This window comes from Eretmochelys imbricata, chromosome 8 (assembly GCF_965152235.1).
Source record: "Eretmochelys imbricata isolate rEreImb1 chromosome 8, rEreImb1.hap1, whole genome shotgun sequence".
Lineage (NCBI taxonomy): Eukaryota > Metazoa > Chordata > Testudines > Cheloniidae > Eretmochelys > Eretmochelys imbricata.
The window spans coordinates 20,499,246-20,560,193 of NC_135579.1; the positions used below are offsets into that span (position 1 = coordinate 20,499,246).

General features: G+C 42.3%; 2 protein-coding genes across 6 annotated transcripts; both read right to left on the minus strand.

Annotated features, from left to right (window-relative positions):
- Positions 1 to 1,799: 1,799 nt before the first annotated feature.
- On the minus strand, positions 1,800 to 37,847 carry CREBRF (CREB3 regulatory factor). Of its 5 annotated transcripts, none has more exons than XM_077823671.1 (9): positions 37,717 to 37,847; positions 26,534 to 26,723; positions 24,016 to 24,141; positions 21,969 to 23,034; positions 12,371 to 12,565; positions 9,094 to 9,283; positions 8,521 to 8,594; positions 8,104 to 8,226; positions 1,800 to 7,872 (listed from the first exon to the last, which is right to left on the minus strand). In XM_077823671.1, exons 2-9 carry the CDS (start codon positions 26,645 to 26,647, stop codon positions 7,757 to 7,759), a joined length of 2,004 nt encoding a protein of 667 aa, XP_077679797.1. In that variant the 5' UTR covers positions 26,648 to 26,723; positions 37,717 to 37,847; the 3' UTR covers positions 1,800 to 7,756. The 5 variants fall into 5 exon arrangements, 3 of the variants coding, with proteins under 3 accessions (XP_077679797.1, XP_077679798.1, XP_077679799.1); XM_077823672.1 differs by lacking the exon at positions 37,717 to 37,847 and adding an exon at positions 27,030 to 27,206; XR_013346812.1 differs by lacking the exon at positions 1,800 to 7,872 and adding an exon at positions 8,960 to 8,994 and having other exon boundaries at positions 8,196 to 8,226.
- A 4,556-nt stretch (positions 37,848 to 42,403) lies between these two features.
- On the minus strand, positions 42,404 to 59,383 carry ATP6V0E1 (ATPase H+ transporting V0 subunit e1). Its single transcript, XM_077824221.1, has 4 exons — positions 59,180 to 59,383; positions 56,425 to 56,472; positions 49,402 to 49,533; positions 42,404 to 45,115 (listed from the first exon to the last, which is right to left on the minus strand). The coding sequence occupies exons 1-3, from the start codon at positions 59,281 to 59,283 to the stop codon at positions 49,440 to 49,442; spliced, it is 246 nt and encodes an 81-aa protein (XP_077680347.1). The 5' UTR covers positions 59,284 to 59,383; the 3' UTR covers positions 42,404 to 45,115; positions 49,402 to 49,439.
- Between the last annotated feature and the right edge of the window lie 1,565 nt (positions 59,384 to 60,948).

Here is a 60,948-nt window from a genome sequence, read left to right on the forward strand (position 1 = left end):
ACCTGCTAGGGAGTCCCAGCGGTGCTTACCTGGGGCAGCTCCCAGGAAGCATCCGGCAGGTCCCTCTGGCACCTTGGGGCAGAGGAGCGTAGCTAGGGGGAGAGCAGGGGGAGCAGCCACTCCCCCCACTGATCACATCAAAAGTGGCGCCTTAGGCACCGACTCTGAGGATGCTCTGGGGCTAGAGCACTCATGGGGAAAATTTGGCGGGTGCAGAGCACCCACCAGCAGCTTTCCGCCCAGCCCCAGCTCACCTCCGCTCCGCCACTTCCCCTGAAAGCGCTGCCCCACTCTGCTTCTCTGCCCCCTCCCCCGGCTTCCTGTGAATCAGCTGTTCGCACGGGAAGCCTAGGAGGGCTGAGAAGCAGGTGGCGGCTTGCCCTCAGGCCCAGGGAGGCAGAGGTGAGCTGGGGCGGGGAGCGGTTCCCCTGTGCCTCCCTCCCCAGGTTACCTGCTGAAGCATGGGCGGCCCTCCTCACGCCCCCCTGCCCCTGCTTGCCTCCACCTCCCTGGGCCTGAGCACGAAGCCGCCGCCTGCTTCTCAGCCTGCCCCAGCTTCCCGCGCGAACAGCTGATTTGTGGGAAGGCGGGGGGACACAGAGAAGTAGAGCGGGGCGGTGCGTTCAGGGGAGGAGGCGGAGCGGAGGTGAGGGGAGCTGGGGCCGGGCACAGGGCAGGGCGGGGTGCTCTGCACCCATCAAATTTTCCCCATGCATGCTCCGCCCGGAGCACCCACAGACAACACCTAAGGTGCCACTTTTGGCTGGTTGTTAAATTTTAGAAGCCCTTTTAGAGGGGCTTCTAAATTTAACGACCAGTTTGTGCGAACCAGTGCGAACCGGCTCTAGCTCACCACTGGATAGACAATAAGACAGAAAATATCATCTTGCCTCTATGTAAATCCATGGTAAGCCCACATCTTGAATACTATGCGCAGATGTGGTCGTCTCATCTCAAAAAAGATATATTGGAATTGGAAAAGGTTCAGACGAGCAACGAAAATGATTAGGGGTATGGAATGGCTGTTACACACTCTCCACCTGAGAATACAAAAAGAGAAGAGTGTGTTGATGCAGGATCCTGCTTTTTCACCACCTCATCCTAGCATGCACAAAGGGGTTCCTCCCAGCCTCAAGCGTGCAGTTTGCTAAACATACCTTGAAAGGGCAGCAGAGACCAAAGTCCACAGAGACCATATCATAGTTGTTTTGTGGCTTTTGTAAAATAACCTGGTGGTCTCAGTCTAGGTTTTACTGGAGAACTGTCCACATCACTCAAGCACCTTTTCAGCAAGTTGCTGTTACTATGCCGAGGACTGAATGGGGATAGAGATTAAATTATCCTCATATCTAGTAATCATCTCTCTAAAAGGAATATTGAAGCATGATACTGGGGCAATGGGAGAAGCTTACCCTGTTGATGATTGTGCTGTCCCTATTCTATGGGGGGCGAGGGGGGGCGCAAAAGGGAGAAAGAGGAGAAAAGCAGATAGCTCAGTGGGTTGAACATTGGCCTGTTAAACCCAGGGTTTTGAGTTCAATCCTTGAGGGGGCCATTTATGGATCGGGGCAAAAATTGGGGATTGGTCCTGCTTTGAGCAGGGGGTTGGACTAGATGACCTCCTGAGGTCCCTTCCAACTCTGATATTTTAAGAGGGCTTCAAGTTTCCTGTAATGTCAGTACAACATTCTACAGGGGAAACCCCAGTAATTTTACCTGAGAACTATAGAAGCAACACCTCCGCTGATGCACTGCAGGAGGGAGAACACACCAAATGGGAAGCACAAAAATTTGAGAACTGTTTTTTCTCCACAATTTTTTATTTTAAATTACAAAGGATGTTGCATACATTGATGAGTTTGTATCTGAATAGAAGTGCTAGGGCTCCAGGGTGACAGAGTAAACAAAATCAATATTTTAATTGTGCCTCTTTAAAAAGAAAACTGCACAACTATTAACCAACATTAAACATTGCAACTCTTAACAGATCATGCTTTTAACAAGGTAAAATTATTTTCTGACAGAGACACAAGACTTTTAGTAAGTTTTTCTGAGCTCCAGTTGGAAATTGACTACAGAATATTGAGGACAGCATTACAAACATGACCCCAAGCATAAGCAGAGCAGGTTGCCACGTTTTGTTAAAAATTATTTTAATTTTTGCCATTCAGTCAGTTCACTATATCCACCATGTGCCATCAGCCTTAGAGTTCATTTTTAGCCACAATTACTGAGCTACAAGACATCTTTTAGACAGATGAAGTATTCTAAAAAGGGTAGGGGAAAAGGGTGGTTCAAATCGACAGAAATGCAGTTAGTAGAATATAGTGTTCTAAGAAAGGTTCAAAAAGCAGCTACATTTATACCACTACATTTTTTTGGTTTTTAACGTCATGAAGAGAAAGGAAAAAAGAGGAAGTATTGGGATAGAAGATGCATTTGTAATCACAAAGTCCAAGTCAAGAGAATCCTACTCTAACCATTCTACACACCCAAGTTTGGCTTATGCAAATATCTAACTCTCCAGTATTCCTAACCCATTTAATCTTTAAATGCTGATACAGTACTACAATATACAGTATATTGCTTGCTTAAAATAAAGAGTTTTGGATTTTTGTCCAGATTAAAAAATAAAATTGAGATTTGTCTTAAATGGATCTGGCTTTATTTTTGCCTCCATTGCTCAATAGAAAGAAAGACAGTTAATAAATGCATAATCAGCATTTGCCTTTGTGGAAGTTAATGAATGTCTAAGAGGCTGAGGGGTATAAATTCAGCACACGCACCTGGTCATGCTATATCCATTAAAAATCATGGCCTATTGTAAAATGTAAATCAAACATCATTAGCAAGGTACCTTTCAGTTTTTGGATGCGGTGAAAAAAATATACTCTAGAGTGCCACTTCTGCAATGCGGACATTGACATATCTCCAATGTAAACTGGGATATTAAAAAAAGTGGTGTTTTCTCAACATGGTAATGCCCTTTATATGGTTACAACAAGAATCAGCCGCTTCAGCAGTAACTATTTGAAATGTATTTTGCATGATCCCTAGGGTAAACAAAATGAACTGCAGCTCTGTGAATAAGCCAAGGTTTCATCTGGTAGCATACTGAACTAGTGGTACCCAACTGAAACCTTTAACTTTAAAATAAAAAAATCATGATTAGACACATTCTTGAAATTCAGGTCCCAAGGCCAAATAAAGATACTAACATTCATATTACATAATAGGCTATGCCTCAACACCATTTCAGGAAGACTGCTATGCAAGTTTGAGGAACAAAATTATATTTTCTATTTCTGCTGAAGGCAACTGTATACAACCCTTTCAAAGTAGATATTTTTAAAAAACTAAGATTTTTCACCTACCTATATGTTTTAAAAATATTTATGGAAGATAAAAGCACATCCATTCTTGACATTTGTGAATAAATTAACAGTTTTATTAAATGAAGGCAAACATCAGATAATGGTATAGATTTTAAAAATGAAATCCAAACTGGCAGAATTGTATTTCAGAAATATGTCTGGTCCTTTTTAGATTACTTAAAAGGCCCACCATGCGTTTTATAAAGGAAGAATTTTGCTTTTTACTGCTATTTTTTTAATCTGGAAAAAAGAGCTTACTAAACTTCAAGCTGATGAACTGAGCACACCTGGACCCGATTCTCACATCAATGTATATCACAGATGTCAGTGTTGTTATTTTTGATTTATACTGCTATGAGAGGAGAATCAAGCACATCCACATCTAACTGGAGACTTAAGAGAGAGACCCCCAAAAAATAAGTCAGAAAACTTTTTTGATAAACTCATGAAAGTCAGAGAAAGCATTAGCTGAAGGGATGTAGTGGAAAATATTTTTTATTTTATTTGTTTAGCCCTAGCACCCCCATCTCCCAAGGCCATTCAAAATTGGTCTTCCATACAAACACAAAGTGACTATTAAGAGAATTTGAAATCAGGTTCATTTGAAGTTCCTTCATGATGCTTTTATCATAGTTCTGATTTTGCTTTCAGAAGGGTCAAAGGATTTAACAGGTTCAGGGGAATGAAAAATAAAAACGTTTAGTTCTAAATGTACAAGTAAGGCACAATATAAAGCCACATCATAATCTGGCATGAAGGAAATAGGAACGGACAAGAATCATACATGGTACAGTAGAACACGCAGTCCATCATACTGATTCAAAAAGTGTGGCACCCAAATTCAGGCTGACAAGATCTTAACAAGAGCAGTTTGACAGCATGCTTTAATATGGAAACAAATTCTAGAGAATCCAGTGTATCAGAAAAAAGGATGAGCTTTTAGTTTTTATTAAATAAAAATGTGTAATTGGTTTTGGATGACAGAATTAAAGTGAATATTCACAATGCCTACACTCAAAAATATTCAAGGACTTCATTAAGCTCCACATACCATGTATGAATGCTGAAAGCCTTTAGAGAACTATTCTCTAAAGATCATCCAAAAATGCATGCCACAATTTCCAAAAAACAGAACATGTACATTTGTATTTTTACCCTTATAAGATTTGTTTGTGATAAGAATACACTAAACATATATATTTTAATGACACTAGAGGAAGCAGATTGTTACTGGCATTAAAGTACAACCATTTCTAGACGGTTTAAATGCCACAGAGTCCCCTGGTTAAAATGTAAAGCTGCACAGCTTGCCTATGTCATCTTTATGATAAAGTTAAACCAGCAAAGGTCTTAACTTTACTCTACATTTTACTGCCAGGTTTTATTTAGATCAAGTATCGCTGCAGCATTCTGACCAGCCCAGAGTTAGCAGCAAATGGCAGGAATCATATAAAAACGCAATTTTTTTCTTCTTCTTTTTAAACAAAGTGCTTTTCTAAGATATACATACTTATATAAATAGGTACAAAATAAAGTGTCAACATTAAAAAGCTCAACTATTTAAAAGCTTTTAACTATTTAACTTAAAATAATACATAGAAAACACTGAAATGCAAGGGTACAGAATCCACTAAAGAGATTCAAAGTCTTTTTTGAAATGCTAGACCAAAATCATATTCTGGTTTTCAGACAAAATAAAAAGCTATAAAGCGATGTTAGCTCAGTATTCCTGAGCAGCTAGAAAAGGGCATTTTTCTACCTTATCGTCAGTTTAATTTGTCATGTAAATCCTACCTGATCGCAAAACTACTGTCATCGTATTTTGAAATACTGCCTTGCCTATACAGTTCTGATATAGGGTTTGCACCTTTTTAGCATTGTGAATGTTTAAACACCAGAAAGGACTAACATTATTTCAAATCTCAGTATAGCCATGACTTTAAATTTACATGACATAGACATTCTTTGTCAAGATTTCAATGGCCAAATGCATCTCTGGTGTAACTCTTGGCATTGGTAGAATTACAACAGGGATGCATCTGACCCATTATGTTCTGTTCTGAAGCTACAAACCTGTGCTGCTTCTCCTCCCGCCACATGAAAAAAAGCAAACAAAACAACCTACCCCACACACACAAAAACCCACCCCCAAAAAACCCCAAACCAACAAGACAGTCCCCTGCTCAGGTTTTGCAAATCCTTTAAGCGAATTGTCTACATTTTGACTAGATAGTCCTGGGTACTTTTTCACAAGTCTTGAAGGAAAAAAACTCTGTGATACAGTCCAGTAGTGGTATTTTGGCTTCCCTCCACCCTTTTAAGTTTTTCAAAATATCAAGGTGTAGAATAAGTTGTGGACACACTACAAGCATGTAGCAGGATTGCCATTTTCATCTTCCACTCTTTAGTTTACTACTTTTGATTCAGACCATCTTACACTAAAAGTTTAGGTATAAAAATAATCCCCTACCTATACATAAAAGGAGTCACAGTTAGCCAAACTACATAAAAGGAGAGAGATTTCCCCAAAGGGAGTGGAAAGAAAACCTTCATGGACTTTTTTTTTTTGCATTTTTCCAGCAGCTACATTTTAAAGTATTTGGTATTTCTATTCTCAGTAGACAGTGTTTTGTCATTATCTTTAAATAAAAAGGAAAGGGAAGAAAAAGGGGTCCATGAAACCAGAGAATGATCTTGCCTTGACATAAAGGACTTTCTCGTCAAGAGATAAAGCTTTTCATTTGTACTCTAAACACTAACAAAGCAAACTCTTATGAGCAGAGGAGCAAATAAGAACTAATGTGTGTTAGTATTTCCCAATCACAGAAACTACTGAATTAAGAATAAGTCACATATAAGTTTGAAGAAGCTAGTTTTGAAATTTCTGTACAAAAATATAAAAGAAAACTATAAATTTTGTTTTTGTTTTAAGCCTGTGCTGATCCTTTGAAACATCACATGCATAATAATACATCAACTGGAAAAGTGGCAACTAAGGAATTAGATTTGTAGCTCTTTTTCCTCTTTACATATATACATATTACAATAAAAATAATTTTATTTTGGTTGTTTGGTGGAAGTATCCTACAACAAGCTAAATAATTTTTTTAAATTCTCAAAGTTGAAAACTATTTTTCCAATAGCTTACTAAAATCCACATATATTAAACATTTCCTACAGCAAATGCAGAGAAAAAAAAAGATTGAGACTTTGAGATGGTCATCAACTTATCTACTATGGAAGCGAACTAGAAGAACAGCAAAATAATATTATGTATGAATGCTCCTTCTGTAGATAATTGGACCCAAACAAAAAAAAAAAAAAATTCACAGTTCAGTAAGATCCCTAACCCTGACCTTTAATTTTTTTTTTCTTTTTTGTTTTTTTGTTTTTTTACATTCAGTACAGTATCATGTAAGCTGTGCAAAACTTTACTTAGACTGGCAGTTTGCCATATCAGTTGCATTTGTCTTTGGTACAAAAATAAACAATCGCATTAATGTGCAAGTATTTGTTTTCTTCCGGCCAAGTACCGAAATTGAATTTTCTAGAGCCATCTTTTATACAATACATAGACTCTGTGGCATATATCTACATTTTCAACATATTCTTATATACATTCAAAAATTTGTAAGAGCTGGAACAAATACATGAAACCCCATAATCTTACCATCTATACATCTTGTGTTTTCCTCAGGGTTTTCATCGTACAAAAACTTTACTATCTTATATTTATAGCTCTCCCCCAAAATACAAGGCACAAAGAATATACTTTTTTTTCCTCCTCTTACTTTCACAGACATTTAAATACAATATTAAGCTCAGAAAATTAAAGTCTTATATGGCACACTAGCTCTAATGCCGTGTGCACTATGTACAAGTTAATGGGTGCAAAGAAAGCTTACTGGTTTTATTTTTTAGAAGAAAAAAAGCAGTAATTCTAAAAAAACCCACTAAACTTTGACAGTTTACAAAAGAATGCTTCCTCTTAAATTTTTATTTTACTCAGAGCATAAACCTGCCACAATGTTCGGCATTTTGCTAAAATTTTCACAAGCACAAAACGTGTTTTTGCTTCTAAAGCAAATTATATGATCTGGTCCTAGGTTTAAAAACACCTAATCTCTGTATTTGTGCCTGAAGCAGCTTTAATACTATGTAATACTGGTTTATGCTCCAAAAATGCTAATTAAGCATTTTATATCGTGCGCTTACTTATCCTATTACATTGTTGTTAAAAAAAAAAAAAAAAAACAGCTATGGAACCTAATTTTAAATGTTTACATAATGCTAAACTGACATGCAGACCAGAATGAAATTTACAGTGGAGTACTTAACACAGGTAGAGCTCTGACCAATGAAATTAGGTGAAATGATGTCTGTTAAACTTTTGATGTTGGTATTCGCAGCCCTACAAGGCCACCAGTGGGGTCTCCTTCTGCAGTTTTCTCTAAAACTTGGTTCACAAATTCTGATGTTTGACCAGCTACAGGTAGTCCTGGAAAGGAAAGTTAGGGATGTACTTTAAGATCTCTTTTATTCCCACATATGTGCATATTTGAATGAATACAAACACTCAGAAGTCCTGCTGTTGGTCAGTAACCAAGCAGAACGGCTAAAGCTCGGTGATAATTGGGCAGCTGCTCCTATAGAAATATTAGGCTGAAGGGACTCAACACTTGTTACATATCAGTTTTGGAGTATGTGGTTGATTAAGTTGATTCCTTACCAAGAGTATCTTTAATAAGTACATCAAGCTTCTGTTCCATGTTGGGTCCTCTGTCATCTTTAGGACTCTGCACTCGATTGACAATTTCTTGTTTGATAGAGTTGATCACAAACAACAAATTATCTACAGAAAAAGACAACACTGGATCACACAGTAATCTCTCTTGGGCAGGAACTGTGTTTCCCTATGTTTATGTACTGCACTTTATGGCAATGGGTCCTAAAATAGCACAACACCAATAACTAATCAAAAGCAAATTGAGTTATCTTTACGCACTACTTACAAGTTAAATACCAACACCCTTTTCTGCATAAAAAATTGTCCAAAGTAGGACTCTGGTGACGTGAAAATACAAAACATACAACTGTTTGTAGTAAGACAAAGGAAAAACTGTGTAAGTGAAAAAAAGTTAATTACCATATTCTGTGTTGAGACCCCATAGCTTCACTTTATTGGCTTCATACTGGGCTTTCTTCTTTAGTCTGCAAGCCCTGTAAAGGAGAGAGAGTCAATATACCTCTAATCACTATAGAACATTCATTATCATTAACTTCCATCCGTGCTGCTAGAGATTGTGGCTTATTATCTGCTCCCACATCGTCTTTACAACCACTGCTTGTATTTGGTATCACTCATACACACAAAGAAATGCAATATGGCAGCAGTGCCTGTAGAATCTCAGATTCCTGTTTGTTAACTTAACAGGGTGGCTTTCAGGGTCTGTGCCAAAATCTATCAGCGAGGCCTGCTTCCAATGGGAAGAAAGTACAATCTAGTTTGCATTTTTCAATGTGAATCAGATGCCCTGGTTGTTTGGGGGATTTTTTTTTTTTTTTTTGATTAAAGCAATACTAACCTTACAATGCTTGTCAAGGATGATGCAGCCTCTCTCTAAGTAAGAAATTCAAAGAGGTCTCATTTGTAAAGCACATGTCTAGAATAATCCCAAATAGGATTAATTCACACAGGTAAAAGCCATTTAAAGTTTACCTGGAAGCTAGTTTGTTCTTTTCTTTTCTTGACCTCGGTCTGGCAGTTAAGGGAAGTTCACTGACTGGTGTCAGGTCACTAATCACCTTATTCAGTTTCCTTAGTTCATTGCCAATCTGGAGAAGTTTTTTGGGGTTAGGAGTCAGGTCTTCCACATCAGTCCTCCGTGACTTCTTTACTGCATATTTTCCTATTTGAATACACAGACAACAGGGTTGAGGGGTGTTAGAATACAGAGATATACATCTGAAAAACATTCTTAAACTGCATCTGGGGAGTAGGTTGGGCTTATTTTTTCAACACTGGAGACCTGGGTGCAACCTGTCAGTTTCTGTGACCTTTTGCAATGTAAAACAGGACCACCACACAGTTTGGCACTATTGACGATCCATCCAGAACCAGAAAAGCATGACTGATTGGTTAGGACTGAGATGCATGAGCAGCGATGGGTGGGATCCAGGATGCTCCCTGAACTGTGGATGCTACAAGTCAGGGATGAGGCAAAACAGCAAGATTTCATAATATCATAACCTTCCCACTGTAGCTCATTCCATTAATCTCACTTGCATTATCATCAAATTCACACCAAGAAATAAAACAATCCGTTACTCTGTTATCTTCTTTTCTTCATGAAGTGAGAGTAAAGGGTTGGTATCACAATAAAAGACCAGTGGTTGATCTAAGCCAGTGGTTCTCAAACTTTTTTACTGGTGACCCCTTTCACATAGCAAGCCTCTGAGTGCGACCCCCCACCATAAATTAAAAACAAGTTTTAATATATTTAACACCATTATAAATGCTGGAGGCAAAACAGGGTTTGAGGTGGAGGCTGACAGCTCACGACCCCCCATGTAATAGCCTTGTGACCCCCTGAGGGATCCCGACCCTCTGTTTGAGAGCCCCTGATCTAAGCATAACCAATGTACAGACTAGCCAAATCCTTGTGGATATCTTTGAGGAAGATCTCTTTATAGATACTAATGAGTATTAAAAACTTATGCAATTCACATATCTCCTGTGTTTCTCTTAGTCAGTTTGGTTTTACTAAGGATAAGTGCATGAAAAATCAGGATCTTTATTCCTTAGGAGTATCTGTTTCTGCTGCACATTTCCCTTCCGAAGATTATTTAAAACAGGAAAGATACTATTTTACTTAAAACAACAAAGATACTGGCAAACACTTTCCCCATAGACATTTCCCAGCTGAACTGATAACTAAAATGGCTTGCCATGAGGCATCAGCTGGCCTTTCACATACATTACCATCCAAAAGTTGCAGAATTTAACAAAGTGCTCAATTCTACAAGCCTTCTGCATACAGAACTGATTGAGTTAAAGGGCAGTTCTATGTACAAAGGTCTTGCAAAACAACCCTCCAAATCATGCCTCTGAAGAAAGTATTGAGGACTTTCTGATAAAAGTGAACAGAAGTGCAAATCCCAATCTGGAATATACCGTATATACTCAATCTTAAAACGGTTCATTTATAAACTGACCCCTCCCCCACAAGATGGATAAGTAAAAATGGAAAAAATTTTTAAGACCCATTCATAAGCCGACCCTATAATTCTGGGGTCGGCAAACTTTGGCTCCCGGGCCATCAGGATAAGCCGTTGGCGGGCTGAGATGGTTTCTTTACCTCAAGCGTCCTCACGCACGGAGGTAAACCGAAGTAAACAAAGTGTCCCGGCACATTAGCTGCTTACCCTGACAGGCCGGGACAGCAACTGGTGGGGAAAATTTTGGGGGGGGAAGAAGCTCGGGGTCAGGGGAGTAATCCCTATGATCACCCCTCACATGACCCAACCCCTAGCCCGGGACCCCCACACTCTCCCCATTCCATCCCTTCCCACCTTATCTGGCAAGGGCTGAGGAGGAGGTCTCTGGCCTGGCCAGAGCTGCTCCGGCAGGCTAGGCAGCGTGGCCGCAGCCTACTCCAGCGGGCCAGACCGGGCAGCATGGCCACAGCCTGCTCTGGTGGGTGGGGCCGAGCGGTGTGGCTGAAGCCTGCCAGCCCCAGAGCTGTAGCTGCTTTGGAAGCTGGAGGGAGAGCAGCGTGGCGAGAAGTGGAGAGGTTCTGGCCCTGCTGCATCCCTTCTGACTCTGCTGCCTCTCCTTGCTCCCTCTGTTGCAGGGAGGGGCTGTGTCCCACCTCTCCTTCTCTATACCCGTTCATAAGCCGACCCCCTTCTCTGATACTTCCCTTTTTTACGAAAAAAATTGGCTTATGAACAAGTATATACACGGTATATATAATTATATTTGTTAGTGATAAAGATATCACATATTGCACATTTAAATAAACAGAAATGCATTAACTGAATTCAAAAAATTTCCATCCCGAACAGAATAGCAAGTAACATTATTTTTTATAAACAAAGGCTTTGAAAACTATCAGTATTAAAAATGACAGAGGAAGTTTTCAATTTGAGTAGTGCAAGAGGATGTTAACAATACAATTAAGGAAGTTTGTTTATTTCATTAATGTACAAGTCCCTTCAGAATTATGACCAGGTGGGGAACTGCCTACCAGCAGAGGGCACAAGACAGAAGAACAAACTCTATTCTCAAAACTGTTTGTCCTTGACAGCATCAATAATGTCCAAAATACAGGAAAGTTGGCTTGTAAAAAAAAAAAAAGTCACAGGATGGAAATATGATATATGTTCACCAAACGGAAAGAGACAGAATATTACTTTAAGGTTCTAAGGGGGTGTAATAAAGAAATTCAAAAAGATACTTAAGTATTCATAGATATTATTCCAAAACCCTGCCAAGTACACAAGGGTGGAAAGAGTGTGTGAAGAGGAGCCAGGCAAGACAGACCTCTACCTTGTTGACTATTCTTTAGTTGACACTTGAATGAAAGTGCATCCGAGTACCATATATTGGTCAACTCTACTGCAAGCAACACTAGATCTGCCTCCCAGTATTGAGGGGCAAAGATCAGGTTTGTTACTAATTTGTGACATCAGCAGTATTGCACAGAGATTTTAGAACATTCAGTATTTTCACTGAGAGACTTCAGAAGTTACAATTCTCAATTCATCCATTTTCCTCTGGAGGGAAAGTATATTGAAGGTTACTAATGTATATGCACTGCCTCTTGCCTGGATGCACTACAGATTCCAAACAGTTAAATAAAAATTACACTGTTTCAGTGATTCCTCCTCATGTAGCAAAACAAGAGCTCCCTTACATGAAGTCAGAGACAGCAGCGTTATGTGAAGATGACAGCATCAAAGACACTAACTGGTTACTGGAGAACAACTCTTACCATGATGGAGCCCATTCTTCTGATACATGTTACTTGGTAACGTATCTCGACTCCACTCTGATGGCCTTAGCATTCTTTCTTGTTGTGATGGTGTCAGTTGCTCACTATACTCCCAAAAGTATCTTCGTTTGCCTCTTTTTCGGCAAGATACTGCAGTACTTTCTTTTAAGTCTTCCACTGAATCATTTTCATATCCTAGAGGAATAAATTGCATTAGTCAGCTTATAAACTCAAGGTTGGAAATATTCTAATGTGTCTACAGGTACCAAACCAAGCATTCAAGAAAATACAAGTGAGAAGACTTAGTTAAAGGCCTCAATGGACTTGCTCCACACTATCTAATGAACCATGTTTTTCACCTTGTATACAACTTGGGCATTTGCCATAAATCCAGCAATAGATATATAGCCATTGATGCAGCTGCAACTGTGATAGGACAATGACTTCTGAATTGGGGAAAGTCCCCACTGCATCCAAAACCTCTCTATGCTCCGATACCACGGACGATCCAGCTCTCCTCTTCCCCCACAATCTCACCACCACACAATGTGAGAGCTGCCATCTCTGCAATTCTTGTAGTGTTGGATAGCCTTCTTGCACCTCCTTCATTACTTTCTCCTTCAATTCTCAGCAAAAACATTCTAGTTCTCCCTCATTTCTTAAATGAGTCTACCCAGCAATGTAGAATTTTAAACAAAACAAAAAAGCATCCTAAAGGGCAAGTTGGACAAAGAGCAAGATCCTAATCCATCAAATCAGTCCAGAACAAAACTTTGACACCATCAAAAGCTTGGGGAAAAAAGATCACCCTTGTAGCATGCCCCGAAAGTCATGATAGCCAGCTTTGTCAGACCAATGGAAGAGAAAGAGTTCCAGTATAGGAGGCCGTCTGTTCAGCACTACCTGCCCCCAGCCCCACCTCTCATCTAAACAACTTGAGCCAAGATCCATTCACTTTGATCCCTTGTCTGCACCTCTTTAATAACAAAAGAGAAGAGATAAATAATCAAATTACAAAGATAAGACACTTTAGAGTTAAATTAGGATGCAGTTTGTATGAAATATTTAAAAATACGTTTGTATACCTCAGTTTTTAATATCTATACCAACAGGTTACAGAATAGACAGTTTTCATTTTGCAACTTTATAGCACTGGTATAGGATTATTTTAGAGCTCTCTTTTATTCTCTATCCACTTAGTTCTTCACAGCAGTTTTATGTAGGACAATTTTTTAAAAGTAAAATATTGAACGTTATTTAAAAACAAATTGCAGAGACAAAAATGGATAATTGGGAACAGGACATGGAATGATGTGAAGTAATAAGTAAACATGTTAGTGGTTTTATTGCACAGATAGAGAATCTCACTTCAATTTTCTCATGCACCAAGAGAGTAGGTAAGCGTTGGGATTCTATTTGTTAGTTAATGCTTATTTTCAGTTTTGGAAGACAGGATGATGTGAATTAAATATCAGGGTTTTTTCCACCATGGTTGCCATAATAAATGTAAGAATATATTTTTTATGCCTGGGTTGGTAAACTCCCATGATGATTTGGTAAGTTTGTTCCCTTCTAAAGCCAACTATAATGGCATTCAGTGTATTATAACACCGTGAAAGCATTGCTGTCAAAACCCTATTGCCTCAAAAGGAGAGGTTACTCACCTTGTGCAGGAACTGGAGTTCAAGTGCTCCACTTCAAGAGCACATGCATCCCATGTAACTCTGGTTGGAGACTTTTGGAAGCAATGTCTGTTTGATCCACACATGCACCCTACACATCTTTCTGCCCCACACTGAAGATATTTAGGACTGCACAGGCAAACCACTCCCAGTTCTTTCTTCACCACAAAGTCCCATATAGGAAACTCTCAAGCTGAGGAAGAGGAGAGTGGATAGTGGAGCACCCATAGGGGGGACACATCTCAAAGAACTCCAATTCCTGCACAAGCTGAGTGACCTCACCTTCTTCAAATAGTATCCCTATGCATATTCTATTTCAGGTGACTTCTGAGCAGTATCCTCATTAGAGGAGGGAGCTTTGGAGCGGAGTCCAACACTGAAGAAAAGATTGCAATCCCAAGGGCAGCATCTGATCTAGAAGAATGAAGCATTGCATAATGCTTGGAAAAAGTATGTATCAAGGTCCAAGCCTTGGGAATGTGTCTAAGGCCACTTGCCCTAAATCCAGCAATGTGAAAAAGTTGTGAAAAAGGCTAATATCATTATGGAGTATACTAACAGGAGCGTTGTATGTAAGACACTGGAGATAACTGTCCCACTTTACTCAGCACCGGTGAGGCCTCAGCTGGAGGACTATGTCCAATTCTGGGCATCACACTTTAGGAAATATGTGGACAACTGGAGAGAGTCCAGAGGAGAGCAACAAAAAAAAGATAAAAGGTTGAGAAAACCTGACTGTGAGAAAAGGTTGAAAAAACTGGGCATGTTTAGTCCTGAGAAAAGAAAGGGGGGGGGGGGGAAGAAGAGAATCTGTTAACAGTCTTCAAATATGTTAAGGGCTGTTATAAAGAGGATTGTGATCCACTGAAGATAGGACAAGTAGTAATGGGCTTAATCTGCAGCAAGGGAGATTTAGGTTAGATATTTGGAAATACGTTCTAACCATAAGGGCATTTAAGCTCTGGAATAGGCTTCCAAGGGAGGCTGTGGAATCCCCATCTCTGGAAGTTTTTAAAAACAGACTGGATAAATACCGGTCAAGGATGGTCCAGGTTTACTTGGTCCTGCCTCAGCACAGGTGGCTGGTCTTGATGACTTCTCAAAGTCCCTTCCAGCACTACCGTTCTAGGAGTCTAAGTAACGCCACCAAGGTACATAGAGATCTTTCAGAATGGGCTCACACTTTAGGAGAAGGGTGTATATGGGCAAATTCATAACAAGAAGTAACATTACTCAGAAATCCTCCTTGAGAGTCTCTGGGAGGAGACTGTGGACCCTTTGGGCCTGTCAGCAAATGAGACAAACAGCCTGGGAGACGCTTTAAATGATCTGGTTCTGCCCAAACAGAAGGTTAATGCCCTCCTCACATCCAGGTACAGAAGGAAGCATCCTTCCTGGTCTGATGTAGCTTTGGAGGGGGGTGGGGGGTGCGGAAACTTGGGAGACGGAGGACTTGGTTGATGTGAAACTCAGCCAACACCTTAGAAAGAAACTTAAGATGCGAATGTAATGAAATTTTGTCCCTGAAAAACACTATAAAGGGAGTGTCTGCAATTAAAGTCTGCATTTCTCCAACTCTTCAGGCAGAAGTGATAGCCACCAAGAAAGCAGCCTTCATAGACAGGTAAAGAAGGGAACAACAATTGGCGAGCGATTCGAAGGGGTGTTTCATAAGACATTTAAGTACTAAATTTAAATCCCATATAGGAATGGGTTCTCTAAAGAAAAAGTCTTCTCAATCCCTTCATGAATCCCACTGTTGTGGGATCAGCCAACACTGATAATCCCCTATCTGAGGAATGAAAGCCTGTCATAGTCACCAAATTAACCCTAACAGAATTTAAAGATAATCCTGACTTTAATTCTAACAGATAGTCAAGGACAGGAGGGAGGGAAAAATGAACAGGTGAAAGATGTTACTTGACAGACCAGTGATGGAATCTCTTCCATTTCTGAAGGTATTTCATGTACACCTTTTCCTACTGTTTAATAACATTTGTTTTAAAATGTAAAGTATTAAATAAGGCTTTCGTTTGAAATGCTTTAACTGTTTTTCCTTCTTTTCTATATCTTTAACAAAAAAGTTAAAAGGATTTTTAATGATGTGTTTTTCAGGGTACTAAACAGGCTGACACTGCTATAAACCAAACCCTACCTTGCTTAATACTATAATTTTACACAAGTGACTGGGTCATGTCTACATCTCTGACTCTTTGGGCACCTTTGGACATTCTAAATTAATAGAACTTTATACTGTACAAAACAAAACTGAAAAGACTTACAGGACCATCAAAATACATAACAAAATTCACACTGTAATTCCAAGGATATTTCAAATCTTAAGTTTAGATTAATGAGCTGTTCCTCTTTAGAGCAGTGTCCCAAGACACAAGGAAAACAGAAAAGTTACCAAACATAGATTCTTCAGATAATGAAATGGCTGAGTAGATATTAGACATTCAGGGCATTCTGTAAACAGATGGGTTATTAATTTTTAGTTAGTTGGACCCATTCTTTTCAAAAGTTGCTTTACAAAACGATGTATTGGGGCCATTGGGAAGGGAAGAGAAGAGAGAAAATTATCTAGTTTGATTTTGACCCTGCCTAGATCAAGTCATTCCAGGGGGGCAGCTATCAACGCAAGTGCCCTCAGTTTAAAGCAGACGTGGGCAAAGTACGGCCTGCAGACTGCATCCCTCCTGCCTGGCCCCTGAGCTCTTAGCCCGGTAGGCTAGATCCCGGCCCCTTCCCTGCTGTTCCCTCTCCCCTGCAGCCTCAGCTCACTGTGCTGTTGTCGCAATGTTCTGGGCAGCGAGCTCTTGCCAGGCAGCGCAGCTGCCGAGCCATGGCCTGACCCGGTGCTGTGTGCTGCGCGGTGGCGTGGCTGCCTGTCTCGGTGCTCTGGGCGGCACAGCTGTAGCGCCTTCAGCCAGCGGTGCTCCAGGCAGCGCGGGAAGGGGGCAGGGAGTAGGGGGGGGGGTTGGATAGAGGGCATGGGAGTTTGGGGTGGTGGTCAGGGGCGGGGGTGTGGATAGGGGGCAGGGAAGTCACAGGGTGAGGAACAGAGGGGTTGAATGGGGGCAGGGGTCCTGGGGGGCCAGTCAGGAAGGAGAGGGGGGTTGGATGGGGCAGGGGTTTCAGGGGTGGTCAGGGGACAGGGAGAAGGGGGGGTTGGGCAGACAGGAATGAGAGGAGGGGTTGGATGGGGCGGCCGGGGGGGGGTGGGAGTGGGAGTCAAGGGTGGCGGGTCTAGGGGCAGTCAGGGGACAGGGGGTGGTGGATGGGGAGGCACAGCCTCCCCTAACTAGCTCTCCATACAATTTTGGAAACTCGATGTGGCCCTCAGGCCAAAAAGTTTGCCCACCCCAGTTTACAGACTAGTACAGGGTTTCTCAAACTAGGGTCTCTGAGGGTACTCCAGGGGGTCTGTGAGTCATGTCCGGGGTTGCCAGCCCCGCTAATCAACTCCTCCCCCCTCCCCCCCAGTGCCTCCTGCATGCCATGGAACAGCTGTTCAGCAGTGTACAGGAAGCACTGGGAGGGAGGGGAAAGAGGCAGAAAGACAGGGAAGAGCAGGGGCAGAGGTTGGGCCTTGGGGGAAGGGGTGGAGTAGAGGTGGGGCCTGGGGCTGAGTGGAGGGCTTGGGGATCCATGACAAATTTTAAATCAAAATGGTGGTCCTCAGGTTGCTGAAGTTTGAGAACTGCTGGTCTAGAAAAATAAATGGGTACTGAAAGTTAAGAATATGATCAATCCTACCAAATGCATTCTTTGCTACATTCAGGGAGTCCACATCCAATCAGCTACCTGCGATAATCAAGAGAAGCATCTTTCCTCAAATCAGCAGTTTTCAACCTTTTTGAGCTGAGCCCCCTTTTGAGTTACAATTTTTGGTTGTCCCCCTACCCAGACAGAAATAGACACAATACCTGCCCCTCCCATCCCAGGTTTTCAGGGTAGGGGAAAAGCACGTGAGATGGTCTGTGGGGGTGGAGCCAGTGCCGGGTAAGGAGGCTGCCATGAGCAGAATTTGACTCAGCTGCAGCAGATGTTGACACTGACCCACAGGGTGGCCTGCTGAGGTGAGTCACGGGGTGGAGGTGGAGCTCCTTCCCCAAGCCCTGACACACGGGGCTGGTGTCATCACTTACCCCCCAAACGTTTCTCCATTTCCCCCTAGGAGGGTACATCCCACCATTTGAAAACCTCTGCCTCAGAGGGTCTCAAAGAGCTTTGCAAATATTAAGTGATTTAGCCTTACATATTGAGGTAGAAGAATATTTTACAAAGACAGAAACTGAAGTACGGATAAGTTAAGTGACTTACCCAATGTCACACAAAGTCAGTGTCTAAGTCAGAGAACATGATCTCTTAACCATCAATTCTGCATTGTAAAAACCAACTAAAACAAAGAGTCCACAAACAAAAAAACCCAGATATGCACCTGGTAAATTTTTCCTGAACAGTGGATGAGCTGTCACCCTAATCCCAAAAAGCACACACTATTCATGCTAAGGATAAGGAAAGACTCTCGCACTCTTGTTTAGGATTTAAAATGCACTCTGTGACCTACCCCATTTTGTTTCCCTGTAACTATCCAGTATTATTAGGGTTCAGAGATTTGAAAAAGGAGTATAAAAGTCTGTAAAAATCCTTCTAGACCTGGTTTTCTGGCAAGAACATTTTGGAGCTTGAGAAACTTTGCAGGGTGAATAAAAAAGGGTGATTTCAAAAAAAGTATTTTAACCATACTTTAAAAATAAACTTACTTCAAATTTAATTTGAAGTGCTAACCCAGAATTTGATACCAGTAGTAGCTTCTGCAGGTTCAGAGAGAATATTTTTTTAATTTCAGTTTGTTCAACTATGTCAGTTCAATGACTAATTCATTAAAAGTCAAGAAACGGAGTTGGAGTTGAATGAGATCTACTAGTTCTAAAACTTGAAGAACACAGTGATAAGAAAATCAGTTCAATTCACTAACTACAGATAATACTTCCTTTATTTACTAAATCAGTTTGAAATATCAAAACATGTTTTGATAAATCTTTCTTATGCACCCAGCACATTTTAGGCAGTTTTTTATTTAACTAATAAAAATATTGTGCAGTTTTGGGGCATTTTAGTTGAATTCCTATTTCGATCCAAATGCAGCTGGACACAAATCATGAATAAAATATTAATCTAGTAAATAATAAATGTGTCATTCACTGTTTTCTAACATAACAAAATGTAATAATTAAGACATTGAATAAAAAAAAAATTTATTTATTTAAGCAATTGTATAACTTAACATACGTATAGTTATGCTCCTGGTTATCCAAAGGATTTATTAAATTTAGTGTAATGGCTATATTTAACTGGTAAGTAACCATTAAAAATGCTGATCTGCAACTAATAAGTATCAACCTTTCTTTAGAAAAATAACTGAGTAAAATACAAATCAAGATTAAATGTTTTCTGCTTGCTGATTTATATCACGATTGAAAGTTAAATCAATCCACCCTGACATCTTACTAAATCAGCAGTTCCCAGTCTAAGCAATTTATCAGCTAGACCTCAGATGAACCAGCTAGTGCCTCCTCTTATTCTACTGAATATTCTAATCCAGCATGGAGCTTTGGCTACACCAAAGTGTATCCCAGCCTAAACACTCCTAGATGGGAAGGAGGGAACGGTGCTGCATCAATTCTCAGTATCATAGGAAAGAAGAGCCTAGAATGCCCAGAAATGGTACATATATCAATTTAGAAACTAGTGCCCCCTCGTTCTATTACCTGTATAATGGAAAAGACAGAGGAATTCTGTTTTTATAACAGCTGGTCCTCTATTAGCTAGTGTGCGAGAGAACCTAGACAACCCACCTGGAATCCCATGCAAAGTTGACCTTTGCTGAAGTTTGGGCTCCTAATGCTCTTACCATATATTAGCTACACTCCTGCCTCCATGGCAGTAAGGCAACTCAGTGCTGGCCTGAGAAAGGGAGAATGTAGTTAAATAGACAGTCCCCAACCCCTGTCCAAACTGTAATTTCATTTATTTACTAGATTATTCCTCTTTTCGGTTGCAGATGCATTTGCACATGTGTCTCCACAAAGACTAGGTAAGGAGGATAAGACCTCAAAACAACATTGCTCAATAGAGATTGGCTATCCACTTTTAGGATGTCCATTAAACTATGGATAATGAAGGAGCACGCAGATTATTAGTTTCTCATAGGTTCAGATGAGTCAGTGTTTCATAAACCCACAGAAATGGGGGAGGGGGAAAGGAGGAAAGAAAGGAGAATCAAAAGTAGAAAATATACATGATAGGGGTCAATAAAAACAGTATGTTCTTTGTCCTTTCAGTGAAATGCACCTCTGTGTCAAATTTAACTCTCTACCTTTAGTTTCAGTATAACAGAATGAAAAGTCTTCCTGCTCTATGCTTGTTTCACCACTCCCTCCATCCCATCTAGGTGTATTTAGGCAGGGATACACTTTGGCATAGCCAAAGCTCCATTCTCGATTAGAAAAAAAAAAAGCAACACAAAACCCTGGTATGGTGTAATTAGACAAAATGGTGATTTAATCTTTTAGTTCCACACTTGGAGTAAATGACCTTCATTATTTACTTGAAGCTCCAGTGAGCTTTTATAGGCCAAGTGGCTTTTTTATTTCTTAGTTACGCTATTGCTACATGTAGGAGTAGTAGTATTTAATAGAAGGTGGAAGCGATTGCTGGTCAGAAAAAACTTTCAAAAGAGCAATTAATGCAATGCAACTAACTGAAATGCCAGCAATTTAAAAAAAAAAATCCTTTTCAAGATTACATATTATTAAACATGGGAATCTGGTAATGTGGCATAATGGGTCAGGAGTTATACCATATGGCAATCAAGTCATACCACACAAAAACATAACAGAAGCCACTCAAACCTTCAGAAGAATAAGTTGAGAGGATTCCCTACAGAAGCAATGAGGGAAAGCTTAGAGGATGTTAATAAAGACTTGTAATGTACACACAGAAGTAATACAGAGCATATTGAATACCCAATATATTGTTTTATACAAGGTCTACTCATGACCTCCTTACAAACATGCTTGACTGAGACTGCCGATTTAAAGTGGAATTTTTTAACTGCCTTTTGAGTTTCTTCCCCAAAGTTACATATTGTCAAGAGTTTGTACAAGCTATTAATCACTATTCTATGCTAGAAAGCTGTGTAAAACGTGTATACCCACTAATAAAACTAAGCCCCTTAAGTATAGACCTCTTTGCTTATATTTAATCATTACAGTAATAGTTACTGCCTTGTCACCTTCCAGATGAGGGTTAGTTCTCTGTTTTCTACTTGCAGATGAGAGAAGAGTTCTGTCTCCACAGTCCCATTGAATGCTTGGTCTTTGAGACTGCTAACAGGGGGCCAATTAGGGACAATTATAGGATTGATCTGTGAATTATGGACAATTGTCCAGTAGAATCTAGACAGACTATCAACTGATTTCACATGGGCTACTCAGGCAACTGTCAGGGGATAAAAATTCTCTGGATATACTAAAAGAACAACCTATTGCAGAGGCGTAAGGCTCTGTGTATCCCACTATCAATTGATTGACTCAATACATCCCAGCCCAGGAAAGGGATGCAGTTGTGTCCAGTAAGCTGGGAGTCAAGAATTCTACATTCTCTTCCTGGTTTTATTACTGACTCTGTGGGACCCTGACCTTCTCTGTGAAATGGGAAGAATACCTATCTAATGGGTGCTGTGAGGTTTCATGTTTGCATTTGAAATCCTTGGATGGAAGGTCCTATGTAAGGGTAAAGTGTTACCATTTATATCTATAAATCATTCCAAAGCATATTTCCCCCCAATACTTGCTTGGCAGAAAGAGAGTTGCCCACCTCCTAATACATCACAAAATTTAACAAACCTGGTTCAGAGAAAGTATCACTGATGTCATCATCTTTGTCTTCCTCATAATCTTCTTCCTCATCATCATTTTCAGACAGTTCGTGCTCACTGCCAAACCCCTCATCATGGTCCTCATCTTCAATATCTTCCTCATCCTCCTCATCCTCTTCAGGGTCTCCTTTGGTTGGCTGCTCACACAAGCTGTCTGTGACAAAGAGAGAATAATTGTGCTCTTCTTTCTTCTGTGAAGGATCTGAGACAGATGTGCTGGCAGAAAGGCTGCTCTCCCCCACAACTAGCCCTGGAGATTCCTGGGGTGGGCTGAGGAGCAGCTCCTGAGTCTCTTTGAAAGGCAAAATAGGAGTATTATGATTCTGAAGGGAATCTATCCCTTTCCTCTCTTGTCTCTTTGCTACAGCTCCACAATAGCATGTGTTCTCCTTTGCCGCATCTGCATGTGCCTGGCTCAACACTGGTTTGCTCTGTGGTAACGGACTGATCTTTACTTTTGCCTTTTTAACATAGTCTTTACATTCAACGTGACTGTTCACCTTCTCATTATTGTACACATTGGTCTTCATGATTTGTGTGCTTGAAGTGGGCTTGCTTGCCTTTTGAACATAGTCTGACAAAGGTGCCTCAGCCTGAATGTTCTTTGAGGAACATACAGGGGCTGCTGCTCTACTTGTGATTTTCTTCCCAGGTAACAGAGAAGTTAAAGGGTTTTGTTTTACACTGAAGAGTGAATCCGAGTAATAAAGTGAATCTGACACAGGTTGAGAGTCCTCACTGTTAAGCTGGGCTAGAGTTGGAGTTTTACTTATCACCTCTTCATCTTGGTATGGGCTTGAGAAATCATCAAGGCCCAGGTAATCCACTTCTTTTGTTCCCCAGATGTCACAGCTGGTTAGTTTGGTGTACTTAGTTAAGTCTTCACAGTATGTGTCCCACTGCTCCCAGTTTGAGGTGAAAGCAGCTTCATTATCCAGGACATCTGCAAAAGACTCTAGATTTTCAATATCTTTGCAGTCCTCCATAGAAAGGAGGTTGTCTCTGGAGCTCTGCTGATAGTCCATTTCTCTGTCCTGTGCACAATAAGACAAGTTAACAAGGCACATTTTAGAAAAATACTCCCATCCAGCTCCCTGGTCTATAACAAACAAAGCCCCAAAACAAACAAACAAAACCCCAAAACACTGAGTGCTGGTGAAGTGTACCAGCCTGATGGCACATGAGGCGTTTGTATCCCAAAACCAGACACAGCACAAGTGGCTCAGCATTGCGTTGAAGAATCTTTTTAGGGGAAAGGTCAGAGCATAGTTTCCATGCTCCATCAATCCTGGGCTTCTGTGCGGAGACTGCCAGCAAGGGTACCGGACAATTGTGTTATGGTTTTTTGTATTGTGTGCACTCCTGGTCACTGGGAACTGGACTAAGACCAGCAATTCATTTCACATATAAAAGAGCCATCAGATAGAAACTACTTGAGTTCCCTGCTCACCTGGGTCAGATTTATACAAGTGACCAAGAAAAGAAGGGCTCCACGTACCAGCCACCATCAATGCCAGATATCCCAACCCTGAAGAACCTTGTTCTAGCTAGATCAATCAAATAATAAATATGAGCAATCTTTTTTCCTAGTCCATGCATGTCTGGTATAAGAAAAATTGGTTATTTCCAACATAAGCTTAGTTTACATTTTGTTCTGTTCATGTGTCTCTTCTTCAACTTGGGGGAATGTAATGTCTTTCCTAGACAAGACTATACTGCTTGGACTTATGTCGGCAAACAACATCCCAGCAGTGGCAGCGATACATCTATCTGCTCAATCTGAGGCTCCTGAACATAAGACATACCAAAGCCTCTGCTGATAGTTTTAACAGCTTCCTGTACGTGAAACATCCCAGTTGGTGGCCTGATGGTTGGGGACTAAGTCAGTAATAAGTAGTAGTGAATAATCAGACAGCAGACCTTCACTGAACAGCTCCCTACAGACCATCCCCTCATTTACATGGGAAAGGAAGATGCTATCCAAAAGGAAAAACAAAGGGAAAAAACAAACTTACTAGTTCATACATGAAGTCTGGATCTGAACTATTTGCCAACAGATCTGTGCTCGTCAGCGTCTGTTCTGAAAATGTGTGGCACCGAAAGGCATCTCCAAAAGGAGGGTCCATTCCGCTCACGCTGGGCTACAACAAAATTGTTTGATTTTGTTAAATATATATGTATTACATTACATGCGCACTCCTACACCCCATATACCTCAACTTTGAACTTGTTCTATACTTGCATTCGGAAAACTTTAGATAAACATGTAAGCAAACAGCCAGTTAACAATACCCAGTGCTTTTACCCATGACACTCTAAAATTTGTATCCACCATGTAGCTGCTAGATCGGGGTCAGCAACCTTTCAGAAGTGGTGTGCCAAGTCCTCATTTATTCACTGTAGTTTAAGGTTTCGTGTGCCAGAAATACATTTTAAAGTTTTTAGAAGGTCTCTCTCAGTGTATATTACATACCTGAACTATTGTTGTATGTAAAGTAAACAAGGTTTTTAAAATGTTTAAGAAGCTTCATTTAAAATTAAATTAAAATGCAGATCTTATCAGTTTAATGCAGTGGTTCTTAACCTGGGGTGTGAGATGCCCTTTCTGGGGGTGAGAGACATGTGAGATTTTTTTAGCAGGTAAATCATCGAAAACACAAAATAAGCACAGGCACATAAGTACAACTACTTTGTTTAATCAAACCTAGGTATTTATTAACATCATACATTTTTTAACGACTACTGTAATATACAAAGTTTAAGTTTTTAAGCTAATTGTAGTGTAATTTTTTATAAGGGGTGCGAGAACATGTTTTGAGAACTCCAGACCATCAGCAGGCTGGGTATAGTGTATTAAATGGGGCTGGGTATAGTGTATTAAATTGCTCCCCATAGGAACATACTACTTACTGCTGTCACAGCTGGGGCTCTGAATGGCATGGTAACAGGACAGGGAACGGGGTGTGAGGGGGGGGGGGGGGGGAGAGAGGGAGTTGGATAGGCGTGGGAGTCCTGGGGGACCTGTCAGGGGTGTGGATAGGGATCGGGGCAGTCAGGGGGCGGGAAGTGGGAGGGGCGGATAGGGGGCAGGCTGTTTGGGGAGGCACAGCCTTCCCTACACAGGTGTAGTGTATTAAAATTTCTCCCTGTAGGAATGTGCTACTTACAGTGTACTACTTACCGCTGCCAGTCCTGGCGCTCCGCAAGTAGCACATTCCTACAGGGAGAAAATTTAATACACTACGCCGGTGGACAGAAGCCCAGACCGGCAGCAGGCTGAATGGCTCAGCCTGCCACCAGCCAGGGTCCCGGCCGCCGGCCCCGCTCAGCCTGCTGTTGGCCCAGGATTCCATTCACCCAGGCCGGCAGCGGACTGAGCGGGGACAGCAGCCAGGACCCCGGCTGGCAGCAGCGTGCCCAGTAAAAATCGGCTCACATGCAGTCTTTGGCACGCGTGCTGCAGGTTGCCAACCCCTGTGCTAGATAGTTGCTCATTTATTCCTTTTTGTTGTTGACTTGAAATTCTCAGTTGTTTGGTGAGCTTAGTGATATTTTAATGCTTGTAGAAGTGACAGATTAATACTCTAGTTAATACTCTTGTGAATGGGTACTATCAAAGTTTTTCATCCACTGCTTCATCAGTGGGCCTTAATCTTCCCTTGCAGCACCCTTACTATTCTAGTCCTGGAAGCTTTAAGTACATCTCAATTATTTCAATCCTGGGTAGAGACTGATGATTTTACCATTTGTGCAACTGGTTTGTAATGGAAGATCTACTGGGTGAATAGGTGGAACTTTGTGTAGAAACATTCTGCAGTTAGGTTAAGATTACTGGCCACAGAAATAATACTATGAAGCAATGGCAGTTGAGGCTGAAAATGAGTTACTGCTATAAGCCTGATTTTTGCTCTCCCCCTAAAATTCACAAAAGAAGTCACACTCGACTCAGACTGGTAGAAGTCAAAATTTCTTCTATAAAATTTGAAATTAACTGGACAAGAGGTTCCTGAATTAGGACACTAGCAGGTCATAATTTGTGGTGTTTGCCTGAAAACCCACCTTGCTAGTAGGTGGTGATCTTGCTGGAAGATGGTAAGTGTGTTCCATTGGCTCACTCTGCAGGTGGCTCATACGCTCACAGACAGAGGGGCAAGTGTGGCTCTCTAGAAAGAGTACCTAGGGTATGGGTTAAGCAGCCGTGAGTTAACAAATCTAAGAGTAGTCAAACCGGAGGAGAAGACTTGACCTTTTAGTTTTGTTTATCCACTGATGATTACTTTATTATTAAATAAAGCCAAACCCTACAAGGGGGACAGCTCTGACTCTACTCAGCATCTTAGCTTTAACTTAAAGCAGATTGGGAAAGGCAACTCACTTGTTATAATTTATACACTTCTTCTGAAGGTTCCTTGTTAGCTCAAAAGAATCTTGTAATTTAACTATAAATTTTAAAAATGCAGCAGTGTATGTGCGTGTAGGGAATACTTTACATAAGTAAATCAACTATCACACACACACACACACCAGGCTTACCTGAGGCATTTCCAAGCCCAGATCCCCCAAATCCAATTCCAAACTTCTTGTTTTCTTCACTTTTGGATTCCTTTCCAGCTTTACTTCAGTGTCAGTGGGTAGCATATAACTCATGCAATGAAAGGGATAGAGGTTTTCCCTGAAATAACTTCAGTTCACGCACATGGAGCTCTTCTCTCTTTGTAGACTTCTGTGTAAAATGAACAGACCAAACACCAAAAGTTAACATTTATTACACTACAAGTTACGTGCCACAAAAAGGAGACAAACACAGGGGTTTTTTTCCTTCAGGAAAAAAAAAAAAGTTAGTATCCCAACATGATCATTTCTGAGGGAGCAAAAACAAAAATCCCCCGCAAAACTGAACAGACCTCATGCTGGAGCATGCCACAAGAATTAGTTCTTCTCTCCTCCCACACCCTAGTTTAAATGAAAAAGCATGGAACAAACAAGACTTGTGCAAACCTTGCTGCTAGTTTAGACTATTTTCCGTTACCTTTTGCTCACTGTGTTTGTATGTCCTCTATTTAGATGCGAGCTCTTCAGGGTAGAGACTGTCTTTTCACATGTCTGGAAAGCGCCCAGCACACTTTTAGGTCAATACAAACAACACTCTTCATACATTTAATATCACAAAGTCAATAAATTCTAGAATGAGACTCATGTAATCATCATATTTTCCAAAGTGGATATTGAGGGCATACCTGTTTTAGTGTTTTCCCCATCCTTTTCTAACAAGGTCAGCCCAGCCACCTCCAGCTACAATTTAATCAGTTTCTCATGCAGTAACATCTAGTGGCAGACGGAAAGTGCAGCAGGCACACTCACTATTAAAAAGGGGAACTTTCCTATTGGAACTTAAAGTTTGAGCCAATTCCAATGTCTTCCACTGACTTCTGCCTGGGCCTGGGTTGATTTGATCCAATTTATTCAATAGTAATTTCATTGACTCAGTATCTTCTGTAGTCCCTTGGATAGTTCAAATGCATGTCCTAAATAAGGGCTCCTTTCCAACCAATCCTGCATTTGTAACAGCATGAGGAAGCAAGGCTATGAAAAAGCGAAGTATTTGGTGCAAACATGACAAAAAACTCAAAAGATAAATGATCGTGAGCACAGGAGAAACCAATTTATACATCAGAACTAACTAGCCATATTCATTCCTGGTGTAATTCCACTGACAACTGTTACACCAGGGATGAATTTGGCCAAATATTTATTGGCCTTCCTTCCCACACCCCCAAATACATGAAAGTCTCTTTAAGGAATGATGCGCACTGCCTAGATAAATCAGACAGCAGCAGTGTTGTATGAGCATTAAACTGAAATCCCAACCATCAACCCTGAAACAACAGTGCAGAAATATCAGTAGAAACATATTTCCATTTCTTTGAATGTAATTGTTTTATTTTGCACACAATTCCCTTCTAAAAGTGAAGCCACTTGCTCAGATTATTTAAGTTTATTCTCATTTTTAAATGCAGAAATAGCACCAGAAATGTTCTCCTACCACAGAGTAAACATGCCAGGAAAAAAAAGAATCCCTTTATAGATGAACTAACACAGGAAGGTAAATTATTCCTTCCCACTGAGTTAGTCTAAATTTTGTATCCTGAGTTTAGTATTTTTAAAAAGTCATTTGCATCTTAAGGTAACTGAAAGAGAATGCAAACAAAGCCCCTGCCACAGCAAAATAAAGTGGTTTTTAAATCGCAGAGTCACAAACAAACAAAAACAAATATAAAAAACCACAAAGTTTCAATAGGCCAAATTTTAACTAGGCAAGACAGGTTCTCATTAAGATAATGCAAATGCTTCCAATGAAGCCACCCCTTTTAGGGCCTACATGTCAAATAAAAACTGGCCAGTCCTTTCTGAAGTAAGATTTTCTTTCTAACCTCATATTTCCAACAATCCCTTTTTAACTTGTGTCAACTGATGTTTAAACTTTCTGTCAGACTGCCTCAGGGCACCAAGTGTGCAGCCCTTGTCTGTCTCAGTGCACTGAAAACTACATACAGAAGAGACATCTACAGAGCAGGCTTGCTCAATGCTGTGAAATTTCACATTAGGTCGCAAAATAGATTTGCTCATTAGTCTAATGCAGTACCAAAACTTTGCACTTTAACTTAAATTTTAAAAAAGTATGGAAACTCATTTTGGAGCCTGGCTCTTCATATTTGTAGCTGGGGACATGGGGGAGGGGAGACAGGGTTGAGGAAATGGATCTCATCTTTCAATACCAATCCGCATGTCACAGTCTCTCTGCAATTCTGTATGTTCAAAGGGATCAATTTTATCTTCTATAAACTTAATATGCCAGCATCTTAATGATTTTGGGCAACCAGAATATCTGAAACTGCAAGTCTATGGAGTGTCAAGACCAAATTCTGCCTTTTTACAATCCACACAACCCCACTGCCTTTGATACACAAGGTATAAAGTCAGGGCAGAATTTTTCCCAACCCCTATGGCAATGCGTTCAGTAATGATTTGACATGACACTTCCCAAAAGCTTCTCTGCTCCTGAATCTCCAGAGTCTGCAAGTGTTATAAAGGTTATTAAGGTGCATAACAAACTTTCATAAATTTAAGTATGGTAGTTGCTGGTCTCCAACATAAACTCATAGTGTCATATTCTCAAATGTCTTGTGCCCTTACTTGACTAGGCAGAATGTATTCAAATAATCATTCTTTTTCATAGTTCTTTTTACGTTTTTTTCTTAGTCCAAAATCTCATCAGAACACTTCAATGACGGTACTTCAATCATACTTAGATAAATGCTAATGTTCATACTCTATGGGTAACCTTTGGTATTTACTGGTAGTTTTGATGACAAGACAATTAAATGGAAAGAGACAGTGAGGGGCACAAGCTAATGACCCAGTTAGAGATTCTTAGTCTACAGTGTTCTCCACATTTACTATAGAGCAGGACTGCCTTCTATTCTTTTCCATTCCTAAATTCCCTGGAATCATCAAAATCTTTATGATAAAAAAATATTCACACTTACTTTTTTCTGGGGTTGGTAGATCATAATTTAATACACCAATCAACAATGTCTATGGAAACATGGGTTTAAAATCTGAATTGGTTGGAAAGTAAAATGAGTTTGTGGATCTCAAAGAACTCATTTATCCACACAGAATTACTATACAGTTCATCCATTATAAACAGTCTGTGCTTAAGACCACACTAGAACAACCTAGCAGGGATGCTGCAGATCAGGATTCAGCCTACTGAATACAGATTTGAATGAATGGAAAGAACTGTATTGGGGCTTACAACAGGAGTATAAATAATACTGAAGATCAGCACACTTGCAGAGTTGTATGGGAGCACTTGCCCTTTAAGCAAGTTCCATTAATTTCTTAATTAAATATTAAAGGATACTGGGCATTGGTAATGTAATACACCCTTTCACTTCTAAATCACTGGTGCCCCAGGTGGGTTGTGATCATAAAGTTATAACCAACCACTGCTCAGTGGAGTTTGTAAAATGAAATATCTAAAATCAGTTCCTAGAAGATAAACACACTTTTCTAACTGATTATCTTGCTGGTGATCTTATAGAAATGCTAAATGAACCAAAGAGACAACTTTCAAGCTGGACCCTCCAATGTCAGGGTTGTTATATTGATGTGGTAGTGCAAGGGAGCTCGCATTGCCACTTCCTGTGTTTTATTCTCCCAGGTTGTAAATCCATCACCTTTCACCAACATTAAATTCACTCAAAAGAAACCCCAAAGAGATGTTTCCAAACAACTGCATGAGAATGTAGCTGAATGGCTTTACAATATACACAAAAAGAAAAAGGAGTACTTGTGGCACCTTAGAGACTAACACATTTATTTGAGCATAAGCTTTCATGAGCTACAGCTCCGCTCCGCTGTAGCTCACGAAAGCTTATGCTCAAATAAATGTGTTAGTCTCTAAGGTGCCAGAAGTACTCCTTTTCTTTTTGCGGATACAGACTAACACGGCTGCTACTCTGAAACTTTACAAGATACACCTCAAACTGCACCTCAAACTGCAATATGAATTTTGTACTTTAGTTATGAGCAACATTGCTATTTAATGTTTGTAATGTTAGATGCACATTTTGTACTGTTTAGAAGTAGTAAGTATAGCTATATCTTTTGTTAAGGATTTGCACAGTGCCTATTATCACAGCAGCTAAGCACTTAGTTACAGCGTTAAAGTGCATTATATAAACAATTACATTTTCACCATCATGAAAAGTGTTTCAGCTGCTATTAATATGTCAAAGTTCCATTTTTAATACCAGAAGAAAGGGAGGAGAAAACATGTTTGCATGACTTTCCATGTGTACTAATCAATATTTTATTGATATTAATATTTGTACATGATTTGGAAGATGAAGAAATATAGCTTGAAAGTTTCCCCAAACACCTGTTAGGCCTGAGGATGAAGTCTACTAGCAGAGGTGACTAGCAGCAGCAGTACTAGCATTGGGGATCGGTCCTGCTTTGAGCAGGGGGTTGGACTAGATGACCTCCTGAGGTCCCTTCCAACCCTGATATTCTATGATAGGTGAAAAAAGCAGATTGGTTTTCAAGACCTGTACGTGGTACTATTAAAACCAGTGGTGGGCAACTTGCAGCCCATCATGGTAATCTGCTGCTGGGCTGCCAGTTTGTTTACATTTGCGTGGCTGCGGTTCGCCGTTCCCAGCCAATGGGAGCTGTGGGAAGCGGCAGCCAGCACGTCCCTGTGGCCTGCGCCACTTCCCACAGCTCCCATTGGACAGGAACGGCAAACCGCGGCCACTGGGAGCTGCAGACAGCTGTGCAAACGTAAGCAAAGTATCCAGCAGCCTGCCAGTGGATTACCCTGATGGGCTGCGTGCGGCCCGCGGGCTGCCCACCACTGTATTAAACAGAACGCTTTGTCTGCAAGCAGGCATCCACTGGGCTTTAATAGCACAAAACAGTGATCCATACTATTAATAACTTTAAGAAACTACTACAGCAAACAAGAAGAGCATGGTACTAGATTATAAAGACTAAATTCGTAGTTTATTTGAACACATATCCTTATGCAAGAATTTCAGCCAAATAGGTCAAAGGTTACTTGGTCATTCTTCATTTCTGCATATAACATAAGCAGACTAACAGACGCCAGCAACTGATCACTGCTTTTTCACTGCATGTCATATTTCAAAGAGACTTTAAAACAATACTGTTGCACTTAAGAGTCAAAAAAAAAAAAAAACCCTCCAACCACCTATCCCTTTTGTAATAAAATGTTAACTTTTCTGAGCATTTTGGGGTGGGCAAAGGGGCTGGTGTTTGAACGGACATATCGGACTAATTAATATTTTTAAATCATTGAGCCCCACCTGCCTCACTGTTTTGCCGCTGTAGGTGCTAATAGCAACATATTTCAAACAATCGCACCTTAAGCCTAAGGATCTCAAAAGGTAAGCATCATTATTCCTCTTCTAGAAGGACAGGGGATTTGAAGTACAGGGAAGTTAAGTGACTTGCTCCAGGTCATGGCAAGTCAGTGGAAGAACTGGGGATAGGACCCAGATATCTTGATTCATATTCTTGCTCTAACCACTACAGTACATTCATCTTTAAAACTCTAATACTACCAGCACCACTTTCCTCTGAACACCTACTGCATGGACATCTTATTCAAGAAAAACCTCACCAGACCAAGCGGAAAATTGCAGCAGGTTAAGTAGAATTACCGCATCTAGTGAAACAGTGAAGGGCTGTTTTGAATACAGATGAAAATACAAGTGCTAGAGCAGGGATCGGCAACCTTTGCCACTCGGCCCACCAGGGAAAGCCGCTGGTAGACTGGGACAGTTTGTTTACCTGTAGTGTCCGCAGGTTCGGCCGATCGCAGCTCCCACTGGCCATGGTTCGCTGTGCCAGGCCAATGGGGGCTGCGGGAAGCGGTGTGGGCTTAGGGATATGATGGCCGCCACTTCCCACAGCCCCCATTGGCAGCTGTGATCGGCCGAACCTGCAGATGCTGCAGGTAAACCAACTGTCCCCGCCCGCCAGCAGCTTTCCCTGACAGGCCATGTGCCAAAGGTTGCTGATCCTTGTGCTAGAGGTTACACTATTTTCAGGCAAGTTATTAGCAGCTTTCAATTAATTCTTAACATCTTTTAACACTTTTTAGGAATCAATTTTAAATGTGAAAGGGATTAATTAGTATATGGATTTTATTCAAGTACTGTAAAACTAGAAAAGAGTTACTTTCACAAGAGATAATAATGAAACTGGTTTCTTCTGCTTATGTTGCATGGGAATTCACTGTTAGAAACAGAACAAAGAAGAGAGAAAACGAACACAAAACTAGGCAATTATATAACTGATCTTTTGGAAAGAGTGTCCTAGCATAAGCAATGCTACAGAGATGTAGAATATGAAGTCATCATCTCCACTCTTCTGCCAGTGCAGGGTGTAGAGCAGAGTCTTTGAGGAGAATGTGAGGGGCGCAAAGAAGGAAGAAATCCTTAATGCTCAGAAAACCCCCGGGTGAAGGGAAATGTAAACTTATTCTAAGCCCTTGTAATGTGGAATTATATTTATAGAAAACAAAAAAAGTTTTGATATTAACTGCCGTCTCAACACAAAATGCTTCAAACTCACATATTTTATAGCCAAAAAGTGTGCAAGTGTAGTCAATTTATCCATTATCAAACAACTAATAAAAATATAATCCAATTGCCCATGCCATCCAAAAACCTGCAGGAAATGTAAATAAGCAAAAACAGAAGTGTTTATTTTTTCTTAAAATGAGTTATGGCACAGGCTACACTTTAAAGCCTAAGGCAATATATTCAAGTAATCATCCCCTAGCACCAATCTGTTTTTCCTATATATTGGTTATTCTCTGTTACAGTAGAACCTCAGAGTTATGAACAGCTTGGGAATGGCGGTTGTTCCTAACTCTGAAAAGCTTGGAATTCTGAACAAAGAGTTATGGTTGTTCTTTCAAAAGTTTACACCTGAAAAACAACAATACAGCTTTGAAACTTTACCATGCAGAAGAAAAATGCTGTTTTTAACCATCTTAATTTAAATTAAACAAGCACAGAAACAGCTTCCTTACCATGTCAAATCTTTTTAAACTTTCACTTTATTTTTAGTAGTTTGTGTTTAACACAGTACTGTACAGTATTTGCTTTTTTGGTTTTGTCTCTGCGGCTTGATTGCATATTTCCGGTTCCAAATGAGGTATCTGATTGACCGGTCAGTTCCTAACTCTGAGGTTCTACTGTACCTCAAATAAATAGCTGTCATAGGGTTTTACATGCTTGATCTTCAAGGAATCTCTCTGATGTGGATAAATAATTTTTTCATTGGTTTCAGAGTAACAGCCGTGTTAGTCTGTATTCGCAAAAAGAAAAGGAGTCCTTGTGGCACCTTAGAGACTAACCAATTTATTTGAGCATGAAATAAATAAATAATTCACGAAAGCTCATGCTCAAATAAATTGGTTAGTCTCTAAGGTGCCACAAGGACTCCTTTTCTTTTTGCGAATTTTTTCATTGTACAGTTGGGAAAACTGGGGTACAGGGTTAAGTGGTATGGTATATCAGAGATGGTCTCCTCTGACCACTAAATAATGCCTCTATCAAACACAGACAATCCTTTTTAAGTTAGCTAGTGTTTCTACAGCACTCGAAAAGTGCTGAGAATTATAATTCATTTCTCACTCCAGGAGCTATACCATCCAGCAATGAGTTTTACAGGCCATGTGATCATTATCCACTTTCCTTCAACATCAACCATATCAGGTTAGTTGGCAATCCGAAGTATACCAATCACCTAAAATATCTCAGACCTAGCAATTTCCACTCCTTATCTAGGATGCCCACAATGAACATGCACCAGATCCCCCAAAAAACTTCTGTATCTACATCTATTATTCTTACTCCAAAAAAAATGTTCAAATGTTATAATTCAAAAAACCCACAAGAGTACTTCAGGTGTGCTCAGAAGCAAGCTGTCTGACATAAACAACCTGGATGTCAGCCCACCTTTTTATTACTGTATTTTGAATTCAAGTCTCTTACAGCTTGAAAGACCATGAGTCAAGTCTCATCATATTTACACTGGTTTTACACCAGGGTGACTTCAAGGAGTTACCCCTGATTTACACTGTGAACAAAACAGGCCTACTGTGCTTTCAATCCAGAAATTAATATTTCAGTGTGTACAGTTACAAACTTAAAGTATCTAGTCTATACTGGAGTTTGAAAAAACTGGAACATTTGTTTTAATTGGTTAGTTCAGCATGAAAGGTAGAAGAATTCTGGTCCTGAAATTAAAACACTAATTATTGGATCAGTTACTGAAAATAATCCTTAAAAAAAAAAAAAAAAAAAAACCACCCAGTGTGCTTCACCTATGCACATGCCACAGCTGTATTAACAAACTGTCAAATCACAAGTATCAGGGGGTAGCCAGGTTAGTCTGTATCCACAAAAACAACAAGGAGTCCGGTGGCACCTTCTCTTCATGTGTCAGTATATAATGCCTGCATCTGAAAAAGTGGTTTTTTTACCCACAAAAGTTTATGCCCAAATAAATCTGTTAGTCTTTAAGGTGTCACTGGACTCCTTGTTGTTTTTGTCAAATCACAGGGATGAGATTAGGGCATGCCTCATAACTCAAAGGGATGGAGAAGTTCAGTAGTTCACAAAAAAAAGTCCCTAATACAAAAGGCTCGCTGGCAAGCAGAAGCCAGCTGAAAACCCCACTGAAGTAGAGGAGGGTCCTTGTAGGGGCAGAAATCTACCTATTTGATGACCTGTTGATTTGAAAGAGGCTCTGTGCCAGTTTCCAGCAACACAAAGCTCCTTATGGGAATGATCTCATGGAATGTTAATATTTCCTTATTTATAAGAAAAGAATGGAAGGAAGGATGATCAGAAATCTCATGCTTGGATAAACACCTTAATTTGCTTTAAAAGGGAAGTAATTCAGATTAATATTGGATTAAACTCCACATTTCTAGAATAGTTAGTAAACAGTTTATGACATTTTCTGAATTTTAGATCAAACGTTCTTTGTAGAGCATCAATAATGTGTATGATTATGCCTCATTTACAAAAGCCAGAAGTGAAAAGACTCATGGGGAAAGTGGGAGGGTTTAAGCATGAAAAGAGAGAGAACATAACTTTAAAGAACCAAGTTACAGAGAATCTGTCTCCTTAACAATAAATGAAGATGTTTTACCCTCAGTTTCCTGATACAAACAAACAATATTAGTGATGAGAAGTCCTGCGAGTGACAGCAAGGAATTAGGTCCGCCCTGAGTCAGAGGGTAACTAGGGGGGTTGGTCTGGGTATATGTGGGTATGTATAGTCACAGCAGCAGAGAGGATGGTCCACTAGTTTTGTAAGCTACTTCCTATCCAGCATGTGCCTCCTGACACCCTCTTGGCTTCAGAGAGCAGGAGCTCAATCTTCCAGCCCAATCGCCTAGGTCAGGCATCTCCCCTTTCTGCATCGTCCGGAGCCCTACCTGTGCCTCTCCCCGCCACCTCAAAGGGGAAGGGAGCTGCCCTTCCTAGCACACCCCTGGCTGAGCCCGCCTGCCTCCCGCACGTCTGACCCAGCCCCCACAGGCATGGTCTCCCCGCGACAAGCCCTTGTGCCTGGGCCTCGCCCCCTCCTCCTGACCCACTAACACACCTCCCAGCCAACATGGCCGCCCCACCAACCAGCACCGAACGCAGCCTAACCCATGACACAGCCCGCCCCACCCCCTTCCCAACCTGATTGGCCATCCGACCTCCCAAGCTCGTACCCATTGGCCCGAACCGCCGCCACTCATCCGCCCAGCGGCTCTTTCAAGCTAGTGTGAGGCAACATGTAAACAAATCACTTTCAGAGGCTCCTCAGCTAGGCAGTGCCGCCCCCCCACTCCCAAAGGAAAGGAAGTGGGGGGAGCTACTGCTCTTCAGAGGGAAGGGATAAGGGAACCTACTCTCACAAACTCCACCGTCCAGGCATGGGGGGAGCGGGCTTCCCTCACCCCCCTATCGCCCCCCGCTGGGGTGCCCATAGGCAGCTACTCTTCTCTCCTGGACTAGGAAGATGGGGCAGGAGGCTCGCAGGCAGCTAGGTTCGCCCCACAAATCCCCCTCCAGGAGAGGGGATAAGGACGGATCTCCATGGTAACTAGTTTCCAGGCCTGTCACAAGCCTAAGACTCCTCCGGGAGCCCACACATTCCCCGCCCCACAACCCCACAAGTACTCCTTTTCTTTTTGCGAACCCCAAACTAGTTACACAGAGTCACAGGGCTGAGCTAGGAGACTCCCTCATCCATTTCCCACCCAGCTGTCGCCTGTCTCCCCTATTTGCACTGATCCCTTATATACTGAGGGCTAAGCAAACCTTTCATCCATAGTACCAGAACCCACAGAACCCCTGGAGAGAAGGTGCTTTAATCCCCAGGATCGTTCAGTGCAGGCTCTGCTCCCCTTGCCACGGCACAGACGCCTGATAGATGTAGGTTGCAATGGAATCCGACAGACCACTGCTAACTCAGTGCACGCCCCTGCACATGCTGCTGCTTTCCTTTGCAGTCTCTTTCAACTCCTTCTGCTACTAACTTGCAGCCATTCATTTCAAAACATACCAAAGGCCCAAGAAGCGACAGCAGTACAATCACTGTGCCAACGGGTCGGAAACCTCAGAAGCAGAGAAACTCAGGCATCTGCCTAGCACGGGGCTGTTCCCATCATACTACCAACAACCGCCCCCTTGAAGGAGCACGGGAAAGTGTCTGCTGCCCTCCACATCTCTATCCGCGTGGTACCTCCCCCATCCCATACGCCTCTCCAAAACTAGGAGAGGGAATCAGAGGCAGACACACCCCTTTTTCACCCTGGGATTGTCCTGGCCTCAGTACCCCGGTCCTTCCTTGTGTGTATCAGCGACTCTCCTGATCTACTCTGGATGGAGTTCCTGTACCTCTCTACTGGGTTAAAGGAGCAATAAATGCAGCCCCCCGCCCCGCCAAGGACTGCACCAGCCTCCACACCGCTGCCCCCAGCCCTTATCCTGCCAGGGGCTAGTAGTGCAACAGTCTCCACAGCCTCCGCCCTGTCAGAGGCTGCTGCTACCGCCACCCCCACGACCCCTCCCTGCCCGAGGCTGCTGCAGCAGCCGCTCCCTCACCTGGCGTCCCCCCGACCCAGCGGGGCAAAGGTATGGCTCAGTAGGGGGCGCCGCCCATCCCGCTCCGGCCCGGACCCTCCATGCTGCTTTGGGGTTTGTTTTGTTTATGTCTCTTCCTGACGGGTTCCCGGAAATCGCGTGACTCGCCCCCCTCACGTGAGAAGGGGGGGGGGTCTGAGAGCAGGCCAATCACAGAGAACAATGCACAGGGCCTATCAGCAGCTACAGCGCAGGCAGTCCTCTGTCATGTGACAGGGGCGGGCCGCGGAGGGGCCCACTGGGTGTCGGGGGTATTGGCTCCCAGGCGTTTCCAACGAGCTCTGCAGTTCGTGTCAGGAGTGGCCGAACTCACTGACCTTCGGACTCCGAGCTGCACATAACCATCTTCAGCGCTTCAAGAGCTGGAGCGTGCCTTCTAGGCCGGGGGGTTTCAGCCTTGCAGGGAGGCGGGTCTCGGGGCTCCAGCCCCATCGGAGGCATCTGCTGGGGCTCAGGACTCCAGTCCTGTGGGGTGCGCCTGCCAGGGCTGGGGGCTTCAGCCTTGCTCCTGCTGAAGCCCCCAGCCCTGGCAGGCGCACCCCACTGCGCTGAATCCCTCAGACCCCCATCCATGCAGGGTGGGAGCCCCTACCTCCACCACCCCACCACAGGGCAGAAGCGTAGGCCCCGTCAGTGAGGAATCAGGGGCTCCGCAAGCCCCACTTTAACTGTAAAAGAGCTGAATCCGGTGTATGGGCCGCAGTTTGGCCACCCCGATATATATGCCATATAGGGTAGCAGGTGGTCCCAAGGGAGTTTCCCCACACAAGGAGCAGTGGGGTCTCTCAGGGAGTCAGCAGAGGGGCATCACCCCATACGCAGGGCTATGGGACTCCAGGGAGTTACTGGTGGTGATTATTTTTATGTAGTTTAAAACCTTAAACCCAAGAATCATGTTTCTGAAGCTCTGCTGAACTTTTGTCCCCTCTTTATCCCTGTTCCTGTATGGCAGTGGTCCCCAATCTTTTGAGGGTTATGCACCCCCTTATCCTGTGTGCCACCCCCCTCCCCCCGACCCAGAGCTCCGGGAAGGGGCAAGGGATGCAGACAGGACTAAGGGCAGAGGTTGGGGCCACAGCTGGGGGTGGGGCTGGGAGCAGGAGTGGAGCCAGGGCCAGGCTGCAGTGAAGGCTGGCAGCCAAGCCCCTGGCCAGGTGGGGCTCTGCTCCTAGCCTTGCTCCCAGGTGGGGACACAATAGAACTGGGGGTGGGGGGAGACCTGCTGGGTGTTGCTCCCTGCCCCCCTGGGGGCTTGCCTAGGTCCCACCGGATGTTCCTCCACCCCTCTTGGGGACCTCTGCTGTATGGTATAAACCCTCAATAAAAAAATAGTTGAGAGTTTGAGCCATATTTGATACCTAAATCACTCCTGCAGCTGCTGCAGCCTGTAATCAAAGGCTCTGAAGCTAGTGTGCATTGTAGTGATACGTGAGTTTATTTTTTCATTTATTTTTTTCCTGGCCTCCACTCTGTTAAATCCAGATGGGCATTAAACAAATGAACAAACAAGCAAAACCCAGTCTTCATAAGCTTTTCATCCATTTATATCTCTCTGACTTGGAGAATGAATGGGTTTTGGCTTAAAATAGTTTGGTCTCAAAGTAAATTGTAAATAAAAAGACACCTACTCAGCTGTGGAGAAAATTACACATTTTATCCACTCATATCCAATTTCTGCTCCTCAGTGCTGGCTGCTCAAACTCATTATTTCCTATTGGCTAGATGCAAGTGGATGCCTAAGTGGATGTACTGATGAATTTCATTCTATTGCCTATAAGTCTAGGTCTGTTAAATAAACTAGACAGAAAAAAGTGAAAAGATCATTGTCAGCTTCAAAAAGCCTTCCCTGTGTTACTAATTACTCAGATTAAAACCAATATATTTGGAAAACCTTATTTACTTTCTGCTGTTTAGACTGCTCAGTTTACTTTTGTACTTACTTCACACAGGCCAACACAATTATTAGTATTTATTTGACGCTATCAAGAATATGGTACTTGCCTCACAGTACAAACATGAAGACATGGACACTGTCTTGAAGATCTTAAAATCTATTACCCCAGTCCTACAGTGTGCCAGGCATGAACACAGCAGTCTACCTACACACTACTACATGTTGGCTCAGGACCTAATGTCAAATGGAGGGGTAACAAAACGGTAATGAGAATAAGGGAGGATGGACAGAGCTAACATCAATAAAATAATGTTATCAGCAAAAGCTTATGCACAGCATGATAGAACAAACAATTATTGTTTAAGAATAAATAAATGTCTTTCCCTCATCACAGGTCAAAGAGGAAAGGTTAGTCAGTTGGCAGACCAGTTCTGAAGGGCATTCCATGCATAAAAGACAGTGTGGGTAAAGAAGCGCAAAGAGAAGTAGACAATAGGACAAAAGTAATCTGTAGTGATGGTGACCACATGCACGCCTCTATTCACACTCTACACATTACTGTAATAATTTTTGTACAAAATATGCTTCAGTATTGTTTGAAAACTAATAGCTTGCTGGTTAATAATATCATGGTGGAATATATGTACCAATATGTTAGTTTGTGAACAGAAGGTGAAATCATGACTGAAGTGTGTTTACCAGACAAGTCTGGAGAGTGGGTAAACCTGTTTCTCAAAAACAAAGGACAAGTTGAAACCTCTAGCCAGGTGTCACCAAAGCTGATAAGTAATCACCTACCATGTGGCCATTCTTGAGCAAGGACGCAGGGCAACAGATCTGCAGCTTAGCAAACAGCAGCATGGAGACGTTTTCATCACCAGTCTCTGGCTATTGTCTACAGTACACACCTTTTAATGACACAATTGTGCTGCTACAGCCGCGCTGCTAAAAGGCGCAGAGTGTAGTCGCTGTTTGTCGGTAGGAGAGAGCGCTCCCACCAACAGAAATACTTCCACCCCCAAAGAGCGGCAGGAGAGCTCTCCTGCCAACAAAGCGCTGTTCACACCACGGCTTTTTGTCGGCAAAACTTTTGGTGTTCGGAGGTGGTTTTTTTTTTTGTTTTGTTTTTTTCAAAGGTTCTGTCGTTCAGGTTCCACTGTAGACAAAGCCTTAGTCTCCATCCTCACAGTGGAAATGAACTTTATCTAGGGGTAACCCTTAGGAAAATGCAATTTCAAAGGGTGACTGAATTATAAAAGCAAGGAGCAAAAACACCCCAAGTTCTCTTTCCCTACCCATCTCTCTCTTTTCCATGTAAGATCACAAAAGAAACAGCCTATGGACTTTTGGGCAGATTGTGACCTGAAAGTTGGTCAGCCCTATTGCTGGGAGCTTGTGGTAAGAATTTTACTTTGAACCAAGTCTAGTTTAAGTTTAGAAAGCATTTTAGCTTTATTTCTCTGGTAACCATTTCTACCTTTAATGCCTTATACTTGTACTCACTTAAAAATCTCTTTATAATTAAATAAACTTGTTTTATTCTTTAATTAAAACTAATCCAGCATTGTCTTTAAACTGAACTGTGTAGGTAATTCCAATTATGGTAGCAAATTATTGTATATTGATAACCTTAGAGGGGTAATGGACCTAATATTGTCCAGGAGAGGGCTGGACGGTGCAGAACACACATTTTGGGGGGGAAATCCAGGACTGGGAGTGTGTTGGGTTCACCCAGCTAGCAGTAGCCAAGGCTACTGAAAGCCAGAGTGTAGCTTTGTTTTGAGCCCTGTGAAAGCTGGTGTTTCCTAACAGGCAACTGGGGTCAGAATTGCTAGACCAGGGTTATGGCTATCCACAGACACTCAGGGTGTAACATGCATCCTATTTGGCTGTTTGTGAGGAGCCCCAGCAGCAAAGCACTGGGAGACACCCCAGGTTGCAGAGGAAGGCTGATAGCCTGTCACTGGTCTGGATTGGACAGCACAGTGTGGGGAAAGAAGCGAAGAGAGAAGCAGACAAATAGGACAAAATAGTCATCTGTAGAGATGGTTGCAGAAAGAGAGAAAGCCATATTCTGTAGGAATATTCAGTTCTGTCAAAATTGAAATACTTCATAAAAATTGATTTAGTTTTAATGGAATTTCATTTCAGAAGAAAACTCGAAAAAATTCCAACGTCAAAATGTCCTGTTTTGACATTTTCAGAAGACTTTTTTTTGTTTTGAAATGACTTTTCATTGTGCATTTTTAAATTTTGTATCTTATATCGCACATAATTTTAAAAAGACAAAATTGAAAAATGTTTTAATTGATCCAAAACAATTATTAAAAAATTTCCTTTATGAAGGATTTTGGAATTTTGGGGTTTCATTTCAATTTGGAATGAAGTCAAATTTCAAAATCCATTAGGACATGGAATTTCATCCTCTGCACAGCTCTATTAGTCTGCTTATAGTTGGTTTCATTTTTGGGTTTTCATCTACCCACACTATAGTGCCACATTGTATGGGTTGCAAATAGTTCAGAAAAAAATCTAAATCCAAACAGTTTGAACTGCTGTTTACATTTTTAAAAAATTCATTTTTATTAATTTCAAATATTATTGTAAAAATAACTGTTAGCAAGACAAGATCAACAGAAACAACAGCATCAAAATAAAAAAATCAGGTTTGTTCAGAGAGAAAACAGTACTTGGAAATCTTGAAGAGACACCAAATTTAAAAACAACTTGAAAATAATCAGCAAGGTTAGCCGGTCTAGTTTTATACTTAACGTTGTATTAAATGGCAGGAAAAAAACAATGGTGTTAAGAGGCAGTTTTGTAAATCTTTTACATAATTTACATTTTGGGCTTCAAGCTACCTGTCAATGTACAAAGTATGAGATAAAAAGAATAAAGTTCATGGAATGGGTTTCACCTGTGATGACTTTGAAGCAGAGAAGTATCTCCAGAGTCCAGTTGAGTGAGCCTCAGAAATTCAGCTGAAGAAAATACATACCAGATTGAGGAATTTCCCTTTATTTTATGCATCAGCACGGTGAGCTAACACTTCCTCTCTGAGACAGCTGTCAGATAGTTAATGTGAAGAACTTTGGAGGTACCTGCATTTTTTTTTTTAAATGAGTATTATGCGGACCTCTCTTTGATTACTATCATGCTGTCTGCTAAATGGGTGCAATGAGTTAACACAGTCCTGGATGGCTTTTTGCATGTCTGCAGGAAGCCAAAGTCAATAGCTTTAGACAGCCCTAAGTATTAGTGCTTAGCAACCACCACAGGTGTCAAGCTTTTAACATTGTCTCTATCCAAGTTGGGCACAGCACCCCTCTACCTTATGGCAAAGTGGGGAGAGGAGTCTATGGATACAAGAAAACGGAGTTGCCTGGTTTTAAAATGGTGACAGGTTTCAGAGTGGTAGCTGTGTTAGTCTGTATCAGCAAAAAGAACGAGGAGTACTTGTAGCACCTTAGAGACTAACAAATCTGAGCATAAGCTTTTGTGGGCTAAAACCCACTTCATGGGATGCACACGTTGGAAAATTCTGGTTTTTTGCTGGTTTTAAAACGAGATTCTCCCTGAAACTAAGAAGAGACTTAATAAAAATTTGCATGGAGTTAACCAACTTGTATACTCCTCTTTTGGGGAATAAATTAATAGGAATATTATTTACCTACACAAAAGTCTGCTTTGTGACTATTGCCATGGATTCCCACTTCACCAATCCACCACTTTCCTCATTCTGATACCTCCAAGTAGTTAATTTTGTAAAAGCGCTGAATTATATCCTGTTCCCCAGCATGGCTCATCATTTGTTGCTCAGGCTATAATACATTCATGCTAACACCTGTCTGTGTTTTTTGTAACACAAAGTGGTGAATATCTTCATAACAGATTGTATCTGGGGCTTGTGTATAATGGAGATGCCCCTCCAGCTCTGTATAGATGTGGTTAACTGCACTGGTCACAAAATCCTGGACATGTTTTAAATAGGAAGGAGGGTAAGTGTGTCAAACTCATGTAGCCATGAACTGGGATTTTGATTATACCCTGCATAGAAGAGGTTTGTTCCCCATTTCCTGCACCTCAGTGGTTTCCAATCTCTCCTCATGGAGGCCCAGCTGATATATATGGCTTTCACCAGTTGTCTTTTTTCACATTTGACCTAGGATTAGCATGATCTCTGTTTAGAATTAGAACACCTTTGAGGACTACGTGGAAGCATCAGCTAGTACAAAATGTAGTCCTTGTGATTTCTGCTGTGTACTGGGTCAATCCAAAGGGTTTGATACCATCAATACCACAAAAGTCCTGGATCAGGTTAGCCAAGTAACAGTATCTCCACTTATGCCTCACTGAAACTGGCCATCTTATCTCCAAGATCAAATTCCCGGCATCAGGTAATATAGGGCTTTCTGTGAGGGATTCTCGGCTCTGGAACTCATTTATGCTGAAGGGTCTTTCAGAGAATGTCTATTTCTAAGGCACATGCATATATCTATCTATATCTAGTGGTTTTTTTTCCTGATTGCAGTGTTTAGCATTAGGTAGGGTTGGTTGCTGTAGCATAACTTAAGGCAGTTTATTATTCTAACAGTGATTTTCTTGATGGTGCTTTAGCCCAAAGCACCAAGCTCTATTTTGTCATAGGCCTTTACTATATATCATGGAAAATATATATACTGAAGTTGAACAGCTTGAAACACTACAAGAAAGAATTGAGAGAGAAAGCAACCAAGTAATTTCCCTCAGTATAGACCACCAGCTGGAGAGTTGGAGTCAGCTGGATAAGAACTCTTACATTCAGATGGCATAGTGAAATAACAGGCAATGTTAGATACAGGCATATTGAAAGCTCTGAAAGTTTCTAAAGTTGAACTCTTTGACTAACTAAGCAAAATTAACATTACAGAAATCTACCCAAAACCAAAATAACTATACAACCATTAGATGCTTCCCAAGAATGTTTCACATAAAGCAGCAGATTCATTTTAATCTTAAATTTCTGTGTACATGGGAATAAACTTTTTGAGAATACAATCCATTGTAAAAATAAATGCTAAACATGTGGCAGCATCTCCCAGCCACCAGTTTTATTGCACACTTTATTTTTTGCAGCCTAGTGTATGGAAGTTTCATAAAGCTCATGGAGAATGAGCAACACATAGGACAAGGAAGAGGGCTGCCCTCAAACTCACATATCCCAGAAAAAAAAATTAGAACTTAAATTTCAAGTGTAATCGAAACAAGAAGTTTATAGCACAGAAAAGGAGGTATAAATCTTATGTATTAGGCACATCGTTAAACAGCATAAAAGGAAACCAGGAGAAAAATATAGGGCTTTGAACAAGCCATTTTAAGCACAATACAAACATTAAGGCATTAAGCAGGTTTGGTATCCAATCAGCTATGACAGGGGCATCTTTGGATCAATGTAGCTTTTACATCTAGAGGAAATATGTTCTTTACCTGAAAAGCAAAAGGCAAGTCAGTCACTCTTTTTCATCGAGGCAATTTACTAGCTGAAGAGCTGCTCAGTGAATTAACCATGGCTGTTTGCTTTCTAGGAAGATGCTATGCTGTAAAGGAACAGTTGTGGCCAAATAACTACAGAGTATGGACAGAATTCATCTGCTTGGGTGTTTGAAAGTTCTTTCTGCAGAGATCTATCCCCAAATCAGCATAATCTGTGGTGTTAGTACATTTATCATGTTTAATTCGGTCATATTAGAAGCTACCACCTGGGAAGTTGTGCAGTTTTATAAGTGGGCCTGATGAGAATTCTGGCGGGTGCCCTGGAATTTAGTAGTGTGTGCACAGAATCTCCAAAGTAACGCCAGGGATGCACATCCAAGATCTCTTTCAGTTGCAATCTTGCTCCAGAACTTGCCAAGCAGAAGCCCACTGAAGGTTGTGTGGCTCCATCGGTACACTGATGGCAGAAGGGACAAGCAAGAGATTGGTACTCCTCAATAGCCTAATCAAGGTTGGAGCTCTTAGCTAGTCTGCTCCAGCCTGCGGCCCTGTCAACATGCTTGTGGTTGGCCAAGCATGTTAGAAAGTTTCTTACCTCTGGACAGTAAAAGATGCTTAGAAAACCATGTTGTAATCTTGATCAATACCCAGCATGGTTATTACATGTTTCTTCTGTTCACACAGGCAAGAACACACATGTGTAACTCAGACACACCATGCAAACTGAAGGTTAAAAACCCACACAAGTTGCTTTATAGCTACTTATCACAAGCAGTCAAGCAGAAAGGCACTCAGTCAGTAATTTGGATTCTCTGACAATCATTTGACTGGATTCCAACTCACTCTCCCACCTTTCCCTCAGATGAGGGACTTTCTGGTCATCCTATCACAGGGGTGAGCAATAATTTTCGCAGGGGGGCCACTCCACGAATTTTGGTAAGTCGTCACAGGCCGCACATTTCTACTATATTAATGTGGGGTCTGGGAGGGAATTTGGGTGCAGGAGGGAGCTCTGGGCTGGAGCAGAGTGTTGGGGTGCAGGAGAGGGTGAGGAGTGTGGGCTCTGGGAGGGAGTATGGTGCAGGAGGGAGCTCTGGGCTGAGGCAGGGGATTGGGTGCAGGGTCTGGGAGGGAGTTTGGGTGCAGGAGGGGATTCTGACTTGGGGCAGGGGTGCGAGGTGTAGGCTCTGGTTGGAAGGCACTTACCACAGGCAACTCCCAGCCGGCGGCGCAGCAGGGCTCAAGCAGGCTGCCTGCATGCCATGGCCCCATGCCACTCCTGGAAGTGGCTGCGGCCGGCTGCTGCTGGCACATCTCTGGGCGCCCCTTGAGGGGGAAGGGGGCAGCAGGTCTCTGTGCGCTGCCCACGCCTACAAGCACCACCCCTGTGGCTCCCATTGGCTGGTTTACGGCCAATGGGAGCTGTGAGGATGGTGCTGGGGGTGGAGGGCAGCACACAGAGCCGCCTCTCCCCTGTCAGCGGTGCGCAGTGACGTGCCAGCAGCAGCCGGCAGCTTCCGGGAGCGGTGTGGGGCCACGGCAGGCAGGCAACCTACCTAAGCACCCCGCTGCGCCGCAGGACTTTTAGTGGCCCGGACTTGGAGATCACAAGGGGGCAGAGGAGGCCAGACAGAAATGTTAGACGGGCCGGATCCAGCCCGCAGGCTGTATTTTGCCACCCCTGTTCTATCAGATATTAATCCCCCTTCTTTTCCTCAGTACCAATTTATTTATAATGCTTTGGGATGCTACTCCACTAAAAGGGAAACATCTTCCAATGGATATTTTCTGGATAGCCAAGTCTAGATTCCATCTCTCACTCCAGCTTGTTCCAGCTGCTAGTGGCAGCACAGACCATGGAGCAGACGGTTCATTATTAATTAAAAGCAAGTCCCACCCTCTAGTTCCAAGTGTCCATTCTGTGCAGGTGATTATATTCCAATTCCAATCCCCCGGCCTTCTGGGAATATGCCAGCCTTTCTGCCTATGGTCAAGGTCATTACTCAGCAGAAACAAGACCCAGCACAATCACACAAAACAAATCCAGCTTGGCCACTGTACACTGTTAGAGCTTTCGATCTGCAGCAGATCCCAGCCTACCTTTGGCTTCTACTGAAAAACTAGCAAACAGAGACTTACATACACCACAGTCTGATACTTGTCAGGCTCGGCCTGATTTGGAAACACTAGAGTTTTGCTTAAGGGTTGGTACTCAACAAGCTTTACAACCAACATCCAATTGAGTGGCAATGTCAGCTATCATCCATATACTGCTGTTCAACTCTTTCAAAAGAACAGAAAATTATAGTAGTGAGGGGGGTTTAAAGCTGCAAGACAAAGGCAGTAGAACACAGTGCTTTGAATTATTAATTCAGTTTGATCAGCATAAAAAACAAAGTCATGGAATTGGTCCCCACTGTTCTTGTTTGCACAGCAAGTCACCATTTACATCTCCTGCTCCCAAATCCAGCCCTTCAAAGAGGATGCCTGGATTAATTGTGCCTCCAAAAACCATTCAGTCCTGGTGATGGTTTCTGATGTGTCCAGCAGAAGCTTCAAGAGGTATTCCCATAGCACTGCTCAGCTAGTGCCCACGAGGTTTATTTATCTTGTTGGCCAGCACTAAAAATACCACGTTGGTTTGCAAGTTTATGGGATAGTGCTCCCACACTGTCATGAGCGACCTAGAATCATTCTGGTCATTTGCACCGACTTCCTAGAGAGGAGAGTTGTACTGCATCAAACAAACTGCTCATCTTTATTTTCAAGGACTTTCACCATCTATTCTCACTCTACCCATCATCTCTCACTTGCTGTTGACTCTTGCCTCTAATCGGCCTATGATACCAGCCTCTCTCACGCAACTGTTACATTTTCAAATAAGCACCTTTGTGCTTCCTCCCATGCTGCCCCACCTGCTTGGGGGGAAGCTCTCTATACACATCTGCAAAACTACCTCACTACTCTCCTTAAAACTCCCCTTTGCCACAATACAAAAAACCTGACAATGGTCAGGCTGCTGGCGTGCTGAGACCACTGCCTGTCATGCTGACAAATACTGTCTCATCTCATACTTAGGGTACATCTACACTAGAAATTTAAGTTGACTTATATTAGGTCGACCTGCATCACCGCATACGGTGGTGGCTGTATGTCCACACTACCCTCCTTGGGTCAGTGGTGCACGTCCTCACCAGGAAGGCTTGCAACGACCTAAGGGGGCAGTGTGGGGAGCAGAGAGCCCGGCGCCTCAGCTCTGCTGGCAGCTCCCTGTCAGGAGCCCAGTTGCTCCACAGGCTCCTGGCAGGCCACCCAGGGTGGGGGGCAAGGGGAGGGGCTGAACAGGAGAGAACTGCCCAGGGCTTCTCACCTCCCCCTTGCCCGCTGGAAGTGGGAGGAGGGACCCTGGGCTATAGCTGCCCTGCTTTGTCGTCAATTTCATGGCTCCTGCCGTAAAATTGACAAGACAATCAACAGCCGACTTCAGTAAGGCAGCGTCTATCCAGACATTGCGTTGTCCTAACTATACTGACATAAGTCCTATGCCTCTCATGGAGGTAGAGTTATTATGTCAGTGTAGTATGGCTCTTGCATCAGTGGGAGCAAGGCTGTAGTGTAGACGCTGACATAATTAGGCAGATGTAAGCTGCCTTACGTTGACCTAAATGGGTAGTGTAGACCAGCCCTCAGATTGTAAGATTTTGGGGGCAGGAACCGTCTTTTTGTTCAGTGTTTGTATAGGGCCTAACACAATGGGGTCCTGGTCCATGACTGGGGCTCCTGGGCACAACAATAATACAAATGATAATAATGTTACTCTGGACAGTTAAGGTGGGAGGACTACCTGGTCTGCAGAAAGATGGTCAGGTCGCCTCAACCATAATAGTGTAAGCACTTGATGATTGTTAAATAAGAAAACCAACTTATGATAGGTGTTAAAGAAAAAAGATATCCCCCCCTTCCCATACCCATTTTCAGGGCTCTCATTTTGTTGCTAGAAGGAGGAACAGATGGTTCCCTCAACACCACCTGCTGTCACATGGTGTGGCACTCCCTTCCCCATCCTTTCAGAAATCAAGCATCCTAGTTCTAACATCTCAGTCTCCAAATGAGATTAAAGCACCCAGTCCCAAACTCAAATCCTTCATTGTTACAGACTGCGAAAAGATGCTTCCTCTTGTGAAACTGCCCACCCATTATCCATGCTATTGTGTAAGTTTTCACTGAGCATTTAGCAAACCCAAAAGACATAACTGGAGAAGGTCTCCAACCATATTTACCTCATCCACAAAAAAGGCAGCACAGAGGACAGACATCCTTAAGGCCATTGATGACGAAGATACCAGATTGTTTCATTGCTTAACTGTGGACCAAAGAGAGGGTTGAGCTGGGCCAGGATCGCAATCAGCCAACTGAAAGGGGGGGAAAAAAAAAAAAAAAGACACATAAGAGTATGGATGACTTGGCCAAGGCATAAAGGGTATCAGGAGAAGGTAAGACAACATCGCGAAAGGTCTAACACCAAGTCAAAATGCTGCTAAGGCCAAACTCCTAAAAGTCTGACACAGATGAAAGAGCTCTAGCACTGTATTACACCTCAGAAGACTAGCATGTTTGGACTGAGAACTATCTTGTTCAATTTAAAGTGACACTGTCAGTTGGATTTAATAGTATCTTTTTAATTCGTTGCTGCTTCTTCTTGAAAGGTGAAGCGCTCTGGGACACATTCCCATCCTCTGGGCCCATGTTCCAACAACACTGCCTCCAGAGCTACTCAAGGCCTCTCTGAATGGCAGTACAAGGCACGGAGAGTTACTAAAGCACATCACCTTCCAAATAAGGAGTATGCGTCTCATTTACTTTAACCATAACTATGCCAAAATGTTTAGATATACAGAATATACATGAAATTTGAATTGAAGCAGAACCTCTTTTATACCAATAAACATTACAACAAAGATTACATTGAGGGATGGAAGTACAATCTAGCAGTTAAAACGAAGGAACAGGAATTGGAAAATTCCTGACCTACTATGTAACATTGGCCAAATCACTTAATCTCTGTGTCTGAGACATCCCCCCCATAAAATCAGAGATACTAGGCTTGGCTTTACAAGGAACATTACAATCCAATAAAAGGTCTTAATGAAATGTATTGAACACTTTCAAACCACCAGCCCCCAATATAATTCTTGTAAGAATAAAAATAGAACAAATTTAGAACGGAAGTCAGAGAAATGGGTGTCTAGATCAAAGAGGTGCAAAGCTACTGAAACAATGTCAATGACAACAAAATCCAGATTAGCAGCAGCCTCTCCCTCAGAGCAGCTGACAGACTAACTCAGCAGAAACCACAGCCAGAATGCAGAACAAGAGGAATCTGGGATGTGGAAAATATCCAGGCAAGCTGAACAGAAATAAATATTTCAGTATTATAAGATGTACTTGCTTTGGCTTTTTCTGAATTTGTAATATTGACAAAGAAACCTTATTTTCATGGATTTAGATCTATGTAAAATACTAACGATATAAACATGTTTAGTGAACATACTGACCTATCCATCTGCTCTTTGTAGACTCTTTGTGAGGAGGAGAAAAAGCAGAGCAGCTTTGACTGGGAGCTGCCACAAAATGCATCAAAGTGCTTAGGCAGTCATGGAAAATTCCACATAAACCTGGATGCTTTAACAAGCAAATGAAGTGCAGGTCAGATCAGCTTCAAAATGGCTACAGAAGCCTTAGGCAAAAGATGCAGGGTTAGATAAAAGGAAGGTCAATCTTCTTGGCACTGACAAAATAAGTATTTGTAAATTTTAGTGTTGCTTTTAGGGGGGTTCATTATTATTTTTAACACTAAGATTAAGTAGGACACTAGCTAAAGTCAAGCAAATGCTGTGCCCATAGTATGCTAACAACCCCTCACTCCTCACACATTCAATAGTATTCTGAGTGTAAATCAACAACTGAGGCCAGTCACTCATGCTGATATGCACAATGGATATTATGAAGTGGGTAAATGTCTACTCAGGACCAGTAGGAAAATAGCAATTCATTCTCACTTGTAAACTGAAGAGCCAGAATACTTATTTTGTTATCCCTAGCTACTGCAGGGAAAGGGTCGCTCAGCATCACACACATTATGTTGAACTTAGCCTAATCCTTTTACTATATCAAGCAAATCCCTCAAGTGTTCATTGATTTGATAGAAATTCTCCCCTCCATCACCAGAACTCTATGTGTAGCCCACTTACAAGTTATTTTTCAGATACAAAAGGCAGATTAGAGGGGTACCAGAATGCATTGTACTAACTGTCATTAACTTCCTGAACTAACACAGATGGGGGGAAGGACAGAAACAGTTGATTGCTGTAATAGGATAATTTGCCTCTTTACACTGTGCAGAGAAAGGAACCCCAGACACCAACATACATGCCCAGACCTCTCCCTATGTTCACTGAGATCAGACCCAGAACTGCTGTGAAATAAATGAGCTGGAAGTGCATTCTGAATATTGACATGTCCACAGCTGTACAATTAGGCTCTAGGCAAACACTGTACTGGTTTCAAAAGCTATTTGATAGGACCATGCTGTTTACTGAACTTCTGAAGCGCAGTGCCATTACAGATTGTTCTTTAGCTTCATTACTTCCCTGCAGTGCCGGGGGTCTGATCACTGAGAACATAGTAGTAGAAGGTAGGGGAGCACAGGGTTCAGTGCTTTGAAAGACAGAACTGTGGAAAGCTTCTCCACACACATTTATCTTACACAGGGCTGCTTTACATGAAACTCTATCAGAGCATAATAAAGTAAACCTCTATATCCAACATCTAATGTTTTAGTGCTGTTACATTCGACATGCTACCTCCTGCAACAGTCAGTGTTAATTATCATGCTAACTCAAAGAAATGATGGTCCATCATGATCAAGTATAACCATGTCATTTTATTACTGTATAGACTTCAGAGCAATTTTTATTCTAATTCCATTCTAATGGGCTGAGCACTACAATCTGTCTCTCTCTATAGCGGAGTAAGAGCTCAGGTTCTGGTTTCTATTTAGATTCCAGTTTGGGTAATTACAGTCAGCCCACCCAGAATTCTCCTGCAGATGCCACTGATGGAGTGTTCCAAACTCTCTATTCTGAACCACTGGGTACTACTGCTGTGTGCTCCTACACAGATAATATCTTCTACCTCAGAGGTGGCTTCGGTGATCTCAGAATAGATGTAGCGGAGCACCCTGGGTCTTTGATGGAAGGAATTACAGAAAGAAAAACTTCTTATTGAAAAGACAATAGGAAAAAAAGACCTGGAATGGACATTTCAGGCTTTGCTGGTACAGCTTTCTGAGCTAAACTATTACAAAAATGGAACAATTTTCTTCTGTTTAAAAAATAAATAAATAAATAAAGACTACCACTACATACTCTGCTTTGAGTCTCACCATGCTCCTGAGGTTTTGGTTACACTTCTTTTAGCAAGGTACAGCATACAGCACATGCACAAAAGGATATACAGTAATTGTGTAAAGTTTCCCATAAAGCAACCAAATTTGTACAGCACAGTCAATAAGCTTAATTTGGATGACCCCTACCAACTCCACACGGAGGAAGCCAGTTTATTTTATCAAATGGGAATGACTGCTGTTTAATTGAGATTAAATTGGAATAAATTCAATTTAATGTGGATGTATTTGGCTAGTGCCAAGTAGTTAAGTGGCATTTAATAGTTACAAAACTGAACTTCATTAAGACTGGCACAATCAAAAGTTAAAAGAAATTATAATAATTTTTATACTTGCATTTTATTTAGTCCAGAATTTCTGGATAAAAGTTTTGTAAAAACTGTATGATGAGGAACAGCCACTTCAGCAGAGTGACAGGTCCTTGCAGGAGAATCTTAAGTACACGGGACTACACTTGTGACAGTGCAGTTAACATCAAATTTGACTCTGATACCAATATAATAAATACTTTCACACAAAGAACCTTTCATCTGAAATCCCAAAGCTCCAATAGGATTAACAAATGGAATGTAAGTGCAACATTTCCAGAAACTATTTAAAAAAAAAAATCCATAAATATGCAACACAAGGCAATTCCACCCTGGAGCATCAGAGGAGACATCAGTTCTCCTCCACATTTGTAAAAATAGAATCCAAATTCCATATGATTGGCTGTGTATTCACTAAGCCACTTAGGCTTTGTCTACACTAGCACTTTTGTTGGCAAAACTTTTGCTAGTCACTCCACTGACCGAAATAAGTTTCACCAACAAAAGTACAGGTGTGGACAGCGCTAGGTCAGCGGGAGACGCAATCTCACCAAGATGGCCACCGTTGCTCATTGGGGTGGTTTAATTATGCCAGTGGGAATGCTCTCTCCTGCCGGCATAGAGTGGCTACACAGGAGACCTTACAGTGGTGCAGCTGTGCTGCTGTAAGGTCCGTAGTGTACGCATAGCCTTAGACATCACGTATGAAGACTTTAGCTTCTTCCGCTTTTTCTTTTTTGCAGGGTGCAACTGAGAATGTCAGCGAATAAATCCTGGGAACATGTTTGACAATTTTAATAAATGCAAATAATCTATCCTTCATTCAATAACACACAAGAGCAGATTACAAGACATTTTAATGAAGAGCAGTTTTATCACTGCCCTATTCCAGGTACAGCAATTGCTAACCTCTTTCAATACTTCCACAACCACCTTTTGTTTGAGGATTTCAAAGCATTCAATCAAGCCTCAGTCATTCTGTGAAGTAAATATCTCCGTTTTACAGATAAGGAGTCTGAGGCACAGAAAAGTAAAGAACCTAGTTTCCAGGGATTCCGAGAACCCTTAAGTTTCATTAACTTCAAGGGGAACTGCCTGTTACCTAAAAAAAAAAGCTAGCCTTAAGTGGCTTGTCCAAGACCACAAAGCAAATCACTGACAGGGCCAAAGTCAGAAATCTGGAATCCCAATTCCTACTCTCCTCAAACTTTGTCTGATTTAAAATAAATAAATAAATCAAACTAGAGAGCAGAGACAAGCACAGTGCCTCAAAGCTAAATGGGCAGAATCACTGTGCCCCAAAGACCATCAAACACAGCAAAGAGTTACTAGTGTAAGTGAGGACTTTGCTTCTCAGTTTCACTTGTACACATGTACAGTAGATAGCAGTCTTGCCAGGGCCTACCTGATTACTTCACAATGCACTGGATCTCTACGAACCTGAGAAGCAGACTCAGTGACACTCCAAAATTCAAATTATTGGGACCACAGCACTGCTACTAAATACAAATAAACAAGCCATTCACATTTCCCTAGAAAGAGGCAGTATGCTTCCTCTATTAGGAGCTCTGAATCTCTCTAAAATCAAGATGCTACAGCCATATTATGTTCCTCTTCTTTCAAATCATAATTTACTTCATCTGCTCATAGTCTAAATGTAATTTTCATGGTGAAATAAAAGGAACATATTATGGATATTTAATCTGGCAAATATTCGTGTTTACACATAGAGTCTAAGGAAGTTGGATAAAGATGCCTCCAGTGACTTTCTATATAATCACCTTCATGAATTCACAGCAGTTAAATGTATGAGTGTGTGATTTCATTAACATTTTGTGGAATACAATTCCCACATATGCCAGCTGAAAATTCATCAGTAGAGGCTTCTCATTACACTGCATCCAGTAATTCTCTGACTGCCAAGTCTTGGTCTAATTTAAGTATTAAAATCTACTCTTAGGCATTTCTTAGAACACCCAGCTTCCCCTACCACAATTAGTACTTGCTTTCCACAAGTACAAGACAGCATGGTCCAGGTACTCATCCTTAAACAGGCAGATACCCACACAAGAAATAACTTAACATTTATATTAAGCTATCTATTTGATGGCATGCATCAAAAGCCCTAAGGGTATGTTCTGCTGTTCAGCCAGTAAGTCAAGTTAGGTTAGTATATATTTTGTGAGAGCATAACTATGTTACTAGGTGGTTACTCCTATATAAACTGCAAGTGAGACGGACAGGGCTCCCAGTGCTTATGTACAGACATCTTTTCATATTTAAATATAGATTTTTTTTTAAAATGGCTTTTTTAAAATAGGATATGTCCTGGTCTAGCATGTTTTTAAAAGTCAGTCAGGAGGCACATTCCATAAGGCTTCACATGTGAAATACTTCAGGCCTGTTTAACCATAAACAGAAACTGGACCTTGCTTGTATAAAACCTGCATATCACAGCATTCAACCAAGCTAAACCCACACAAGCTCGTGTCCCAAGCCAGCTCAAGATGGAACAAGACAGACCTTACTTTAAACATGCCATGTACTACAAATAATGCAGACACTAAAAATATGGCTTTGTGCTGCCAATCCCTGCACTCAAAGTTCCAGAAATTGAGATATATCCCTCTAAGAGGTTATTTATATTAAGCTCATCACCATGGTATGTTATGAGTGATGGTTTGCAACTAGAGAATGTGTGAACACTCCCAAGTGGACTTGTTCGGTCATTGAATTATGAACAAGTCACCTAGCAAGTTGTACCCACAACAGGTATGTCAGTTTACTGTCTGTACTTGTAGGAAAAAAAAAGTGCTGTGTAGAAATGGCCTGAAAGATATTTTGATCTCAATTACAAGGCCCTATCAAGAGGAAGAAATCATTTCACAGAATTAAGGGTTTTCACTGCAGACTGTACCTATAACTCATCCATTTATTGACAAGAAAAGATGATATAGGAAGCAAAAAGGGTTGCAAAGTGTTCACAGGAGCGCAGAAGCTGCTCATTAGGTGGCTAAGAAAGAATTGTTATTAATACCATAAAATAAGGCGTAATCAAGGAGCACAGTATTGATTTCAGTGGAAGTCAAGGGCTCTTGGCACCTCAAAGGATTTAGGCATAGTTGACCTGCCACTCTATCATAGTAGGTACACACAAACAGTTATTACAATTAATACAAATTATTCGAGAACTGAGAAACCCTCAAGAGGCTTGAGCTGAATAACTCAAGGTCCGTAGAACAGAAAGCAATAGCCAAGATAAATCAATATAAAAGTACTAAAACTTTGGGTATAAGTCAGAGAATAACACTCATCCAGATTCATTTAAATATATTATCCACTAACGGGAATTTTTTCAAGATTGCTGAAGATATTTAGGAGCATGAGTTCCACTGACTTTCAAAGGGAGTTGTGCTCCTAAATCCCTTTGGTGCTCTGAAAATTTCCCCCTAAACATTTATTCACTGAAGAGGCCTTTTTCATTTTATAAGCTGTGCCATTATTAGGAGGGAAGCATTATTTATACTTACAAGAGGTAACAGCAAACAGCACAGGTCACCAGCATTGTGTTGATAACACTGCAGAAAGAAATAGGAAAAGACAACTGATTAAGAGTCATAGGCACAGAAAATAAACCTAAGAATGCATTTGGCTTTGATCACATGCAAGGTGACTCAAAATATGAATGTTCTCATGACAATCTAATTTCTTGTAATGTAACAGTATAACTAGAAGATAGATGTGCCTCTCTAACCTAGGACTCTGCACAGACTTAGTTTGCCATTTGCAAATAAAAGCATCTCATTTTTTTTGTAGTATAAATATTTAAATACAAAGCACAAGACCATACAGCCTTGTCTAAAAAGGCTTCCAAAGAGAAGATCTCACGTAATAAACTTCCTTCTTTGTTACAATTGTTTCTATATAGTAAATCAGAACCAAATCCTAAAGCACCTTTTCTGTTAGATTTATATGTGAACACCCAAAGGCACAGTACATAGAATTCTTCATCTGGACACTCTGTTTGCAGAAAGTCTCACTGAAACCCACGAAATTAAGAGCCAATTATTTTGTTTAAAAGTGAATCCTGTTGACTGTAACTATTGTAAAATTAAAGATCTTCAAAGGACAAACAAAATCTTGGAGATAATATGACAGTTGCCCAGAATGGGAAGATCCTTATTGGAGGGGATTGTCAGAACAGGTGTTACTAAAATGATAATAAAACAACTGAAGCTGTAGCGGTAAAATCGTAGCTGAACAAACATTTCAAAATCCCATATAGATGGGAAAATTATGTTTTCCAAGAAGGAGTCATATGTTCTGACCATGTAGCTCAATGGAAGATGGGTATTCTGTGTCATGACTTTTTTTTTTTTTTTAAATAAAAAAGAGGAATTCCTCTCTATGTAGGTTTTTAGTTCTGTAAGAAGAGTTCAACCTAGATAATAAAAATCCTAATCAGCACTGGAAATAGGTAGATCAAGTAACTTGCTTTGGCTTCTCAAGCTATAAAATACATAGATCTGCTCATAAATAGTAACTTTAACATTAATGCTGGTGTTTCTAAAAAGTAAATTAAAGCACAATACAATTATAACGTATACAGTATCTTTCAAATACATTGTACAAGAAATTTTAGAGATGCAAAACAGTGAATGGTCTATATATTATATATGAGAAGACAATGGTGGTGTTAATTGGGCAAATAAATTATTCAATTCTTGCAGCCACAGCATCATAGGATGGAGGTGTGGGGAGCAAAGTAGCAGCCCCTCCTCCTCCCTGTTGCTCCTGGATGCACTGCCTTGGTGTTGGTTGTTTGGGCTGCCAGCAAGGGTTGGACCCTGCTCCCCTCTGGAGACACCTGGCGCACACACTGGAGCAGCAGGCGAGTTCCCCACCTTCCCAGGGGCGGTGGGGCTCAGCCTCTGGGCTTCAGCCCCAGGCTTCGGTCTCCATCCCTGGGCCCCATCCTCCAGCTGCAGGGCTTTGGGCTCTGGCTGCGGGGCTTCAGGCTTCAGCCCCCCACTGCCTCCCCCACCCACCCCCATCACCCCTGCTGCCTCCCCCGACCCTCCATTTAGGGCTTCATTTGTCCCCAGGCTTGCCAGAGCTGAGTAAGTCTGCTGTGTAAAGTGAAACTTATATGTTTGTTAGTATCACTTTGCACAGCAGACTTACTAGCTAGCAATAAATAAATTGCAATGATTTGGACATGTATCTGTGCACATTTATAGGGTTTTCCCAAAGCTAATTAAGTATTTTAGAAAATGTATGACAGAAGCTACCAGCAAGAGTTGGTGGCCGCGCTCTGAGGCCGCCAAAAAATTTGACTTGAGAAACCCTGATGATAGGTGCTTATGTGCCCCTTCATCCTAAGAGCGGACTTGCCCCTTCCCAAGTACATAAGAACAGAACAGCCACATCTTATGATTTGGTGGATAAATACAGGGAGAGCATTCCAGTCAGCAGGATGTACAGAGAAAAATGTTCCTGTGTCATTAAAAGAAGCTAAACAAATCTACACTGTAACAGCAGCTGCATATGGGGTCTCAGGCTCAGTCCCCGCAGATGGTCAGCGATCACAGGAAAGCAGCACATTAGTCCGCGCCCCCCATCACATGACTCTGCTCAGGAGGGGCAAGTCACACACATTCAATCAGACACAAAAAATAAATAAAAAGGGAACTACGATGAGCAAGTGGCACAAGACCACTTCTGTCTGCGCCACTGAGATGCAGCAGGACCCCCACCCCTGGGACGGCTGCTGTATTATAGGAGGGTCGAGATACTCATTGCCAAGGGCCCTTCGCTGGTTTTACCGACTATGCCCTGCCCAGGTGCCCGAGAGAGAGGATCCCTACAGGCTTTACCGGGGTAACGGGACGGGAGACCCAGCCTGGGGAGAGCTGAAGGGGGAAGGCCCCGACGCCCGTTCTCCAACTGAAATCGAAGAGGACAAGAGGCCCCAGGGGAAGAAAGAGCCAGACCCGCTCCCCGGGTGCGGGGGGCCACGGCGGCCACCACAGCAAGGCCAGACTCACAGCGCTGCCTCAGGAGCCTTCTTCCCCTCACAGCCCCCCCACCCCCCAAGGAGCGGCCCTGCCCTGCCCAGTCAGGGTAGGGGGGACACGGGGTCAGCTCCCCACGGGACCGGCTCCCTCGTTGGAGCTCTCCGCCGCCGGAGGGAGGGTAGCCGAGTGGGTGGCCGACACTCTCCAGCCCTCGACGGGGTCGGGGTCAGGGTCCGCTCCGCTTCTCTCCCGGCGGCCCATCACTCACCCACGGTTGGGCCCCTTGGGCACCAGCCAGGGCAGGATGCCGCCGACTATCCCCCAGAAAACGCTCATGACGATGATGGGCACAGTGAGGCCGCCGTACGCCATGGCTGGGCTGGGGGCTTCACTCTGGCACACTCGCGACAGCACCACTCCGCGGTCCCCCTCAGCTCGGAGTCGGCCCCCACCACAGCTGCTCGCGGAGCCCCGCCCCAGCCCCGCCGACCAACCAGCGCCCGGCACGTGACATTGGCTTGAGCCCGCCCTCGCCCGGAACCCGCGCTCGACCCGGCCCGAAGTAGGGCGAGGCACGCGCGTGCCCGGGACGGGGCTCGCGACGTCTGCGCGGCTGGCTGAGCCAGGCCGTTCGGCAGTTCGAGGCCCCGCCTTCCGGCCTGGCGGGCGTCCCTGCGTACTTTTGGCTTTGTGTTCTCCCCCCCTCCCCCAGCAGGACACCCCGGTTTCCCGGCACCGCCCTTGGGAATAGCTGGTGCCTACGGCACCGCAGCCACCACCTGCGGGATGGAGCTCAGGCCTCCTGCAGCACAGCGCCAGTCCGGTTTGGGGGTAGTGCAGGCGACCGCTAGGCCTCGCCCGGCGACTTCCTGATACCTTTCAGTGAGAGAGGTAAGGCGGGCAGTCCCCCAGCACCGCTGGAGGACAGAGCAGGGCTGGCTCTAATCGCCAAGCCCGCAACCCCGCTGCTCATTCCTCACTGCACAGCTACAGGAGGCAGAGGGAGCAGATAGATTCCCACTGCCTGGCAGTGCGAAGCAGGCCCTATGGACTCTAGGCTTAAACAAGAAAGGGGACCCCACCGTGCCAGGAGCTGTAGGAATAGAGGAGGGCAAGCCGTACCCTCGAGAATTGAGTTTAAAACAAGAAGCCCGAAGAAATGGAACAGCTAGCGAAACTCTTCTAAGAGTGCGGTCAGCTGCAGGAGCATCAAGTCCAATTGCTTTGTCTGTGTGAAGTGGTTTCAGCTTGGATTCTGCATTTCAGATCTTAGATTGTAAGGGCAAAGACTGTACTTCTGTACAGCACCTCCTGTAGCAAAGGCCTTATCTGACCCCATAACAAAACTGATGGGCCTTTGTTTATACAGCACACATAGGACTATATATACATTTGGAGAACGTGAAGATAATCCTATCACACTCATATCAGTGGAAAAGCGGCCCTTTGGTCTAAAGCAGTGATTAGGACAAGTAACTTGGGATTCACTTCACAGACCTCACTCTGCCTCCCTGGACGACTTTGCGTTTCACTTTCTCCATCTAAAATTTGAGATAAATACTGTTTCAAAACATGCTGTGAAAATCCAAGGATAGAGGTGGACTAGTTGTTTTGCTAAAATAGTGGAAATACTCTTCCCAGAAGTTATCCAACATGGCCATGTCAATAGAGTTGATCCATTCCCACATGAACAGAAACTAAAGTAGATTAAGCACTGTGTTTGTACGTATGGAAATAGGTCTACAAGGATATGTCTGTACTGGCCATGCCAGCTGACTCGGGCTCAGGCTAAGGGGCTGTTTAATTGCCTTGTAGATGTTCCAGCTTGGACTGGAGCCCAGGCTCTAGGACAGTGAGATGGGAGGTCCCAGAGCTCAGGCTCATCTATCTCTGCAATAGACAGCCACATAAGCCCCGTCAACTTGCACAGGCCAGCCATACACTGCAGTGTAGACGTTCCTAAAGAGACTAGGATGAAGCCTCAATTTATGCAACAGTCTCCAAATTATTAAACACATTCCAAATGAATCTTTCCTC

Coding starts and splice junctions, on each gene's coding strand:
- ATP6V0E1 (XM_077824221.1), bottom strand. CDS start 59,283: ATGGCGTACGGCGGCCTCACTGTGCCCATCATCGTCATGAGCGTTTTC. Junction 56,473..59,179: donor CCCAAGGGGCCCAACCGTGG/GTGAGTGATGGG, acceptor TTCTTTCTGCAG/TGTTATCAACACAATGCTGG. Junction 49,534..56,424: donor GCTGTTTGCTGTTACCTCTT/GTAAGTATAAAT, acceptor CCCCCCTTTCAG/TTGGCTGATTGCGATCCTGG.
- CREBRF (XM_077823671.1), bottom strand. CDS start 26,647: ATGAGTTATATGCTACCCACTGACACTGAAGTAAAGCTGGAAAGGAAT. Junction 24,142..26,533: donor TGGGCTTGGAAATGCCTCAG/GTAAGCCTGGTG, acceptor ATTTTGTTGTAG/CCCAGCGTGAGCGGAATGGA. Junction 8,227..8,520: donor GGGTCTCAACACAGAATATG/GTAATTAACTTT, acceptor CTTTTTCTGTAG/ATAATTTGTTGTTTGTGATC.